A 65,757-nucleotide genomic window follows, 5' to 3' on the forward strand; every position below is an offset into this window, starting at 1 on the left:
ATGGACACGGGTACTCCATACAATCTTACCACTTCCTTCATGTATATCTGTGCCCACTTATTCACTGAAAAGGTCTACTTTCCAGGTATGAAATGTGCTAGCTTCGTAAGTCTGTCTACAACGACCCATATCACAGTGAAACCTTTAACTGTCCGAGGCAACCCACGATGAAATCCATAGACACATGCTCCCCCTTCCATTCTGGTACGTTTAATGGTTGTAACAAGCTTGCTGGCCTCTGCCTTGGGGCTTTCACCTGCTGGCACACCAAACACTTACTGACGAACTCCGCAACCTCTCTTTTCATATCATTCCACTAATAGTAGCGTTTCAGATCCTGGTACATCTTGGTGCTGCCGGGGTGGACCGAGAATAGGGAACTATGATCCTCTGACAACAGCTCATCCTTAATGTCACTAACCGCCGGCACACACAGACGCCCCTGATAAATGAGGCCGCCTTCTGCTGACATAGAGAATTCGCTATCCTGGCCTGACTTCACTCTACGAACTCTCTTCTCCAAATAAGGGTCATCTCGCTGCGCATCAATAATCTTCTGCCTTAGGCTTGGTTGCACCGACAACTGTGCTAACTGTGTTGCAACCTTACCCACGACTACTGCAATCTCTGCCCTCTCCAGTTTCCTGCATAGGGGAGTCTGTCCGGTAATAAGAGCTGCGGAATGGGCCATCTTTTTGCTTAAAGCATCTACCACTACGTTTGCTTTCCCCGGTGGTACAAAATTTCACAGTCATAATCCTTTACTAGTTTCAACCACCTTCGTTGCCTCATGTTTAGCTCCTTTTGAGTGAAAAAGTACTTCAAACTCTTGTGGTCGGTGAAAATCTGTATCTATTCTCCATACAAGTAATGTCTCCAGATCTTGAGAGCAAAAACCACTGCTACTAACTCTAAGTCATGCGTGGGATAATTCTGTTTGTGCTTCTTCAGCTAACGTGAAGCGTAAGCAACTACTCTACCATGCTGCATCAATACGCATCCCAACCCCTTCTTGGATGCATCACTGAAAATGACGAAACCACCTGATCCGTCCGATACTGTGAGAATTGGGTCTGAAACCAGCCTCTGCTTGAGGTCCTGGAAACTGCTTTCACAAGCCTCATTCCAAACAAATGTTGCCCCCTTCCGGTTCAACTGAGTTAATGAGACGGCTATGCGAGAGAAATCCTTCACAAACCGTCTGTAGTAGCCTGCTAACCCCAGGAAGCTGCGTACCTCACTGACCGTGGTTGGACGAGCCTAACCCGTAACTACCTCCACCTTTGCAGGATCCACTGAGACACCTTCCTTGGATACCTCATGCCTTAGAAAAGACACCTGCTTCAACCAAATTCACATTTAGAAAACTTAGCATATAGCTTATTGGCCCTCAATGCCTCTAAAACTCTCCACAAATGCTCCCCATGCTCGGCCTCTGTCTTAGAATAAATCAAAATATCATCAATAAAAATAATAACGAAGGTGTTGAGGAATTCCTTGAACACCTTATTCATCAGATCCAGAACACTGCTGGTACATTCGATAGGCCGAATGACATCACTATGAATTCATAATGTCCATACCTCGAACGAAAGGTTGTCTTGGGTATGTCACTGTCCTTTATCCTCAGCTAGTGGTACCCTGACCGGAGGTCAATCTTAGAGAACACCGTAGCTCCCTGTAACTGGTTAAACAAATCATCGATCCTGGGAAGGGGATATTTGTTCTTGACGGTCACCTTGTTCAACTCTCTGCAGTCAATGCATAGACGTAACGATCCATTCTTCTTTTTCACGAACAAAATGGGTGCACCCCATGGTGACACGCTAGGACGAATGAAACCCTTGTCCAACAACTCCTGCAATTGGACCTTTAATTCCTTCAACTTTGTCGGGGCCATCCTGTACAAGGCCCTCGAAATAGGGTTGTGCCTGGCTCTAATTCAATAGCAAAATCTATCTCCCGCTGCGGGGGCAATCCGGGAAGGTCTTCTGAAACATATCTGGAAAATCCTTCACTACTGGCTTTGAAGTCAAGGTAACTTCATTCTTCCTTGTTTTTACTACACTAGTCATAAAGCCTCAGACTCCTTGGTCGAATAGCCTATTGGCCTTCAATGCGGATATCACCTTGGGTAGGACTACAGTCCCAACCCTTTTAAACTTGAAACTGGCTCCTGTAGGAAGTTTAAAGATAACTTCCTTACGAGAACAATCTATGCTAGCATGGTTAGCAGCTAACCAATTCATGCCTAATATAACATCAAAATCGCGCATATCTAAAATTATCAGGGTTACATCTAATGTACGGTTGGCTACCTCTACCTAACATGCCTTTATCTTTTCTGTAGCTAACATAATCTCTCCCGATGGAGTGGAAAGAGACAATGCAAATTGCAACGATTCTGAGTCTAACATGGCGTGTCTCACAAATATAGCAGATATAAACGAGTGCAAAGAACCAAAGTAAAATAAAACAAGAGCATGGTGTCCCAAAATGGGAAGTGTACCTGTCACCACGGTGCTTGACTTCTCGGCCTCATGCCGAGTGGTAGAAAATACCTTTCCCTACTGTTGCTGGCGGTTCGGGCCTCCCTGGAATGATCCTACGGGCTAGCTTCTGTGCTCAAGCGCATTCTTCCTTGGGCATCTATCTGCCATATGTCCCTTCTGACCACATCGGAAACAATTCCCAGAGCCGGCTAAACAACGTCCCCAGTGTTGCTTACCGCAAGTGGTGCATATCGATCTATCCTCCCTGCCATTCCCAGCTTGGGTACTCTGTTGTCCCTACTGATGTGGAACATGCACAGTGTTCTGACCCCTCTGCTGATGTTCAAGAGTCCCGTGCTCAGCCTTCCTTTTCTGCCCTGCGGAGGTTCCAATCCCGAGTGACCTCCTGTATTCCTCTCCCCCCTAGGAGTCAGCATCAATCCTCACACAGCTCGCAGTGCCGCAGCATAAGTCTTGAGATCCAAGGCATGCACCATCCCTCGCAACCTGCTCCTCAGGCCCTGGATAAATCTCTCGGTCCTCGCTGCCTCGGTGGCCACTTGCTCAGGAGCAAACTGAGACAGCTTATCAAATTCTTTCTCGTACTCCTCCACTGACATAACGCCCTACTTCAGGTTCAAGAATTCTGCCTGCTTATTGTATCGGGTGTTGGCCGAAAAGTACTTCTCATAAAAACGTTCCTTGAACTGTTCCCAGGTTGCAAGGTCACCTCTGATATCGATCATCTTTTCTGTCGAACGCCACCAGATTGACGCGTTACCAGTCAGCATGAAGACTGCACATTCCAGTTTATGTTCTTCCTCGCACCTCATAAAACGAAAAATTGTCTCAATGGATGACAACCACAATTCTGCCTTGGTGGGGTCTCCTAACGATCCATCAAAGGGGCGAGGGCCATACTTCCGAAAATCCCTTAAATGTTTGGCCTCGAGAGATAAGCTCTGTGTGTCATTGTCCTGCGGGCAGGTTTGTCGTAACGGCTCGGGTGGCACCGGTTCCTCTTGAGCCTGAGTCTGGGCAGGCTGTCCTGCCATCGTGCTACGGATCAGCTCCTACAGCTTCCCCATCAGAGCAGTTGCAACAGCTTCACTAATTCGGGCTTCCATTGCCTTTTCATCCACTTGGGTCATAGGCGAAATTGGCGCCGCCGGAGCAGTTTGATTACTCCCTTCTCTCTCTGCTGGTATTTCTTCTCTAACTATTTTCCTTGTTCTACATTTAGGTGCCATGTCCTGTCATAAATTTGTACGTTAGCTAACTATTTTTGAGCCTCTCTCAGACATCATGTGTTTAAAACACTACATCACTGTCCTCATATACATATGGAAACTTTCATTAATAGAATGTACCTAGCGATGATGAGGAATTCATTACTGGTCACAGGGACTATCTAGACTTACATAGTAAGTCAGTCTACAGAACCCAAAACATGGGCTCTGATACCAACTGTAACGACCCGACCTCCTAGGACCTAGGTAAGGCCATTACTAAAATAAATGCATGTAAAGAATTTAAAATGACGCTTAGTCATTTGAAATAAATGCTAATTAAAAACAAGAGAAGTTCAAAAGACATTTATTAAATACAATTGTTAAAAACAATAATAGGGTACCCAGAAATCATAAAGGTTAATAAGTACATATGAAAAACAATTCTTAATAATAAGTTTCAAACATCAAAACTAAACATTAAGGGAAACATGAAAAGAACTCTAAATCTCATGATGCGGAAGCGTAAAAAAAAACTAGTCCCAGTGGCTCGATCATGAATTCCACTGCGCCATCGTCGGTGTATCTCTACCCTTACCTGAAACATCAACATAAGAAAGAATGAGTATAAAATACTCAGTAAGTAACCTTACCACTGGGGTCAGGCTAGCCATCTATGTCCTCTAGATACCCACATATGGCACATAAATACATGTAACATATAAGAGACTGATCCCTATCCTATATGGCACATAAATACAGTTAAGTATGCCCACAAAACTGGTGAATCCTGGAGAAAATACTAAACTGGTGAATCCCGAAGGAAACACAAACTGGTGAGCATCTAACTAATCAATGAGGATATTCACACAGTCTTAATGTGCTAAGATTCAACATTGTACGGTTCTAAAGCATACATAAAAATCCTTAATACCATGGCTGCATCACATACCCATAATTCTTAACAACATATTATACATCATCCATGTATAACTTATATCATAAATCCACAACATACAAGTATGCCTCAACACCAGCAGATCAGACATCGACATATGAAAACACATACTATCACATACTAACGATCAAACACTTAGGTGTGTATGTAAATAAATCATAATTTGTGCCAGAATATACTTTGATTCAAGTCATACTGTCAATCAACATGCTAACATTTACCATAACATACACTTATCATACTAGCATACAACTAGAGTCTGGCCCGTGGGCAGTTCCAGTGATAAGATTACTTACCTCGAGTCGATACTCCACAGATAAAAATTTTAGATCACCAAACTATGACGGCAATCCAAAGTAGCGGTCCTAACAACAAAACAACTCTCAAATTTCAGTTGAAGCCATAATTGTAAGACTTCAGGTCCAAGTCCAAACTATCAAGAACTTATTCAAAGAAAGAAAAACACTTCCATCTTCCACGACGGTGCCTCCTTTGACTTCCAAACTCCCTGGCAACTTAAACTTGAAACAAAATTCAATAAAGACGAGTCATAACACTGAAACACAATATTAATGGCCAAGAGAACGAAACAAACCGACACAACCTTACCCCAATAGATTTGACGAAGACCAAGACGAACCCGACGTGGCAGGGCGACGACAACCGGTAGAGAAGCGGCTAGGGTGGTAGACGCGGGGGAGTTGGATCTGAGACAACGATCGGAGGCGGCGTGACTTGACCGGTTGGCGAGAACCATCGTGAGCGAAGGGCCAGGGAAGCAGTGCGGTCAAATCCCTAGATCCGACACGGAAAACTTTGGGGAGACGCAGCAGTGCACGAGAACGAGCGGCACGCGCACGGCTAGGTCTGAGACGTCGATCGGAGGTGGCACGGCTTGACCGGTTGGCGAGACGGGAGCGAAGGGCGAGGGTTGCCAAGAGAGAAAAAGATGCGAGAGGGTGGGATTCGTGGCTGGCGGCGGACGTTCAGCGTCCGATCTGGGCGGCGTTCGAGCGAGGCAGCTGTAAGGGAGATGGGGGTGCCCTTTTTATTTTTAAAAAAATCTAATAATAATAATAATAATAAAGGAAAATAGTATATCTCTAATTAAATCCTTTCCTTAATCCACTTTATACTATTTAATCTCTTTCCTTTTTCCAAAAATAATTAATTCCTGCCATAACTTTTCAAATTGAATTTGAAAATTGAATAATTTTTTAATAATTTCCACTATAACACTTAAATCCTCGCATTTATACTTTAAATTCAGAATTCCAAACATGCCCTTCAACTAAGGACAATTACTGAAAAGGGAAAAGTTTTACATTATTAATAAATAAATAAAAAGGTGTGGGATGTTACACTATATCTCTATAGTGCATGGTTGCGTCGAGCATCTCTAGAAACAATACGAACCTTGCTTAGTGCATTCCATCCCTTACCTTCTTAGGCAGTTAGATGCGGCTACTTAACTTATAGACAAGCAACGCAGCATCCCATAGACAGGCGTGCCATAGCCTTTCACTAAGCAAAGAAGATTAACTCACTATACTCGTACAACGCACACCTTTTGGTGGGTTGCTACATGCGTCCTATCTCTAGGCTACACGATTAAGCATGCGATTGACTTTGATAAATAAACGCTGAAAATAAACTAAGATAGAGATGAAGACGATGAAGAAGACGATAATGAAGGAATTAAGATTTGCATTGATCACAAAATATCTTAATATCTCAAGCTAAAATGTAATACAATACAGAGATTAGAAGAGAGATGAAGGACTCTGCGTCAAGGCTGCCGGTGGTGCCATGGTTGAATGGTGGAGATGTCTCTCTCGAGCTCTATCTCCGACGAATACTCCGATTGTCACTCGGTCTGGGTTGTGGAGATGAAGAATTCTCACTGGAAATCTCTTTCAAGCTCTCATCTGTATCACAAACTTCTTCCTTGAGGCAGAAGCTCGGATGTCTTGAAATGAAGATCCAAAAGGCTATTTATAGAGTTTAAACGCCGATAGCTATAATGATTGCATTATGGCTCACTGATGCTTTTGTCGCGGTATGGGCAATGTCACATCGCCTTATCTTGTTGATACTCCCAAAGTATGAGTCCGAGCTTGATTCAGCTGAAGCATCAACGCATTCTACCCATCTTGCGATCATTCTTCTATTATGGTCGTCACTCTGTGGCCGCAATTTCCAATTGATCACCGCATTCGCTTGATCATCACAACTTCCATGCGATGGACGCATACGATTACCGCAACTTCCATGCATTGGACGCATATGATTACCACGACTTCCATGCGTTGGACGCATATGATCACCGCAACTTCCATGCGTTGGATGCATACGATCACCGCAACTTCCATGCAATGGACGCATATGATCTAACCTTCAGCGCATGCGTTTGTCTTTGTGATTGCCTAGCTTCAGCGCATGCATTTGTCTGTGATTGCTTATTTCAAACGCATGCGTTTGATTCCTGCGATAGCTACAAAAATAGACACTTCGGCATGGAGTAACGCATAGTATTGGGGTCAATGAGGATCTAGGTGCTAATTGACGCAAAACTCAATTTTTCGCAAATTTTAAGTATTATCACCGCATTTTCTACTTATTAGCCCTCACGATTCTAAATAAAAGGCTTATAATAACTGGCATTTATCATGTAGCTAAACGATCGTGTAGTACCATCGTTTAGAAAATCCAACATATTGTTTAGTTCTACATCTAAACGATCGCTCATTGCTATCGCGTAGTACTTCATCGCATTGTTTAGCGCACGTCATAGCTAAACGATCGTATAGTGCCATCGTTTAGAAAATCCAGCGTATTGTTTAGTTCCCACGCCACGATCGCTTAGCTCTGCATCTAAACGATCGCCCAGCGCTATCGCGTAGCACTTTATCGCATCGTTTAGCGCGCGTCTTAGCTAAACGATCGTATAGTGCCATCGTTTAGAAAATCCAATGTATCGTTTAGTTCCCATGCCACGATTTCTTAGCTCTACATCTAAACGATCGCTCAGCACTATCGTGTAGCACTTCATCACATCGCTTAACGCACGTTGTAGCTAAACGATCGTGTAGTACCATCGTTTAGAAAATCCAATACCATGGTCTAATACCGAACCATTTTGATTAGTTGATAATATTAGTTGAGAAAGCGATCATAGTTAAGCGATCATTTAGTCCCAATACTTCCACGCGCGCCCCCTCTCTACCCCGTGCCCGCCCCCTACACCCAGCCGAGCTGGGATCGGGCACCACCTACTCCTACCCAGTTTTGCCCCCTTCCCTCTTGTCCTTTCCTCTCTTTCCCGCCCATGCCCTGTCAAAATACACATACGGCCCGATCGGTCTACCATCGGCACAATCTTCCCCTCTTCCCCAAATCTATCCCCAAGCAACCTCAAACTTGCCCCCGCCCGGTCACATACCTGGTCACAATGGTATGAAGCCCGACCAGGTAAGACCGATTTCCAGAAATGCATTTTAGGCTCAAACTTATTCAAAAAATGTCGAACATGATGCTTTTAGAAAAAAAAAAAACATTCAACATAAATCTAACATAAATTTTAATATTCACACAAGAGCCTAACATAAACTAACACATTAACTGGAAAAAAAAAATGAAAATCCATACCTTAGTTGAAAAATTCCAAATGATCTTTAATGAAAAGGAGAATGACAAGGAAATGTAGAATGGGAAGAGTGAAATGGAGTGAGATTGATGACTTTTGAAATGGGGAAAAGTGAAAATGGAAAAGAAAAGTGAAGGTTTCGAGTGAATTTTGAAATATGAAGGGTATCAAGGTAATTTTCATTCATTTTCAAAATTGTGGGATCAGAAAACATACATTTTAAAAATGGTCCAAAAGTCAAAATCAAAATTTGAAAAATGTTATTTTTTTTTGTCAATTACCACTCAATCCGACCTAAAGAAAAAACAACCCCACCCAAAATTAAACACAACCCAACTTTGAACACCCCTCCATGGATATGAAAACCACATGTAAACAGTAGGGCTCTGTTCAGTCCAGTTTTCAAGCTTTCTCGGAAGAGTTCAGGTTTGCTATCTCTTCAGCGCCAACCGCGTTTGATAGACCTTCACAAACATGGAGGATTTGAAGAAGCGGAAGCTGGAGGAGACCATCGGCAACGGCGAATTTTCTTCCGTCGAACATTTGCGGTCTCTCCTCGAACCCCTTCCCAAGCCACAACTTGTCGATCTCCTTGCTAAACTGTACGTCTCTTCTCCCTGCTTTACTAAACTATACTTTCATTTGCACTTCGTTCTTCTTCATATTCGCTTTCGTGAATGACTCTTAGGGTTTCATTTTCTTAGTTCTTCTTCTTTTTCGTACCTGACTTTGTCCTTCTGTTTTCTGGGAAAGACGATATTGTATGAAATATGGGGTTTCAAAAAATTTGGTGATCCCACTCTTAACTCATTTATGCCAGTGTTGCGGATGACCTTTTTAGGGTTTTGGGTTCTTAGTTTCTATTGTAGCTGAATTTTGGAATCTTTTCGGTTCGTAGATGTATGAGGCATTTCCACAGTAAACCACTAGTAAACATGTAGAAGGGTCATCCTTTAAATGTTGAACTTAACTTTTTCCTAAGCTGTTCTTCATATATTTCAGAGAGTACACAGGGATTTTAAGGTATTAAGTTTTCAACTTGGAGCTTGAACCCATAACCTTGGAAGGCATCTCCAAGCATTCCAAGTCTTTACCATTAAACCTCAAATGGGTGTTTTTCCTAAGGATTTGCTTCGAAGTTGTTCCTCTAACAGTATCGTCAGTGAAGCAAGCCTTAATACTCGAAGCCTCATTTCTTAGCCTTTAAGAACTAGTTACTTTGTTCCTTATGAGCAGGCACAATTTCTATATACTACAAAGCCATCGTTCTTCGTTTTGTCATAATGTGTCCCATCCTAGATTTTTTTCATATAAATTCTATTCAAATTTAATTCAGCAGAAGCAATTTATTAAAGAACTCTCAAATAATTTATTAAAGAGTGACTGCAACTCTCAAATACTCATATCTGGTGTGAAAGTTTAATTTTTATCAGAGATTTAGAATTATTGTCTGATCCTCCACACGAGTATTTAGAAAAACATAACGAGTACAATAACAGTACGTCAGTACTTGACGAAGAATAAGCTCCTTCACCTCAACAACTTCAACCTTTTTTTCATCCCATGATAATCACATCCCCTTAGGCTAGGATTTGCCAATGCTCTTCACATGCACAACATGGCACACGACAAGGACTACACCCACTTGACTTCCTTGTGCTTTTTGATTTTCCTTTTCTCTCCATTATTTAAAATGGATGTTATTAGACTACTCCACATAATGTTTTTTTTTTATTGGTCTCAAACTCCCTGCCTTCTTCTTTTGTTGGAAATGTGACTAGAATGGGAGATGTTGCCATTGAGATGTGAGGAATTATTGCTTTGGGCTTATCAAATTGCTTAAACTTCAACTGTATAATTAATCTCTGTCGAATATTTTATGTCCTCCTTTGCATTTTCTTCAAATAAATCATGGAAAACATCTGCCAAATTATTGTCTTCTTGGCCCTTGCTTCCTTTGAATTTGTAAATATACACCTTATCTTCTCTTGGCTGTTTCGTTGAAGTCCCATTTTCTCTGTATGCTAGGCCATGAATTACCCAAGGGCATCATAGTTTTCGTTAAGTTATTTTAGCTTCCGATCGGTCTTCTTTGAGATGTCTATTATTAAAGCCCAGTAAAATTAAGGGTTTAATGTTTCCCTTCTGCCTCCCTCAAGCCCTATGCCAATCTATTTTCTATAACTGTTATCTGACCTTTTCTATTGCTTCTGCAAGATCTTCCTTTCTTTGGTTTCAACTTTCTTCTTAAAACTAGATCATCCAATGTGATCGGCATCCAATGACCTGTGTCCCTCAATATAAAGCTTCATGGTAGTTTCAAGAGAAAAACTTCCATTCTCTCTCTCTCTCTCTCTAAAAAAAAAAAAACAAGAAAGAGATCAACTTCGTGGATGCATGGAATTCTCCCGGCCAAGAATGAAGGGTGAGAGACGATCACTTACAATGAAAGAATGTCCTCTACGTTTCTACCGTGCATGCCTCTAAATTATTTGATGAACTGATTGTTTTTCTTGCATTGTGAATATTTATTTCCAATCAACTTCAAATTCTTTCATATGGGCAAAAGAAGATCCCCCAACAGAGAAATGAAACCCCACTTCTCAAATTCGAAAAAGAAAATCTCCTTCTCAAATTGACCAAAAAGGGAAAAAAAAGATCCTCGATTGACACTTTATTGACAACCTTTATACACGTGTGCAAGCACACATTTATATCTTAGAAAAGCTTTGCCCATATAATACAATAATTTTCTTACATTCTATAATATTGTGACCTAGTTATTTTCTTTGACATGTTTGTTTACCTATATCTTGAATCCTTTTATCCTTTTGTAATGCAACCTTTTATCCCTTTTGCAGAGGGTGTCCCATTCATCCTCTTCCCTGTGTTTCTACAAACTTCATGTGGATTCCCTTCTCCCATCTTTTGTTTGAATAAATTCTTTGAACCCAACAAATTCCATCATTCCCCTCACCACCTAATCTATCAAGATTTATGTTTAAGCATTGACTCTTCAATTGCTTGAACCTATCGGATTCCATCCCTAAACACTATCAAATGAGCATCTGAAGGGGGAGGGGGAGGGAGGGGGAGGGGGAGGGGGAGGGAGAGAGAATGAGTTCAAGTCATGATGACCACCGACTAGACCACCTCTTTGGAGTCTAATATCTTACGAGTTCCCTTGGGAACAAAATGTAGTAGAATCAAGCAATTGTCTCGTTTGAGTAGTTGAACTTTGTGCCAAATGAATTGGACACTCATGGATAAAGAGAAAAGAAAGAGAGTAAACCTAGTGAAAGAACAACCATGAGTAAATTTTAGCAATAATATTTGTAATTTCATAATCAACAAAAATATTTATCATAAAAAGACAAATTTAGTCAATCTTAGCATAACTCAATTGGTTAAGACATTATACTCTCAATTGGAAGATCAAAAGTTCAAATTTCCACAGGGCATCTTAAAAAAAAAAATTAATACCTGCGAATTCAACAAATAAATATTTCATCAAAATTTATTAGAATTCAAGTCTAACACCAAACGATATATTTTTTTATATAAAAAACTTATCTATGAAAAATTGCTTCTGACGAAAGAATATCAAATTGTTAAATTGACAAAAGAATGTCAAATTGTTAAATTATCCTAAATGTTCCAAACCATATTCAGATTTGTCAGAGAGTACTTATCTAATACACTATTTTAAAAAGAAGACAAACTTATAAGTTCAATAATCATCAAAAATGAATTTAAACTCTTGTTCTAAAATAAAAAAAAAATGAATTTAAACTCGAAACAATTTTTTTGGAAAAAAAAAATCTTGTCTTTATAGTTCTTAAATAAAAAATTTCCTTCGAAAGTAACCACTTCCATTACTAAAACTATGGTAAGAATGAATTTTTGTGGGTATTACACAGTGGAAATCACAAGGGTGTTGCTTCAATTGTATGCTGTGTGATTGACATGGTGAATGTGTGTTTATTTGCGTTGCATGTTGAGGCATAAAGAGGGTCCCAGTATCCTTCCATCGCAGAAGAAATAAAAAGTGTTGCCAGCGCAGATCCTGTCAATCGAAAGCTTTTTGTTCGTGGCTTGGCTTGGAATACCACTTCAGAAACATTGTGTGCTGTGAGTGCAGTTGGTTGTTGCTTGTGTTTTGCCTGTCTGTTTGTGTTTGTTCTTTAGACTCTGTGTTTCTAGTCCTGGAACATTAAATCTTGGAATCAACACCTTTTTTAATAATATTTTTTCTCCTGGGCTTCTATCTCCTTCAAAGAACAGTGCTCAGTTGGTTTTTTCCTAATAAAGTTGTTATAATTATATCACGTTCAGGCATTTAGCGTGCATGGGGAAATTGAAGAAGGAGCTGTTATCTATGACAAAGCAACAGGAAAGTCCCGTGGATATGGTTTCATTACTTACAAGCACATGGACTCAACTAAAGCTGCTTTAAAAGCACCTAGCAAAATTATTGAGGTAAGCACTAAACTCCTTCCAAATGTTGTGGAAACATTTTCTAATTTTTGGAGTTAAATGTGTGAGAATAGTTGTGATGGAATGAATCATATCTTATTTGGGTTGGGGAAATTATAAATCCTTTTCTTTTTAGAGTTTGGATCCCCCCCCCCCCCCCAAAAAAAAAAAAATAAAATAAAATTCTGTATCCTCTTGAGCGAGTTTCATTTTGATGGTTGCAGTTCTTCCTTATCACATTTCAGTGGGTTCATCATTTCCAATAATTTTTTTTGTAAGGTTTGGTTATTGTGGATGAAAGTGTTTTTTTTTTTTATAATATGAAACGCACATATGTAATGGATCTAATTTTATAAACAAATAGTTGGTCTCATTGCCACCAAGGGGCAGTCCCTTTGGTTAAGGCCCAATCTCTCTCTCTTTTCATTAAGTTCAACAAATGGGGGATAAGAATTTGACCATCGACCTTTAGGAGGTATGGTAATTGGTGCCTTATCCATTGAGCTATGCTCGGATTGGCAAGGTTTGCAATCTCTCAATAACACCTACCTAGAGGTTTAGTATGGGTGAGTATAATAAGGGAAAAGCCTTGATGTCTCGAAAGTCTAAGCCTTGGGGCAGAAGCAGCTATTAGCAAAAAATGATATTTGGTTTTATTGAAATAGAAGAGAAAGAAGACGACACAAGGAGTACGTGGAAAACCCTAATTCAGGGAAGAAAAACCACGATAGAAAAGGACTTATTATTTTAATGTCATACGTACAATAGACCCAACCTCAGATAAATAGAATGAGTTGAAACCCTGATTTAGCAAATATAGTATAAATTACAAAAATGCCCTTAGGGCTAATTCAACGTATTTTAACACTCCCCCTCAAGTTGGGGCGTAGATATCGGCAAGACCCAACTTGCTAATACAAGCTTCAAATGTCTGTCTCGATAACCCTTTCGTAAAAACATCTGCAATATGTTGGACTGAAGGTACATAGGGAATACAGATAGCTCTGCGGTCTAACTTTTCTTTAATAAAGTGCCTGTCAATTTCCACATGTTTGGTTCTATCATGTTGCACGAGATTATTCGCAATACTGATGGCAGCCTTATTATCACAATACAGCTTCATGGGCCCCAGACTACTCTCGTGAAGATCAGATAAAACTTTCTGCAACCAAATTTCTTCACACTCCCAGATTCATAGCTTTATATTCTGCCTCAGCACTCTTCTTGGCCACCACACCCTGTTTTTTACTCCGCCAAGTTACCAAATTTCCCCATACAAAGGTACAGTACCCTGAGGTTAACCTTCTATCAGTCACAGATCCGGCCCAATCTAAGTCAGTATATGCCTCAATGCTTCGTGTGTCATGTTTTCTGAACACTAAGCCCTTCCCAGGGGTGGACTTCAGGTATCTCAAAATTCGAGTCACAGCTTCCATGTGCTCCTCATATGGACTCTGCATGAATTGACTTACCGCACTCACAGCATAGGAGATGTCGGGCCTAGTATGAGATAAGTAAATCAGTTTTCCTACCAAGTATTGATATCTCTCCTTATTCACAGGAACTCCTTCCGAAATGCTTTTTAGTTTGCTATTGACCTCAATAGGAGTGTTAATAGGTTTGCATCCAGTCATTCCTGTTTCCTTCAACAAGTCCAGAGTGTACTTCCGCTGAGATGCAGATATTCCTGCTTTTGATCTTGCCACTTCCATCCCAAGAAAATACCTCAAACTACCAAGATCCTTGATTTCAAATTCACCTGCCATCCTTTGTTTTAGCTTAGCAATTTCTGCTGTGTCATCTCCTGATAGGATGATGTCATCAACATACACTACCAACACAGCAATCTTTCCTAAGGGTGATTTTTTGGTAAACAAGGTATGATTAGAATGCCCCTGAACAAACCCTTGGGACTTAACAAACATGGTGAACCTGTCAAACCATGCCCTAGGGGACTGCTTCAACCCATATAAAGACTTCCTGAGTTTGCAGACATGATTCCCAAACTTAGCTTCGAAACCTGGAGGTGGACTCATGTACTTCCTCTTCTAACTCACCATTTAGGAAGGCATTCTTTACATCTAGTTGATGTAGGGGCCAATCTTTATTTACAGCGACAGACAGAAGAACACGAATCGTGTTTAACTTAGTCACTGGGGAAAAAGTTTCTGAATAATCAATCCCATACGTCTGAGTGAACTCTTTAGTAACTAACCTGGCCTTATATCTCTCGAGTGTTACGTCAGACTTATACTTCACTGTGAACACCTATTTACAACCAACTATTTTGTGACCTCTAGGGACAGCTACTAACTCCCGAGTCTTATTTGCCTCGAGAGCTCTCATTTCCTCCATTACTGCTGCTTTCCACTCGGGAACTTCCATGCGTACATTGGTAGGTATTGCTAGAGCATCCAGTTGAGTAATGAAAGCCTTAAAACCAAGAGATAAGTTACTATAGGTTAGAAAACTATGCAAAGGGTACTTTGTACATGACCTAGTTCCCTTTCTCAGGGCAATTGGCATATCCAAAGTGGTATCATAGTTGTCAGTTTTCGTCTGTCCCTCTTCAGTATCAGACTTTTGAGACAATTCTGCATCTTCTTGAGGATCTTTCAGCACCTTATTACCTCCTGAAGTTTCAACCTTCTCTGAGCTCGTCTCATCATTTTCTATGTTCCCAGGCTTTTCTTCAAGACTCTCCTTTGAAACAACGAGATCTTGAACCTGAGCTGGTTCCAACGCTTGGACACTTTCCGATGGAACACCAGGGGTTTCCTGAATTTCCTTTATGAGATTCTTACTATAGTATGTTATCCAGGGCACTTGTCTAGTAGGAAGAACCGACACGGGAACAGCAGGAGCGGAGTTAGGTTCAAGACTAGGTAGACTAGGTCCAGGAATATTAGGGCTAGGCTCAAGTTCAGGAATATTAGGACTAGGCTCAAGATTGAAGCTAATAGGTACGGAGTACGGGGAACTGTTAGTTTCTTCATTCGTGGTCTCCCCCTGAAGATGACTAACGGGAAAGAACGGTTTATCTTCAAGGAACGTGACATCCATAGTGACAAAATATTTTCTGGAAGATGGGTGAAAGCATTTATAGCCTCGCTGGTGAAGGAGATACCCGACAAACACACATTTTTGAGCTTGTGGAGCAAACTTAGTCCGGTGTGGACCATGAGTATGAACAAAGGTTGTACACACAAACACACGAATAGGAACCTCAGGAATAAGACAGGTAGATTGATAGGACTCTTTGAAGCACTCAAGAGGAGTTTGAAACTTTAGAACTTGTGAAGGCATTCTATTAATTAGATGAGTTGCGGTAAGAACTGCATCTCCCCACAGGTACAAAGGGAGAGACGCTGGAATCATCAAGGAACGAGCAACTTCAATGAGATGGCGATTTTTCCGTTCAGCCACCCCATTTTGTTGTGGAGTATATGCACACGAGTTTTGATGGATGATCCCCTTTGACACTAGGAATTCCTGGAAGGTGTGATTGACAAACTCACGACCATTGTCATTCCGAAGAATGACAATCTTTGTGTTGAACTGTGTTAATATAGTGGTATAGAACTGTTTGAAGGTAGATAAAACCTCGGACTTATCAGCAAGGAGATATACCCATGTAAGTCGGGTATGGTCATCGATGAAAGTTACAAACCACCGTTTACCAGACAGGGTAGAGATACTTGAGGGATCCCAAACATCATTGTGGACCAGGTGAAAAGGCTGGGTAGGTTTATAGAGCTGAGAAACAAACGACACGCGAGGTTGTTTAGCACGTATACAGACATCACAAGATAATGAAGAAACATTCACATTATGGAATAAATGAGGAAATAAATATCGCATATATTGACAACTAGGATGTCCAAGACGAAAATGCCACAATAAATAATTTGTTTCAGACATAGTAAACGAAGATAAAAGACTAGTCCCAAACAAGCTTCTGGAGAAAGTATCTTCAAAAAGGAAATATAGGCCTCTATCATATCGGGCAGTACCAATCGTCTTCCTCGAGCTCAAGTCCTGAAACAAAGTAGTATCTGGTGAGAAGACAACTCTACAGTTCAAATCTTTTGTTGCTTTGCTTATTGATAATAAGTTGTAAGAAATTTTGGCACATGTAAGACATTTTGCAGAGTTAATCCTTGAAATGGTGACAGTCTGCCTTTTCCAGCAATAGGAGCGAAGGATCCATCTACAATTCGAATCCTCTCATTTCCAGGGCTTGGATAGTATGAGAGAAACCGGTCGGATGAGCCAGTCAAGTGATCGGTCGCTCCTGAATCTAGAATTCATAACTCATTCCCTTCAACAAGGAAACTAAAAGATTGAGGGTTACCTGATTGAGCAACTGTTCCGATCCCTATGGTACCTGAATCACTAGGGTTGGTCACTGGAGGCTGTGTCTGAGGTTGTGTGGCCCCCTCAACTGATTCACCCACTAGAGCACGCCCAGATTTCGACTTGTCATTCAGAGGGCGACGTTTACCATTCTGAGGGCGACCATGCAATTTCCAGCACTGATCCTTCGTGTGCCACTGTTTTTTGCAATGCTCACATACTGGGGGTGTTTTACTATTCTGCTTGTCACCATCAGCTCCAACGGACTTCACCTCGAAGGCAGCTGACTCTATAGTGGTAACACCCAGCACATTCATTGCACTCGATCTATCTTCTTCCAATCTAACCTTTGAACAAACCTCCATGAGAGACGGTATTGGCTTCTGCCCTAGTATTCGACTCTGAACTGTATCAAATTTGGGGTGCAACCCTACGAGAAAATCATACACATGCTTAACCTCTTCTATCTTGGAGTATTGAATTCCATCTTGCGGGCAGTTCCAAATGATCTCCCGACATAGATCCATTTCTTTCCATAACAACGACATCTTGCTGAATTATGACGTTACGTCCATGCTCCCTTGTTTGCATTCGTGAACTTGTTTACGTAGAGTATACAGGCGGGATGCGTTCTGACGCCTCGAATATAACCGTCGGACTGCATCCCAAATATCTTGGGCAGTGGCTGAATAGAGTAAAGGTTTCCCGATTTGTGGTTCCATGCTACTGATTAACATTGAGCGGAGCAAAGAATCCTCTACCTTTCAGACACGCTCTTGAGGATCCCCAGGATTCAGTCGTGGTATCTCTCCAATCAAATATCCAAACTTATGGCGTCCCTCAAGAACCATTTTAATTGTTTGGGACCAAGAGAAGTAATTTTGCCCATTCAACTTCTCTCCCATGATCATTCCTGCAAAATTTCCTATAGTTCCAGATAAAAAATTAGTAGTAGGAAGAGTAGGAAACATTGATACCGGATTTTCTGAATACATCGGGGAAGAATCACGGCCATTCAATCTAGCTCCAAGGGCGGCCATCTGTTGCTGGAGACTAACCAATTGTTGGAGTTCCCCATCAGATTCGGATCTGGAATTTTTCTGTCCAAAAATCATGGGATTTTCTTCAACGGAATCACCCATTCGAAACTGAGGTTGAACTGGATACACATGAGGAAGAAGCTGTCCACCCTGGTACTGTGAAGAAGCTACTGCCAGAAGTCTACCGGCGGCAAAGTGCGGCAACCCGTGATCGACGCTGCTCCCAGACGGCTGCGATGGTGGGTAACGGACAGAAGACTCGACGATCGGCTGCGGGGTTGAAGAAATCGCGCCGATCTGACCCGACCCGACAGCTGGAGCAAACCCACGACCATCTGGAGCAGATCCGGTCCTGTGCGAAGTCGAGGGACTGATCGGCTGCAAATCGCTCGCGTGCGTCAGCTGGAGAACGTGCGAAGCTGAGGGATCTTCATCGATGGTGTTCGGCTAGAACAGTCGAGTCTGGAAGCTAATCGACACGCCAACTGGAGCAAGCCCACCACTTGCTATTCGGCTCGCCGGCTGGATCTGTTCGACTGCGCCACCTAGGATGATGGTTCGGAGATAGCGGTCAATTGCTGCTTGAATCACAGCCTCATTAGTCAGTGTATCTTTACCTATCAAGTTTGATGACTGAGTTTCTTCTATTGGGGCTAGGGTTTCATCACCTGGCTCTGATACCATATTGAAATAGAAGAGAAAGAAGACGACACAAGGAGTTTACGTGGAAAACCCTAATTCAGGGAAGAAAAACCACGATAGAAAAGGACTTATTATTTTAATGTCATACGTACAATAGACCCAACCTCAGATATAAATAGAACGAGGTGAAACCCTAATTTAGCAAATATAGTATAAATTACAAAAATGCCCTTGGGGGCTAATTCAACGTATTTCAACAGGTTTCATCATTTCTTTGTTCATAGCATAATAGCTGTTAGCTTATGGGGAAGTATTCTTTTTGGTTTTTGATCTGATATGTAATGAATCTAATTTTATAAAGATTGAAACTTAATAAACACTCCTATATATGAGTTGTATATCTTTTCTTGACAAATAATTCAGAACTTGAACAAAAATTATGCCTGTGAAAGCTGATGTTAAGGGTAGTTGATTGATAGGCTATCCATCTGCAAGCTAAGGATAGATAACATGAACTTTTAATGAACACAACCATTTTTTCGTTCCACCATATTATAGCTGGTGGCTTTCTGAGATATTTCCAAGAGTCTTATAAAAAAAAAGAAGATATTTCCCAGAGAATTCAAATATATGTGTCGACCAATGCTTCTTAATTTTAGGGTCGCATGGCTATCTGCAATCTGGCTTGTGAGGGTCTAAGTGGATCAAGTACAACGCCAGATTTGGCACAGAGAAAGCTATATATTGGCGGTTTATCACCAGATATTACAAGTGAAATATTGCTGAATTTCTTCGGAAGGTATGGTGATATAGAAGAAGGTTCGGTCGCCTATGATAAGGACACGAATGAATCACGGTTAGTAACATTTTCACATTTCATGCGATAATACTTTCTCCATTGATTTCAATAATCTTTTACCTTATTGAACCTACATATTGGTGCACACTTGAATCTCCAAAAATGCCTCAATGTATTATTGATTCAATAGTTCAATGGCAGCCTTATTTATAGGCTTTTACAGAAGAGTTAATGAGGGGTTAGACTAACTTAATTAAGGTTACAAGAGAGAGTAAGGGGCTGAAGATTAATAAAGAAAGACCTAAACTTAAAGAACCGGACAAAAACTAAACAAAAGCATTTTAACTAAAATAAGATTGTTCAAGAAATGGCCAAGATCCTCGTAAGATATTACATCACATATGCCGCACCTATAAAACAATTTCCATTTCTTTGTGTGCAGAGGGTTTGGATTTGTTACGTATACCACTGTAGAGGCTGCAAAGAAGGCAATAGATGATCCAGACAAGACCTTTGGGGTGAGTGAGTTGTGATACTTGCTAATAATAGCCTTTTGAAATATACTTAATTTCAGTACAGAAGATTCCAATATTTTAATGTTTAGATATGTGGTAATTTATTTTCCAAGTGAAAAGAAGAGAAGGGAAAAGTCCAGAATTGATATAGAACTTTTTCATTTTGAACGGGTAGAAAAATATTTGGTTTAATTTAACTTATCTGCCGAGTATCATTAAGCACAAGCAATCTTTTAGATTAAGTGTAGAATTATGGAAGCAGTTATCTTTATTTTTGGAAGGGGTAAGGGGGTAAGAAACCAAAAACAATATAATAGAGGGATAACGGAAGCTTTTTGTAAATTTGTAAAAATGAAGAATCTTCTCCCAAACAAGAGCCAAACGAGTACCGGTTTAGTGCAACGTAAGAAAATATTGCAAATGATTTTTAACCTTTGATGAAAATGATAATATATTAATCTGGTGAGTGGTTGCAGGGAAGGAACATCATTGTGAAGCTTGCAGATTCACACAGGAACAAGATGATGCAGGCACAAGTCTCCTCAGCTATTCCTTCTATGCCATACCCAGTAGCTGCTGGATATCATCCTCAACCTGGTAAACCTCATGGTGGTGTTGGCCCCCTTGGCTATGCTTATCCCCAAGCTCTTGCATCATATCCTGCTTCGTATCCTAGTCCTACGGCAGCGCATACTTCATATGGGAGCCAACTCCAACTGCCATATCCCCATCAAGTGATTGGAAAGAAAGATGCTGCCGGACTTCACCCAATCACACCTGCTGGAATGGGAGGCTATCCATATTGTATGGCGAAACAATAGCTACAGATATGATTTGTGGGAGGTGAATTTCAAAACGTGATATTTACTTCCTTTACAATTCAGATTTAGCCTACATGCAAATAAAATATGTGATGAAAATAATAACAGAGGAAAAACACAATATTTACGTGGAAACCCTAAACCAGGGAGAAAAACCACGGTACAGATCTTTTTTATTATTATTATAAAACTAATACACTGAATACATGAGAATAGGGTGAATAAATAGACTTGTAGAGAACCCTAGGGTTAGATGCAATTACAAAAATACCCCTAGAATAAAAACCCTATTTTCAACAATATGCAAATATGCTTACAGCGTTTTTCTTATTGGAATTATACAGCACTATAAATTTGTAGGTTTTAGTTTGGACTCAACTTTTACATTAGTGTCAATGGAAGATCTGATGATCTAATTCAAGAAATATTTGCACTGGGTTAAAATGTAGGGGCAAATTTTGTTACTTATTTTAATGTCACAAGTCTGTTTTTTTATGGAGTTAGCAGGAAAGATTAGTTTAGAATATAGAGAAACTTTTGCAATTTACATTTTATTTTATAACTTTCTTTTGGAAAAAAATTCTTTGCCTTTGTGTAACATGAGATGCTCCTTATATTAGTTTTCCTCCTCATTCCATTGCTCATGGTTTGCTGGTTTTTGCAGGAACCTCCACATGGGTAATGCGCCTCTAGAAATTGGTCGCTGAGATTTGATTGAAGTGTGAACATTAAAGGCGACCTAGTGAAATGTTTCTGAGTAAACTCTTCATCTTTTTGTACCTTGTCTGTGTAATAATATTACCACCTAGAAATTATGCATACTTAATAGTCAGTCATAGTTATTAGTGGTAGTTGATTTTGAGCATATGGAAAATATTGGTTTTAGCTATTTGAATATTCAACATGTGACAATATTCTTGACATTTATCTTGTATCAATCATAATATCTGAATTGCGTTTTACTCTTCTATCCTATTTCGAGTAGAACTTTGAAGTTGGAATTTAAAAATGGGTCTCATAGTTTTACTGTCTAATGAAGTACATAATATTTGTTGTGCCATTAATAATATAAAGACAGTTCATATTTACTCGTAAGCTTGTTTCCTTAGGTTAAAATGGTCGCTATACTTTGTTTATTTTAGTTGTATTTTCAAATCTTCAAATTTAATTTGTAATTTCAATAAATCTTAAAATTAATGTTTATGGCTAGTGTAATGGATTAATTTTAGATATTCCAAGTGTAGCGTAGGCCTGAAGCTTCACGTTAGAAGTTCTAGTAACAATCACTAATCTCGTAGAAACAGATTTTTAAACATAACTTTTGGTTATTGGGCTTTCTTTTTCCCCTTTTCTTCTTCCATCCAGCATTTTAGTTGGTTTCCTTTATAATTTATGAACTGAATATGTATGTCCAAACTATCAATAATAGCTTTAAATTTCAATAAATTTCATACCGGTTGAAAATATATAGTTTTTTTTCCCTCTTCTTTCAAGAATTGAACCTTTGACTTTTAAGATTGATAGTATATATTTTATGCTGGTTGAATTATGTTTATTTTGATGGTAATATTGTAGTCTATGAATCAAACCTTTGATTAACTTTAAGAAAGATAAGTTTCGATTATATTTTCCTTTCCTTTGTGTCATGTTTAATTGCTCAAGATTTTGAGCATTAATTAGTTAAGAAATACGTGCAGTGCATGAAAAAACTTAAAAAATTTATTTGTTTTAATAGTGTTTTTAGCATGTAATAAAAAAAATATTATACAATTTTGTTTTAGGTATTCTAAACTTTTAAAAGTTAGATGATGTAATAATTTTATTTTAATGTTTTCATATTATCGTATTTTCAAATCAATTTTTTTGGCTAGTAATTAAATTTATAATTTAGTGTTGTAAGATGGATAATGAAAGTCACTCTCATATATAAATCAGCATTGTTTCACCACTTCTATTGGATTGAATTCTCTATTTTTTTTTTAAAAAAAATTAAACTTAGATCACATGGAGTTATTTTTCTAAGAATAATATTATTTTGTTTCTCTTTTATACATGCATCTCACATGTACAATGGAAAAGTGGATGCACCGATTCAATATATAACCACCTCCATCCGAACAAGTGTCTTCATCAATTGCATCATTAGGGTCAAGGAAAAGGTACTATAGAAGAGTCTCATCCCATCTTGAAGAGTCACGTCCATCAAAAAATTTATTCTGTAAATTAAAAATTGGAATCGTTTCTTTTATCATCTTTCAAACAGACATATATACTCAAAAAGTTACATCTATTTAACAAAAGGCAATGTTGGAATTTATTAAAAATATTAAGGTTAAAAGAGTTGGTAAAGATTCTCCACTTCATAGCCATTTTGTACATAGTTTAGATGCCCTTTGTTATCACATAGAAGAGAATGTGGATTTTTCTTTTTAATGTAAAAAAAAATGTCTTGATCTAAGCAATTAAATTTGATAGGATTTCATACGATTGGGAGGTATATGTCATATTTAAATTTGTTAAGGATTGCCCACAGGCGGACCCTAACCCATAGGATATCAGGATGAGGCATAAGGAAACATGTGTCTCAAAAGGGAAATGTCAAGGCCTCAAGTTCCAAGCTGACTAGAGAAGCTCAAGTTGAGTTGACCAGACGAGCTCATCTGACACTCTGTGACCTTAGGATCTATAATCTTCTTGACATCACGACATTACAAATAGCCACGAGCGAGTACCAGAGGAAGGACAACCGTGAATCCTGCAACATCTCTGACATCGGTGGTGCTACACGTAACCAAAGGCAAGTGTCAGAGGAAGGGCCTACAAATAGCTTCATTCAACTGTCCCAAAGGGGGTAAATAATCTCCTAAGAAGAGACTCGCCCTTACTTCCTTTATCATAAGTCCGATGCGAGGATCTCTTACTAATGTCAACTTGGAGAACATTAAGACCAACCAAGGAGAAGCAGACTGAAGGCTAAGCCCATCGAGCATCCGCAACAAAGCCCAACACAGATGAAATTCGAGCGTCAACAAATATGTTATTAATAAATCAAATTTATACCAAATTGAGTATAGCTTAACTAACTTAGTGTATGTACTATCAATCTTGAGGTTAAAAGTTCAATTCTCCTACATCATGTTTTAATCTAATACTTTTGAAAAAAAAATCAGAATTATGAGTTTATATTAATATTTTTTATGTATACAAAAAAGAAACTTTTCACTTCCAACTAGCATTCATATGCAAATTTTTTAACCACTCGTTTCAATTTCTTTTCTTTTCAAACAAAATCATTTATTATTTAAAATTATAGAATTTTAAATCATTTCTTAAACTTTTTTTATTTAAAAAAATTGTTTAATTTTTTTTTTAAAAAAAAAATTGTGACATTAGATATTGGAATATCTAGGATTTTGGTTACTTGTTTGTTACTATATTTGATTAGTTGAGTTATGCTTAAGCAAACAATGCTTTCATTAGTTAAATTACACATCAATAATATTGTACGTATGCATGATTGATTTTACTTAGTATATGAAATAGTAAAGTACCAAATAAATTATAGAAATGAAGCATGGGTTCAAGTAATTGGCTATATGTTGTATAAATATGTTTAGAGATTATTTTTATGATACATTATCTCAATAATGTTGCATATATAACTCTTTTTTTTTAATAAAAATTGGGATATGAAAATTTGAACCTCAAATTTCAAGAGACTGAGTACATGTCAATTACTACTTAGTTATTACGACTACTTTTATGATTCATTAGTTACTTAAAAGCATTAAATAGTATAGGTTGGTGGGAACATCTCTTTGTTCCTTTTCCATATTTGAATAATTTTTTTTAATATTTAATCATATATGTTTTTTAACTAAAGGAATAATGTTTTTTTTTTAGTAATAATGGAATAATGCTTTTAAACCATCAAATATTTCTCAAGTATTAGCCTTGAAGTTTAATTTTCTTTATGAAGTTAAGTTTATGCATGAAGTAATAAAATTAAGAAATGTATAATATTTAACTTCAAAAGAATATAATGTAAAATATACATATAAATACCAATTTTTAGATATCCATTGTAAATATAAGGGTTAGTTTGGGTGCTTTCTAGTTTAAGCATCTTTTTAGTTAAATTATAAGTTTAGTTTCCTTAATTTTTAATATTTTTTCAAATAGGCCCCAATCTTTTAAAAAAAATATATCATATATGGTCTTAGATTTTAATTTTGTCTTTAGAATTTTTTTTTTTTTAAAAAAAAAAAACCTTAAAATTTCAATTTTTTTAAACACTAAAGAGAGTGTTTGGAGCATGGACTCTGATGTTATTTAATTTAGAGTTCTTTAGTTTAATATGTATCTAACATACTCAAATTTTTTTAAGTCAACAAATCTATTATTATAAAAGAATTGAAGTATCATTACACCTTTAATTTTATGCTCACGAAAACAAAATTTTATGTCCTATTAACTTAGCTATCTAAAATCACTCATAAAGTCATGCCAAAAATACAACTCAACTATTTATTAAGAAGTTAAGAGTTTGTTTTGATTGACTAGAGAAAGAAATGCTTTCCAAAAAAGTCATTTTTATTTAAACTGATCTTTTGGTTTAAAAAAAATGGAGAAAGATACTTTTTTTATCCTTAATTTTGAGTTTAGTTTCTATTTGATTCTTATATATCAAAATCTAACACTTTTATCCTTAAGATTTTGATAATACTCAATTTTAGCCTTTGAGATAACAAAATCGTTAATGACCTAACGGAAAATGGGGAGATCCTTTATATTCATCCAAATAACAACCTCAAAAAGCACAATAAATTAGATCAGATCCTCAACAAGTCTCTGGCTTGTGGTTTGGTTAATTCTCACAAAAGAATCTTTCTTCTCTCTCTTATAAATCGAAAAATAAAACTTCAAATGAAGTTTCTTCCTCTTCCTTTCTTTATGAAAATGATTTTTTCCCAAAATAGTATGAAAATGAAACATTAGATTCCAAGAACTTCACCTCTGCCATTAAAATAGCTACATCATTAATCTATTTTAGTTTAAAATTAGTCTAGTCATCATCCTACTCATCCTTCTGTTACGTCACTAATGATTCTGTTATCTCAATGACTAAAATTGAGCATTATTGAAATCTCGAGAATAAAAATGTGAGATTTTGAAGCATATAGACCATATAAACACTAAACTCGAAACCTATAGACCAAAATGATATTTTCTTTTTCCTATAAAGCGTTTCGAAAGTTATTTGTAGTTGTCAAACACTTCAATTTTTTTTAAAAAAATTAAACATTGAAAAGTTAAACTAAAAGTTCAAAAAACACGTATATTTCTTCTTTGTTCTTTTTGTTTCATTTAAATTTGTTTATTTAGTTAAAACGGTTAAGGCTTCATAAAATGAAGGGTCATAGAAATATAATAGATTTTGAAAATTAATTTGGTAGGTAAAGTGGTAGAAAAGCAATTAATTTAATGAATGTTCCAAATTTATGTACCTAACTAACATTTACTAACCCTAAGCATAGTGACATCGTTTATCTCCTTAAATGGTTGGAGATTCATATCAGCTAGCATCTCATGAATTATGAAAAAGAATAATCAAGGCAAATATAAGTACACATATAATTCAAGAGTTGAATACGAACTTTTCCAAATTAAATTGAAACTAAGTCTAAATCAATTTCTATCCCTAAATTTTGGTAGTTATATCAATTAAAGTTCTAAACTAATAATTGTATCAAATTAAATCATAAACTTTAGTAAGTATATCAATTTATACCATCCTCCTTCGTTCAACCAATATTGTGTGAAATTTATGATTTTTGAGTTAATTAAACTTCTAAATTTTCATAAACAAATCAATCTAGACCTTTCATTACAACTATCTTTGAAAATCATCCATGCATTGAATCTTTAAGGTGTGTAGACTTCTTCAAATGTTGGTTTTATAGAATGGATGATTATAGTAAATGCATGGACAATTCTCAAAAGAAATTTTAACTAAGAATCTAAATTGATTCATTTATGAAAGTTTTAAAATTTGATTGATATAATTATAAGTTTCATACAAGATTTTCCTAAAAAGAACGTAATGGAGTGTAGATTGATACACTTGCAAAAATTTATAGTTTAAATTGATACAAATCCTAAAATTTAGAGATATAACATGATATTTTTACTATTATGTTACAACGTTAAAAGATATTTGATAAATAGTTGGATTTACTATTGAAGATTCTGAAATCTTATGAGACAAGACTATTGCTTTTTTTGTCAGTGGAAGATATCCAATCCAAGTTCAGGTCTTTGTTTTGATGATGGCATGTGGAAATAGTAATAAAAGGCCCCATTATCTTTCCTCTTGCCCCCAATAATTGCCACATTCAATTTCAATTTTTTTTTAAATATTTTATTTTTCTATTAATCATTTAAAATTGATGCTAGTGATACCTAGGAGAGATAGGACGTATTTAAATTGACTTCTTGAGTTTTTTTTTTAATTAAAAAGACATTTTTATATTTAAAAGAAGCCTTTAATTGATCGAGAAAAAAAAATCTTGTACCAAAATCACTAAAAAAATATATAACTCAAACGGCAAAATATAATGAGTTTTAACTAAAATCATATTTATAAACATATTAAGTAAATATCATCTTTGAAGAAACGCTTTGAGGAAAAAAATGTGTTTTTAAAATTGTTTGATAATTAAAATGTATGAAAATTCACCATAAGATTTGGACCTAAGATCTTTGGATAGATAATCATAGATGTTTAATCCCTTGTGTTGTTATTATTTTTTATTTTGATAATTATCAAGCACTAGAGTTTATAAATTTTTGCATATTTATTGAATATACCATACGTGGAAAAAAAAAAGGAAAAATAGTTGGCAAAAAGTTAAATCAGTTTAGGAGTTTGCCTTCATGATTAATTTTCTTACAATAATGTGTGAAAATATGTTTGTTTCAAAAAGTTTTTGGGAAGTTTTCTCATTTTTTTATAAGATAATTCTAAGCCAGAATTTAAAAACTGTCATATTTTTTAAAAAAATTTGACTTATTTTCTAAAAATATCTTAAAAATTAGGTAACAGAACCAAGAATCTATAAGTAAAAATAATGTTTCTCAACCTCATTTTAAAAAATGGAAACCAAACATAACTTGTTTATCAAATTCAACTTTATTTTATTTATTTATTTAAATTTTATAAACAGGCCTCTTAAAATGAAAAATACTTTTTGGTCTAGTGGCTACTTCGATTATCTTTTGTTTCTTATTATTACTTTTTTTTTTTTATTGTCCAAACTTGGATAATCTCTTTGTGATCATTATTTATTTTAAAAAATAAAAATAAATAAATTGTGTTGGGTTTTTTACAATTTTTTTTGTACGTTTAATATTTTTTAAGTTAATATTTGAATTTTTAGCTAAATTTTATCTTCCAAAAATATTTTTTTAGAAAAAAAGAATTACTTTATTTTTAGTTTTTAAAACATACTTTGGATCTTGAAAACTATTAAAAAGTGATAATAAAACAAAGAAATTTATAGATGAGATTAATATTTATAAGTTTAATTTTAAAAAATAAATAGTCATCAAATTAGACTTAACTTAGTTGGTGTCATTTTAAGTAATTATCCATAAAGATATATCTACTATTGATAAAATATGCCAATCAAAATTTGGGAAATTTTGGAATTAAAATAGAATTACATACAAGTGTGTTCAAATGAAAATTAATCTTCTTTGCATTGTAATAATAATTTGTAGTCAAGCCATTTAAATTTGATTATAATTTAATATTTTATAATTAGGTCAAAAAATTAGATATAGAAAAATCTCTCACTTGTAGGTGTATGTGTTACCTAGTTGAGTTGTTAATGATTTTTTTAAAATTGTTATCAAATAACTAAAGAGATAGGTTGTTAGGGCTTCTACATGTGTATATATAATTCAAATATAGCAAATAGTGACATATAATCTTGCATCTTTCGAGGATTTTTAATTTTACTAAGAATTTCTGTTGTTGGATCTGATTATAACTAACTTTTATATGAAAATCTTTATAGGTCAATAGGGCTTCTCAACAACCATAAAAGGCGGCTAAAAAACCAATTTAGTTCACCATTTTTTTGAAATAGAACTTCATCAATAATTAAATGCAAGTATAAACCGATAACAATAAGTCATGTTTTACAGCATTTAGTAGCCAACTGGAAAAATCAAAATCCCAAAAAACTCAATCATCTTCATAAATGGAAGAAATACTCTCTTAAAAAAAAGTTCTCAAAATTAGCTGCAACACAAACAATACAGTGAGCTCTGCAATTTTCATTCCTATGGTAAAACGAAAAAGACAACGAGGAGGAACCCAAAGAGAGCTCTAGCTCTTCGATTTCATTGATGGAGTTCTCACTTCAATTTAGTCTTTCTACTTTGAATTGTCAACATTTAGTTTTTAGTACTTTCCATCAATTTGAAATTTAATCTATATACTTTTAATAAATCTTAAATTTAAGCATTGAAGTTAATTTTATCAAAATATGTTAAACAATAATAATGATTTTCACGCAATAAAAAAAAACACTGCACAAATATATTTTCAAAATTTATAAAAAATGTGGCGGCCTCTGACCGTCCGTCCCGTCTCATCTTTCTTTGGCTATACTTGTATGTAGCCAGCCATGTTAGCTTCATATGAGAGTTTAGCGCTAACACGCATATATACATACATATATATATATATATATATATATTTAACAAAAGTAACAATAAATTAACAACATAAATTAAGCTTAGACATTTAAGAGTATATGAAGAAAAATGGACTGAAATCCAAGTACAACGACGAAAATAATATTCAGCCTAAAAAGAATAAGAGAGTTAATATTTAATTTAATGATCAATATTATATAATCTCTATTAAAATATAAAACAATATATTTAGTTAGATATCCTTATCCTCTCTTGTCTCTTACATTAACTTTACTAAAATTCTCAAACCCTCCAATTATATATAAATAAATCAAACCAATATCTATGGATTCAACATTTACTTGCAACTAGTACAATCTAAGTTTGTTTTCAAGTAGGAAACTTTTTTTTTGGGATTCAAGACCCATCAAAGTTCAATTATAAGGTCTATTGTTCTAAAAAAGTAATTTCCATTGTGGGTATTTCCATCTCAAGCAATTACAAAAGTTGTGCGAAGTTGAAGGTAGAGTTTGAAAGAAGATAGAAATCATGGAAAGCATAAAGAAGGATAAGAAAAGATGCAAGTACCCCATGGCCTTTAAATGTGTACTATAGTTCATCTATTATTGGCCAATAATATTTCAACTTTTTAAGATTTTTTTTTAAAAAAAAAGTGGAAAATAATTGACAAAGATTTAAGCTTATTTTTTCTCTACATTATTAATTCTCTTCCATTAGTGTATGAAAAAGAGTAATAAAAATAAGGAAAAAAGCTGTTCAATATAGAAAGTATAGTACCCTTCAGAACATGCTTGTTGGTGTTGAGAATTAGACATTGAATTAAAATAAAATTAAAAATAAACAGTCAAGAGTCAACCAAGTGTGACCAAAATATCATATTTGGACTTCAGCTATATGTTCATCAAATAATATATAAAAGTGCTTGGAAGTACTAAATTTGTTTTCATGATAAAAATCCTAACATATTCATATTTATGTCTAGCTTAAATTATGAATGTAGTCCATAAACTTTTAGTTATCATGGCCTTATAGTCTTTCTAAATTTTGATGAAATTTAGGTATATATACTACTTTGATCTCTATATTTTTTGATTTGATTCATTTTGGTCCCCGTATTTTTAAAACGTTTATTTTTGTCCCTATTCTTTAAGTTCTAGTTCATTTTAATCCATATATTTTCAAAATATTCATTTTGATTCATTTTGGTATTTATACTTTTAAAAAGTGATCATTTTGATTCTTTCATTTTCATGGAATCAAAATGACCACTTTTTGAAAATTCAAAGACTAAAATGAAGCAAAGTTGAGAGTACAAGAATCAAAATGAACATTTGAAAAAAAGTTGAGGAACCAAAATATATATTTTGAAAGTATATAGACCAAAATAAATCAAAACCAAAAGTATAGAGACCAAAATAGTATTTAAATTTAGGATTACATCAATATTTAAATCCATTGTTAACACCACAATAAAATGTTAATAGAAAATCTTACTAAGAATATGTATGATAACTAAAAAGTATAGCCCAAAATTTGGAGTGCCCCCAAATTTGTTATTAAAATTTCACCTCTTTGACGTATCTAGCTAGTTCATTGGGTCTATTAACAAAATTTTGTTTTTCATAAGGGTTTTGTTTGTGTGTGTGTACGGACAACCTCTTTTTGAGGTCAAATGAAAAATGGTTACATTTTGAAATTGAATGAAAGACGATTTTCTACTTACATCAGTATTATGTGAATTGACCCATTTGTCTCTGAAAACCATTCGTGCGTTGTAATTCATAAGTTTCCTTATACTTGATACTTGATCCTCGATATTTGATGTTTGATACTTGATTGTCTACGTTCTATGCTTATATGCTCTATGCTATATACTCGCTACTCGATCCTCGATATTCGATACTCAATGCTCGATGCTCGATGCTCTATGCTCTACATTCTGTGCTTCATTCAGAAGTTCATTTGATGTTCGATGCTCTAATATTCTATACTCTATTTTTTATGCTCCATGCTCGATGCAAAGAAGTGCAGAAAAAGAAAAGAAAAAAAAGGAAGAACAAATGTAGAAGAAAAGAAGAATAAGAAATGCAAAAAAAAAAAAAAAAATGCATAAAAAAGAGTCGCATAAAAAGAAGAAGAATGAAGAAGAAGAAATTTAGAAAAAATGAAAAAGAAAAAAAAAATACTACAAAACTAAGAAAACAGTAGAAGAATACATTTAGCATTAAAGTGGTAATTTCATACGGTGATGACATAAATAGAAGGCCAAAATTCATTGGTTTTTATAAAAGTACTCCTTTTCATTTGGACCCCTTATTTTAGGCCATCTATGTCATTTTTCTTTTTTTAAATTGAACCCTAAAAACTTGAATAAGTAGTGAAATTAGTACATTCAATTATTAATCAAGTTTCCTTATATGTTATAAAATTTTGTGGATAATTTTATCGTTGAATGAAATTATTTTTTAAGTTTATTTTTTTGACTTGTTAAATCGATGCATGTATATTTTAACTAATTTTGGCGAAATTTAAGTTTCTAAAGATTACTTCAAACAAGAATTTGATTAAGCTACTTGGCTACTATATTGTAAAAAGGAAATATGTAATAAGGGTCATTTTAGTAATTTTAATTACAAAAAAATTCATCATCTAAGCAGACATAAAAGAAGAAAAGTATTCCATTTTGTAGGTACATAGACTAATGTGAATGTGACCACATATTTAACATATTACTATTTAATAGCCTCTCAACTTCTAAAAAAAATATGGAAAATATGGGAAAATAATTGACAGCTTGGCAATTTATATGATTATTTCTCTAGCTAAACCAATAATGTGGTAAAAAAAAGCAACAAAAATTATATAAAAAGTATTCAATTTAGGGAAAAATGACAAAATATCTTATATAAAAAAGTTATGATTTATGACAAAACATTGCATTGGCCCTTCCTCAAGTTTTGGGGGTCAAAAAAGTTGGTGGAAGTTTGTAATTTATGAAAAACTTATAAATATATTGGAAATGCTGAATCTTTTCCCCCTAAAAGCAAACCCATGGTGAAAAACAAGAAATTACTTTATTAAAGAAATAATTATTCAAACATGCATGTCTATTTTCTAAATTCACTACCAAATATGGGTAATGTTAGTTTGCCAATTTAAAAAATTAATTACTTGTGAGAATGGTACCCATTAGTTAGAAGGAAAGTGGTGATTATTCCTACATTGACATTTTTATTTTTCCCATGGTTTATGGATGATTAAATTAAGTGCATTTAATAGAATTTTGAAAATTACAGGAAGAAAATTATGAAAATGTGAATTTTATATTTGTTTTGATCATATGTTAAATGCGTCATTGACATTTGTGACATTAGTTACAATTAATGTTAACATTCAAACAAAAAAAAGTACAAAGTAATTTTATTTATGTTCTATATTATTAATAATAGTATGCATGTATTTAGTATTTTTTTTTAAAAAAAAAAAAGTACCACACTAGCAGGTTGATGGATCATTACCCTGATGATTTCATAAATGGTTTTCTCTATCTCACATCATGATTATGAGGAAGATGCGAATAGAGATGCGGAAGTTCCTGTTGAAGTTAGAGGTGCAGGAGCAGTGAACATGACTCTTGCAGAAGAGGAAGAAATGCGTGGTAAAGAGGAGTTCCAGGCGTAGGAGTTCATTCCACTATAATAGGAGAAGCAGGTGCAAAAGTAGTAGCAGTAGCACGTGCTTCCCTAGTAGCAGGAAAGGAGAATCGAATTAGTGCGCTACCTTCCCCCAAGGCCTCCTCGGTCTTCTTGGACTTGGTTTATGTCTGATTCCACCCGAACAGCTAATGTAGGGTTTTTTGGGGTAATGGCACCGACACACTTTTCGTCTAAATAAGTTCTCTTTCAGATTATCCAACAAAAAATGTCAATAACTTTATATGTTAACGATCGTAGTAAACGCATAGAATTATGATATAGTATCAATTATAGTTGCTAACATCAAACAAATTGAATTATGTACCTATAAAAATGTATGGAACTCACTTTTAACTTCCATGACTAATTGTTGGTCATATCATTTATGCATGAATAAAATAGAAAGGTATAGATTTGCTTTCGATTGCACTTAGTCTAATGTTATATTTGCTATCAAAATTGGAGAGTTATGGATAAAAATAATACACATATCAATAAAGTCAAATTCTCGAATTAAACTATAAATAGGAGGCATATGTGATGCTAATTGATTTAAGGGGGAAAATACTTTTTTGATCCATAGATTTTGAGTTTAGTTTCCATTTCGACCCTAAGTTTCAAAATGTTGCCGTTTTAATCCTTAAGTAAGTTTTGATTTCAACTTAGTCCTTAAATTCTAAAAACGTTCCAATTTAATATTTGAGATTTGAATTTTGTTTCAATTTGATATCTAGGTTTCAAAATTAACACTAATTTTAAACTTGGGTTTCTTCACTAAATACTTACTTTAATTTTTGGCATTAATGTGGAGTAATTAATCTCTAAATACTTATGAAAATGCCTAAGAACTTTAAAATATATGAAAGACTTTCTACGTTATTGGACTTCAAAAAACTAAAGAACCTTGATAGAGTTAAATGAACAAAATTTTAGGATGAACGTGATGAAAAGGAAGTAAAATGTAAAATGTAATCTTTAATAAAGAGGTGAAAAAGATAAAAATCTTCAATGAAGACTTTCTATTACAAGGATAAGAATAATATTTACTTAAGGGGATGAGAATAAAATACTTCTAATTTTCAGCAAAATCTTTTAGATAAGTATTTAACATGTTAATAGTTTCATCTTTCTTTCTAATTGTTATCAAATCATAAAAGAGAAAAATTAGATAGTCATATTAGATATTTCAATTAAAGAATCTTTTTTAAATCGAAGAAAAGACAAAAGAAATGGAAAATCAAAATACAGCTCCTAAAGAAAAAAAATGAGGATATAGGAAAAAGGAGGAAATATAGAAAATTTGAGAACTCATAGGTATTTTTTTCAATTTAAATTTTATATAATTAACTAATCAAGTCAAATAAATATAAATAAAAATGTCGATGTTTCAATTTTATGGAAATGTAAATAAAAAATCAACGATTTAAATGATGAAGATGACTATAAAATGATGGACAAAAGATACAACCATTTATATTATGTAATTTTTTTTTTCCTTTTAACAATGATCTATTTAAAAAGTAATATATGCAATAGATATAGATATAAAAAATAAAAGTTGAAGTGTGCCTACTTCTTATCATTGAAAAAATAAAACATCATTAAACATCAAATTTATATTTGATGATTTTATTAGAAATGTGTTGAAAAATAAGGAAGTTTGATAAAATAGAGGCTATTTTTTAGAGAAAAATTAAATATGATTGGGTACCCATTTCATAATTTGAATGGTTCTGGGCATACATGTCTTCTATGGGATGAACAATAATTGAAGTGATTCAAGAAATTGATTATGAAATTTGTGACTTTCAAAAACTAAGAATTTTGAATTATGAAATTTAATTATTATCTAAAAATTTGTAATCGTCTTATTTTTTTATTTCTTTCATACTTTCAAGGCACATCTCTTATTTTTAATGACTATATGTTGTCATGTGACGTCTTGGGTATGTAAAAAAAAGTTAAAAGAAATTTTGAGAGTATAAATTTTAAATCTGGACTGTAGTAACCACTAACCATCTACTAGCACAAGATTCTATAAATTTTTAAACAGCTAAATGTCACAAAATTTAATGGTTATCTTATGAAATTAGTCAATATACGTATAAGTGACCCGAATATTTATATACATATATATTAGAACTCTTTTATCAAAGTAGTAACATATCATTACAATCTTGCTATTAATTAATTTAGGCTTTTGTACCTAAGTGGAATCTCAAACATAGGTGTGATAGAAGAATTTGTTTCAAGGACTATGTCGCACATCAGCTTTAGTTACTCAAATTTCTAGCCGTTATTTATTTATTATACTTTTCAGGTGGTTTACTTTTTATATTTTATTTTGTAATTTTGTACTTTGTTGTTATTATAATGTTAATATTATTTTCAATTATAAATATTATAAAAAAGAGATGTTTATTTGATGCTCATACTTAATGTCTATTGACCATATGTCGTGTCCTCATTTTTCCAAAGTGTTGTCCATGTGTTTTATTAATTCTCATTATTAGTGTTCGTATAATCCACCTTATACTTGCCAAATTGACTATAAATAATGACATTTTGTGGATTTTGAATGACACATACATTGAACAAATTCTAAAAAGTTTGGAGAAAGTCGAGAAATCCATAATTTATTATTTTATTTACTTTTGTTATTTAATTTGTTTTATAATTATGTTTAATTTATTTTAATATTTATCTATTTTAATATTTATTTATTCCATATATTTATATTATATTTATTTATTTATATTTTATTGGCATCCACGTTCCCGTTGTACTCCTCAAATTCACAACACGTTATCAGCATGAGCTCTTGTCATTTTTCCTGCTAAAGGTAGATCCTAAAGGTATGTCGGTTTTTTCCTCTTCATTATAATTAATAAATTTAATGTTATTTTGCATATTTAATATATATTAAATTTCAACAATAAATACAATATTTTATGATAGTATGATAAATCTCACAAAAATAGATTTTGTCGTCTTTGATGTTAACAACAATAATTATTTATCATGGGTGTTTGATGTCAAAATCCACTTGGATGTTATGAATCTTAAAGACTATTAAAAAAAATACAACATTCAGCCAGGACAAAGCAAAAGCTATGATTTTCTTTAATCATCAACTTCACGGGATTAAAAATGAAGTATCTTACAATAAAAGATTCTCGTACCTTGTGGAAAATTTTGAAAGAGATGTATGATCACTAAAAACAGTTATTCTTCTTAAAGCTCCTTATGAGTGGATGCACTTGAGGTTACAGAATTTCAAATCAGTAAGTGATTACAACTTCGCATGATTTAAATTCAATTCGAAATTGTTACTATGTGGAGAGAAAATTATTGATATTGATATGTTAGAGAAGACATTCTCTACATTTCATGTCTCGAATATGCTCCTGTAGTAGCAAAATCAAGAGAAAGATTTTAAACAATATTCTAAATTAATTTCATGTCTTCTCGTAGGCGAACAAAATAATGAGTTATTGATGAAAAATCATGGATCTAGACCAACCGGAACGACATCATTTCCTAAAGTAAATGTTGTGAATTTTAATAATAATTGTGGTCGAGGTTGTGGTCGTGGTCATGGTCGACGTCGTGACCGTGGCAGAGGAAGAAATAATTATTATTTTTGTGGTGGTCATTCTAATCATTCAAATTTCAAAAGAACCACACAAAATGAAGATCACAAAAGAAAAGTCCCACATGATAAAAGTACAAAAAAGTGTTGAAAATAAATACTTCTGATGCGAAATGACTAGGCATTGGTCACGTACCTGTTGTACGTCAAAACACTTAATTGATCTCTATCAAGCCTCCCTGAAGGAAAAAGAGAAAAATGTGGAAGTAAATTTTGTATACCAAGATAGTGACATATTTGACTCATCCCATATGACAAATTTGGATGTGGCAGACTTCTTTGATCTCCTGAAGAGAAAATCGGCAGAATTGATGAAACATGTTTCATTTTACATTGAAAATATCTAGATTTAATGTTTTTTTTCTTTTCTTAGTAGATGTTAACCTTTGTACATTCCAAATATTGTTTTTCTTATTATAATTATTTTCTTTTAATGAAGAAACCTGGATCATTTTCATATGTTGGGTGACTAAAAAATGAGTAAAGAACATCTATATCTGGCAGACAGTGCAACTACACATACAATACTTACAAGTAGAAAATATTTTTCCAAACTGACAACGTTGGAAGCAAAAGTAAATACAATATAAGGTTCTGCAAACCTAATTGAAGGGTTTGGAGAAGCAAATATTGTTTTGCCTAGAGAAACAAAATTTATAATTAACAATGTCTTGTTATCTAGTCAATCAAAGAGAAATCTACTTAGTTTTAAAGATATACATTGTAATGGTTATCATTGAGACTGATAGTATGAATAATGTGAAATATCTATATATAATATCTACTGTCTCAAATGAAAAACTGTTGGGGTTGATACCCTAAATCTTGTGGGTCCCGTAGTTTGTAATTGTAATATATAAATGATTTATTTATTTAATAAAATATGAGATATTTTATTCAACATTTAGTAGCATTAACTCACAAAACCAATAAACTAACATCTAAGATTATCTTATGTAGCTTAAACATGTATGTAGAGACATACAGGTGGAACGTGTTTAGGTGATAACCTAAATGATCTGTAGTAGATGGATAAGGTTGGATATCTTATCCTTGTGACACTACGAATACGACCTGCTTTATAGATGTTACAATTGTTATAAAGTGCTACAAATGATCTGATCCTGATTATTCATATGGAGACATGTGAGCAGGGATGTTCTATACAAAAGGATTTGTATAAGACCAAACCAAAAAAATGAATAGTCTGTTTATATAACATCGTTAATAGTAGAGACTTACATTTTACTATGATGACCATAGGTGACATGACCTGAATCTTGAGTGAATTATGAACTTCTGCCTATGAAGTTGAGGTTCTTTGATTTGTATGGGTGAAAGTGGTTAGATCGCCGATTGAATAAGCCTACCATTTTGGGAATTCGTCTGATTGGGGAGTTGGGAACACAACTACACAAGAAGGAATTCACTTTTTCCCTATTGTCAGGGTAAGTAGATAAATTGCTCCGTTAAGAGCTGGTTCTGGAGCTTGAACAATGTGACATCACACCCTTTTTTGGCCTGAGAGGAGTTTAGTCATAGTTGGACTATGACTTATTGTTTATTAGAGGGATCAGTGGTACTTAAGAAGTTAGATGTAACTATAGGAGTAAAACGGTAATTTTGGCCCAACTATACTTATGAGCAATTTATGAAGGGTCATCACACTGTTGATTGGTTATATCTAATGGACACAGAAATATATCTGTAGTGCAAAGAATGCAGCTGTCAATATTTAGTGAAGTGACCGACAATTAATGGATGTTGAATAATTTAATTAAAATAGTGTAATTAATTTTCCGAGTACCATCGAAGCTTCAATCTACAAGTCCATAAGGTCCCCTCTGTAGCTCAACAAGTATTATTGAGAATTAATTTTGGATTAATTTGATTGTTCAAATTAATTGAGAGAATTAATTATATGTGATATAATTAATTTAACTTAATTATAAATGATATAATTAATATAATATATTTGATATATTATAATATAAAGTTTTTTTTAAGAGAAATTAAATTTTTGAATGTGATTCAAATGGATGAGATTCATAAAATTAAATTTAGTATAAATGTGATTTATATTAAATATCATGCATTGAGAGAAATGAAATTGTAGGTTATATTTTATTTGATAGAATATAAAAACTATAGATTATGTGTTATATTTGATATAACATATATATATATATATATATTAATTTAAATTATTTTAATTTCAAAATTAAAGGGAAAGAGTTACAACTTCTCTCCCCTTAATTTTCTCTCGGTTAGATGATCGTGGTAAAAGGGTTATTCAGTTTTTACATTCTTCATCTTCTTCACATAAGAATACAGTAGAGAGCTCTCTGGAAAAAAAAAAATATCTTCAACAAAACGTAATTCTCCCAGGAAAATTTCCTTCCTCTCAAATTATCTCCCACTTCCTAAAAGAACATCGAGCCCACACTTCCTGTGGTTCTCATCTCCTACAAAGAATATAGAGGTTTACCTCTTGGTGGTGTCCCTTTAGTTTGCTGTGATTTTTGGAAGATCGATAGTTTGAAGTGATCGTGACCTTTTGGGAGGATTTTTGTGAAGATAGATTGTTTCTTCAAGGGTAAGTCGAATTCTAACCCTTCTTCCTTTCCTCTTATTCTAAAGCATGTTGTAAATTATTATGTATATATGCATAATTTGTTTGTAATGTAATTTTAATTATCGTGAAAAACGAAATTGGGAACGATCCGCACTTCCTCATCGGACCTCACAGATCCTTCAATTGGTATTAGAGCCATGTTTTTTTTCCCAATTTTAATTTTTCAGAATTATAATTTCAGCTTATTGTGGGTTGCATTCTGAATTCTGTTCATGTTGATGAATGTTGAATGGTTTGCAATTTGTGGATGTTTTCGGGATTGGTCTGTATTTGTTAGTACTTTTTCTTTACAATTTGGTTTGTAAGGAGTCGGTGTTTTGGACATTATTTGTTGCAATTGAGTCTGTAATTCTTAGTTTGTGTCGTTCGTGAGTTTTCTGGCGACATTATAATGGATTGAAGCCCAAATTGAAGCAAAATCAATGGATTTCGCAACTGTATAGTGGGTGACTATATAATAGCATTGCAATGCTGCGATGAGGGAGACGAATCATCTTTTCCATAACATTGCAATGCTAGGTCACAATGTTGCAACCCTTCGAGACGAAAAAATGAACCGGTTCGCGCGCGGTTCAGGGCTCAATTGGTTCATTTCCAATTTGCTCGGTTCGAGCGGTTTGCAGGCGGTTCGGGTTTTGGGTGGTCTAGTTCGTGTGGTTCAAGGTCCGCTTTACTTGTTTTGAACCAGTTTCATTATTATTTTTGTAATTGTTAGTTTTTTATTAATTAAATCAATATAAATATTTTATTAATTTAATTAATTTCTTAGGAAGTCCAATCCCAATCCATAAGTTATTGTTTAAATTATGTATTTGATGTATAGTTTATTTTTTAATTATATATGTCATAATGTATGCCATATAGTAAAATCCCACCATATGTTCTGCATTATTCATGCATCATTTATATTATAAATGTTATAATATATAGTTGCATGATTTAATTTTATAGCATGTTCATGCATCATATAGTATAAATATTATAATACATGCTTGCATGCATTAATAACATAGTAGTGCATCATTTATATTATAAGGGTTATAATATATAGTTTGGATGTATGGATGTATATATATTATTAATTGTTTCATTACTTTAGTATGTATAAATGTTATGTATGTTAAGTAATGAATGGGAATTGCATGAAGTATGACACTACTTTACATAATTTTATAACTGTTATGACTTTCTTAAATACGTCATTAAATGCAACATATGATTTTAATTTATTTCATTTATTTTATAATCATTATAATTAAATGAAATTAGAAATTAAAATCAATAATTCAGAATGCATGCGAACTTAGGTTTAAATCATTTTTTAAAATAGTTTTAAAATATGATTCACATAGACCTAAGATCACAATATTTCTAAAGAGATTATAAATTAGTTTAATCTTTTAATCAGTTTAATGAGATTAAATTGGTTTTAATTAAAAGATTAAATTTATAGCAAACGTATCTATAAGGGACCTTTTGTTTAAGGCTAGTTCTGTTTAGGCTGGGTATTTAAGTTGATGGAAACAAAACACCCCTACCTGGAAACTGACCTAGAAAAGTGAATTAAATAGATTTGACACGAGCATGCAATTGTCAATTAAAGTTTATTAAAATGTTTAATAAACATTAATCAAAATTGTTTAACTATCCAAAATAAGTGTTACTTTTGGACAAATTTAAACAATCACTTAGTAAAAACAAGTACTCGTATTTTTTTTAAAGTTAAATTAACCCTAGGTAAAATACTCTAGGAGGAAAATGGGGTATGTGATACTTCATTTTCCTTTTCACGTTTCTCCCTCAAAGTTCACACCGTAAGTTCTATATTCGACCTCGAAACACCTTTGTTTGTGTCCCTCATACGAGTGGTGTTTGTATAGGTCAATACCAAGGTGAATGGAGATAGTGTTTATAGTAAGTGGGAGCGGGATGTGTGTCAGCACATCCCACGGTTTCTCTCATTAGTTTGCAGTAAATTTTCATGCTTGGCCTCGAGGCATCTTTGCTTGTGTCCCCCAACGGATTACATTTCCATGACTCTTTACTCAAACTCGATAAATGGATAAGATTGCTTTAGTTTTTATCCCAATCAGTTTTTCCCTACAGTTGGCTCATTGGGGGGAACTCTAGAATTTAAAATGAGGGGTTACACTTACAAGAAAATGTGAAGTTAGTTAACAATTTCTGGACCGAACAATGATGACCGATATTTACAAGAAAAAGGCATTGTTTTGTATATTGGTTGAGATGGTCTGATTTCAGTGAAGGGATACCTGATCACCCTAAGGTAGCTTTTACTCTGCCTCACTGAAACATTATTGCAAAATAGATGTCACATAGGGTGTACTAAAATATTTTGCTAAATTTGATTGATTTTTCCAAATGGGTAATACTTGAATACTAATATAAATAAATTGTATGTTTCAACAAATTACAAAATGACTTCCGCAACTATAAATTTACTTATCACCAACAAACTTATTGGCAAAAACTACATTGTATGGAAAAGGCTATCAACACGATATTAATCATCGATGACCTAAGATTTTGTCCTTATGGAGGATTATCCTCTTATTCCAGCTCAAAACGCCACTTGAAACGTTTGGAAGGCATATAAGCGTTGGATACAGGCAAATGAAAAGGCCTGAGCGTACATCTTTGCAAGCCTTTCTAAAGTCTTGGCCAAGAAGCATGAGCCTATGCTCACTGCTCGTGAGATCATGGAGTCTCTGTGGGGAATGTTTGGACAACCGTCCTCTCAACTTGGGCACGATGTACAAAAATTCATCTTCAATGTCCGCATGCCAGAAGGGACATATGTTCGAGAACACGTTCTCAATAGATGGTCCATGTTAATGTGGTTGAGGTGAACAGGTCTGTCATTGATGAGGTCAGTCAGGTTAGCTTCATCCTGGAAACTTTACCTGAAAGTTTCCTGCAGTCCCATAGTCAGAGCAATGTTATTATGAACATGATTGACTATAACCTGACTACCTTGTTCAACGAGCTATATATTTTTCAATACTTGATGAAATCCAAGGAACGGAAGAGTGAGGCAAATGTTGCCTCGTCCTCTAAGAAGTTCTACAGAGGTTTGACCTTTGGAAATTAGTCTGTGTCTTCTTTTTTTGACACCAAAAAATGGAAGAAGAAAAAATGTGGAAAGCGGAAAGCGTATCCACCAGTTGCTGCCCAGAAGGGTAAGAAGGCCAAGGCTACAAAGGGAATCTGTTTCCATTGTAATTAAGAGGGATACTGGAAGAGGAATTATCTCAAATACTTGGCAGAAATGAAGAAGGCCAAGCAAGGTAAATGTGATTTACTTGTTTTGGAGACTTGTTTAGTGGAAAATGGTGATTCACTTGGATAATAGATTCAGGCGCCACTAACCATGTTTGTTCTTCATTTCAGAGAAATAATTCTTGGTGGAAACAAGAGACTGGGGACATGACGATGCATGTTGGAACTAGGCACGTCATCTTAACCACGACAGTGGAAGAGCTTCAACTCTGCTTACACAAATCTTATACATTATTAAATAATGTATATGTGGTTCCAAAATTGAAAATAAACCCGATTTCTGTAAAATGTCTTTTATAACAACAATACTCTTTAAATTTTCATGTAAATAAAGTATTTATTTACAATAATGGAGTACATATGCCCTAGTTTAAATTTTCATCTAGTATGGGGCAAGTAAGAGATTTTGTATTGGGCGCGTATTATGCCCTAGTTTATTGTTTTGTGTACTTTTATATTAGTATGACTTTTATGATGTCCCTAATGTTGGGATTGGTATCCTAATTCTCTTGAAGTCTCATAGTTTGTAATCTATACACATTGCTATGAATAAAATAAGAGTTATTTTATTTGGCATTTACTCATATCCAATAAACAAAGCTCCATGGTTATTGTATATAAACTTAAGCATGTACATGAGATATACAAGTGGATCATGTCTTGTGATAACCTAAATAGGTCTGTAGTATAAGGATTAAGGAGGGATTTCTGATTCTGGTGACACGACGGATACAGCTCGCTTTGTAGAGGTTTGCAAATATTGTGAACTACTACAGATGGTAGATCCTGACCATTCATGTGGACACATATGAGCAGGGGTGTCTTATACAAAGAGTTTGTATAAGTTCGGACCTCAAGATGACTAGTTTCTGTATATAACATCGTTGATACTGGAGATTTACATCTCACCTAAACGATTATAAGTGACATGACCTCAATCTTGAGTGTTTTAGGAACTCCTGCCTTTAATGCCGGTCCTTTGATTAGTATGGGTGAGAGTGGTCAGATTACCAACTCAACATGCCTACCTTTTTGGGGACTTGTCTGATTTGAGAGCTGGGAACTCAGTTACACAAGATAGAATTCACTCATTCCCCGAAGCAGGGGTAAGTAGATAGATTGCTTTCTTAAGGGCTAATTTCGAGGCTTGAACATAGTGGTCACAACTTCTCTTTGGAAGAGAGGACTCAGTCATAGTAGAACTATGATTTATGTTCATTAAAGGGATCAGTGGTACTTAAGGAGTTAGATGTAACTACAGGGGCATAATGGTTATTGGCCCAACTATACTTATGAGCGATCTGTGAAAGGTTATCACACTATTGATTGGTTGATATAGACATATAATGTATATGTAGTAAGGAGAGTTTAGCTGTCGGTCTTTAGTGGAGTGTCTGGCAGTTAATGAATGGTGGATCTCGTGACTAAAGAGTTTATTCAGTCATTTACATACCATTGAAGCTTCGAGCTACAGGTCCATAAAATCTCCTTGGTAGCTCAATAGATTCATGTTGAGGATCAGTTCTTGATGTTGATTTGAAATGTTCAAATTGACAAAAGGTAATTCGATTATATATGATATGATCAGTATGATGTATGAGATATATCAAGTGAAGGATTAATGTAAATGAGATTTATATTAAATATCATGGAATAGAAAAACAACTATGGTTTATATGTTTCATGAGATGAAATATTAAAACTATAGGTTAAAAATATAATATGGTAAGTTTGTTATCATATATATTTATAATTATATTAATTATTGGATAATTATCTCTTTTTCTCTAATAACCAATTGAGTAGGAGGTTATTGGTGGTTTCATGGTAACCATGAGATAAAAGGAAAAATGTTTTCCAAAATTTAGTAAGATTTGTAAAAGTTGATTTTGAGAGTTTTTATTCTCGGAAATTACTAATGGTGGCTGTCAAGTGAATGAGATTTACTAAATGACAGCTGAAGAGATATTAGACGATCGTTGAGTGAATCTACACGATAGATCATTCAACTGGCCGATTAGCTAAACGATTGTGGAGCTTTTGCTAAACGATCACATAACGTATGTTAAACGATTGGACATCATCTATACAATAGACTTGTGATCTCCCACTTGCTCAATCGTTTACACGATTGTTCTTCATTCAGTCTCGTCCTCTAACCAATTCCACACAGAGCTCACACTTCTGGATTCTCACACTGAGAATACCAAGGTAGCCATTATGGTGGTGTCGTACTCAACTCGACATAGTTGAGGTTTGTTAGAGGGCATTCGCTGTGTTCGTGGACTTGGAGTTTGTTGTGTTTGTGATCTTGGAGATCGCTGTATTTGTGGTTGTTGTGATCGTACAATGTAGTGGTCGTAGTGTTCAAGCATTCGGGTTTTCCATTTTGCTGTGAACGAGCATTCGTGATCAAAGGTGTTAAAGATGAGTCTTCAAAGGTATGTATATTTCTTCCCTTGATCTTATGTAAAGCATACTGTAATTTCGTTTTGTGCATAACCTGTATGTTTCCGTTTATTGATTGTAATTGTTAATGTTCAAATACGAATGGAATATGGAACGATCATTCCACTACTCATGGAAATCCTCATGTCCGATTTCCTTTAATTAGTATCAGAGCTAGGTTGTTCTGATATTCCAAATTTCACTTCTGTTTTGAACTTCTTTTACAGTCGTGGTGGATTTTCTGCATTTGCGTTTAAGTGTTAAATGCATTTGTGGATGGCGTTGATGAATGTTTTCGGGTTTAATTGCCTCTATTTAAAGCTTTCTTTAAATTAGAAAATGTTAATTTGTAAGGGCCCTTGTGTTTTTTAGGCATAATTAACATGCAATTGAGTTTGTAATTCAAAGTGTTTGAGTTAGTCGAGTCGTTCATGATGAAGTTTCGAAGCATGGAGATGTGGTTCTCAAAGAAGAAGAAGACCCAGAGTTGGTCGTGTCGTGTAGCCTCAGGTAAACGATCGTTGGGATTTGGCTAAATAATCGTGTAGATTTTTCTATACGACCGTTTAGCATTAGTAAATCATTTACTCTATCGAGTAGCGTTGATTGCCCGATCGCATAGACACTGAAGATAGACGATCGAGTGGGAGCATTTGATGCTCATTGTTTAGATAAAGGCGCACGCTAAACAATCGTGTAGTTAGCATGCTCATCGCATAGTTACTGACTACACGATCACGCGGTATACGATACGAAGGCACTCGCTCCATGATTATTTAGATGATCTTGCTTCATCGCATCGTAGTCATTTAAACGATCGTATAAGGCTTGCATTGCGAAGCGTACTGCATGATCGTGTACCTCATGCTTCATCACATAGTAAAAGGTACACGATCGTTGCTAAAAGATCGTTTAGTTCTGGAAGCGTAGGTAAACGATTGAGCAAAGCGTTTACTCTTTCATGTTGACGATCGTGAGGAAGTTTGGTACACGATCAACAAAGATACACGGACTTCGATCAGACAGTTCAAGACCCGGTTCACATATTTGAATCGGAGACTCATTCATGTTGTAATAAGTTAGCTTTAGTTTTTTTAGGATCTAAGGCAATTTTCCCGGTTCATCGACTTTTGTTTATTATACATGAGATGTATGTGGTTTATATGGCAAAGTGTTTGACATATAGATTTGAAACCCACCTTAGGTTGCGCAATTATTCATGCATCTTGTATTATAAGTGTTATAATATGGCATGAAGAAATTACATGAAAGTATGTGCATGCATCATTAAATATAAGAGTTATATTTTTGCATGTAGTGAGCATATTCATGCATCATTTTTATATTATAAACGTTATAGTATAAGGGTATATGGAAGCATGTTTTTCTTGGGTCATTGCTTATTTGTATAAGTGTTATAAAAAAGTAGAAATGAATGAACAATGCATGGAGCATGACACTTAGGCTATTTATAAGCATTATGAATGCCTTGTATGCGTTTGCTTTCCATTGTGAATGGTTTTGATTGTTTATGTTATAAGAGTTATAATAGAAATTAGAACTAAAATTTAAAAAAAAAAAGTTGCATGCGGACTTAGGATGAACTCATGTTTTAAAAGGGTTTTAAAATTGAATTGAGATAGACCTAAGTTCAAGGTTCTAATGGGACTAGTAATTTAGTTTAATATTTTTAAATCGGTTTAATAGGATTAAATTGATTGGCATAAAACATTAAAATTGTATTAAATCTATATATGAGGGACCTTTTGTCTAAGGCGGGTTCTGTCTAGGTTGGGGAACTTAAGCGGACGGAAACAGAACAATTGGTGAATTAGATAGATTTTCTACAAGCATGCAAAAATTGGTCAAAGATTTCGTTAAAGATTTAATGGATGATGATCAAAAGTTGTTTCAACTATCCAAGGCAAAAGTTACGGGCAAACCTAAAAAGTGACTTAGTTAAAATCCTTAGCCGTGTTTGTTCTAAGTAAACTAAACTCTAGGTTATAAAATACTCACTAGGAGGAAGAGATGTATATGTTATGTCAATGATTCCACTCACGTTTCTCCCTGAATGTTCATATCGTGAGATTCATGCTTGGCCTCGTGGTGCCCTGGGAGCATCCACCTTCGGATGGTGTTTGCATGAGTCAATATCAATGTGGACGGAGAGAGTGTTTATAGTAAGTGGGTGAAGGGTGTGTTTCAACACGTCCTACGGTCTCTGTCATTGGTTCGCATCGTGAGATCATTCTGTAATCCCTCGTGGCGCCCTAGAAGCATCCTCCTTCGGATGAGTTTTGTGTAGTTGGTCAAGATCAAAGTGAACTCCAGTAATGGATAGGATCGCTTTAGGTTTTGCCTCAATCGGATTTCTTTCCCTTCGGATTGGCTGCTTAGGGCGGATCTTTAAGCCTAAAATGGCGGGTCACACTTACGAGAAATTGTTAAGTAAGTTAATGATTTCTTGACCAAATCAATAACGACTAGTCATTATAGGAGCAAGAGTTGTTCTGGTATTAGTGACCGGTTGAGAATTTCTCAATTCAGATGAGGAATAATTACCCTCCCTTCAGTGGCTTTTGTCCTAAACCTTTGAAGTGTTATTGCGAAACTAGATGTCACACGGGGTTCATGTTAGTTTTGCTAAACCATATTGGATGTTGTATGTTTTTCAACGGGTATGTACTTAACACCTAACGTAGGTCAATGTGTTTTGTTTTCAGCAACTTGTTTGCATGAAATGCCTCTATTTTGACTGGGTACATGCAGTGGAAAGAGTCTTGTAAAACGTATTTCATGGCAAACGACCTCGAATTTGTCATGGTTGAGGAGTGTCCTCAAGTCCCAACCCTTAATGCACCACGAAGTGTTTGTAATGCATATTAAGTGTGGATGAAGGCTAATTCATTAGCCAGACTTCACATTTTGGCTAACATACTTGATGTTTTGCCAAAAGGGTTGAGAACATGGTCATTGCACACGAGATCATGGACTCGTTGCAAGATTTGTTTAAACATTAGTTCTTACTTTTCAAGCACGGATGGATGGCTGACAAAACCAGTAGTGTTAATTCCCAAGTTAAACTCCAGGAAGAGGAAGCAAGTGTTGCTGACTCTGTTGAACTTCATGGAAGAGAAATGTTCTCTGAAATGGAACTTGGAGCTTATTTAGGTTCTGATATTGATCCCACTACTTTTCAAAAGAGAAGGATGTCTAAAGACAGTAAATATGATTTATTGGTCTTGGAGACGTGTTTGGTAGAGAATGATGATTCTGCCTGGATCCTTGATTCAGGTGCTACCAACCATGTCAGTTTCTTTTACCAAGGATTCAGTTCCTAGCAAACATTGCCAGGGGGAGAGATGACTCTTTGAATCGGTACTAGTGAGGTTGTTTCAGTTGTTGCTGTAGGTAGGCTGAAGTTATTTTTGGACAAGAAACGTTATCTGTTATTGGATAATGTTTTCATAGTTCTTCATATCAAGAGGAACTTAATCTCGGCTTCTTGTCTCATTGAACAAGGGTATATTGTCTCCTTTTCTGAGAATAAAGTGTTTATTTTCAAGAATGGAATGGAGATTGGTTTTGATTCAATGGAAAGTAACTTATATGTACTACGGTCGTTAGTCATAAAAGCCTTGTTTAACATTGAAATGTTCAATACGACAACAACAGCTAAAAGACCAAAGGTTTCTCCCAAGGAAAATGCCCATCTTTGGCATCTAAGGTTAGGTCACATCAAACTTAATAGGATTGAGCAGTTGGTGAAAAGTGGACTTCTAAAGAGTTTAGAAGAAAACTCATTGTCGGTGTATGAATCATGGTTTGAAGGCAAGATGACCAAACAACCTTTTACTGGAAAAGGTTACAGAGCCAAAGAAGCCTTAGAGCTTGTACATACTGACCTATGTGGTCCAATGAGTGTTAGGGCTAGAGGTGGGCATAAATATTTCATCTCTTTCATAGATGATTATACAAGATACGGGTATCTCTACCTAATACAACGTAAGTCTGAAGGCTTTGACAAGTTCAAGAAGTATAAGGCTGAAGTTGAAAACTTGTTAGATAAGAAGATAAAAACACTACGATCTAATCGTGGTGGAGAGTATATAGACCTCCAATTCCATAACAATATTATAGAACATGGGATTGCGTCCCAACTCTCGGCCCCAGGTACACCTCAGCAGAATGGTGTATCAGAAAGGAGAAACAAAACTTTGTTGAACTTGGTTCGATCTATGATGAGTTATGCTCATCTTTCAAACTCATTTTGGGGTTTTACAGTGGAGACTGCTTGCTACATTCTAACAACGTTCCCTCGAAAAATGTTTCTGAAATACCTTTTGAGCTGTGGAGAGACTGTAAAGGTAGTTTACGCCACTTCAGGATTTGGGAGTGTCCGACACATGTGCTTGTGACTAACCCGAAGAAGTTAGAATTGCGTTCGAAAGTTTTCCTTTTTGTAGGCTTCCCTAGAGAAACGAGGGGTTGATACTTCTATGATCCGAGTGAGAACAAAGTGTTTGTTTCTACAAATGCTATCTTCTTGGAAGAAGACCACATAAGGGATCGTAAGCCACAAAGTAGGCTTGTTTTACATGAGATTTCTATTGAGATTGAGACTACTGAGAGCTCAACAAGAGTAGTTGAACAGACTGACAGAACAACAAGAGTTGTTAAGGTCGGTATATCTAGTCAACCAGTTCAAAAGTTGAGACTGCCTCAACGTAGTGGGAGGGTTATAAACCCACCAGATCGTTACATGGGTTTGACTGAAGTTCAGAACGTCATTTCTAATGATGGGGTAAAGGATCCATTATCTTTTAAGAAAGCAATGGAGGATGTTGACAAAGATGAATGGATTAAGGTCATGAACTAGGAAATGGAGTCTATGTACTTCAATAACGTCTGGGAGCTTGTGGATCCACCTAATGGGGTGAGACCTATAGGTTTTCAGTGGATTTATAAACGAAAGCGAGGTGTAGATAGAAAGGTGCAAACCTTTAAGGCTAGACTCGTGGCAAAGGGTTATATTCAGGTCGAGGGAGTGGACTTTGAGGAAACTTTCTCACCTGTTGTCATGCTCAAGTCTATCAGGATACTTCTGTCCATAGCCACATTTTATGATTATGAGAGGGGTTCGTAGTTCCAGATCAAGAGCAAATGTTTAGATCATGGAACATTAGATTTGACAGTACGGTCAAGTCATTTGGCTTTGATCAGAACGTTGATGAGCTTTGTGTTTACAAAAAGATCATCAACAGCTCAATAGCTTTCCTGGTACTGTATGTGGATGATATTCTACTCATTGGGAATGATGTAGAGCATCTGACTGACATTAAGAAATGGCTAGCTGCCCAGTTTTAAATGAAATATTTGGGTAATGCATAGTATGTTATAAGGATCTAGATCATTCGGAATCATAAGAACAAGAGATTAGCCCTGTCTTAGGCATCGTACATCGATCAAATGTTGATTAGGTACAAGATGCGGGATTCTAAGAGGGGTTTGTTACCCTTCAGGCATGGAATCATTTTGTTTATGGATCAATGTCCTAAGACACCTCAACAAGTTGAGAATATGAGATGAATTCCCTGTGCTTCAGTTGTTGGAAGCATAATGTATGCGATGTTGTGTACCAAACCCTACATTTTCTATGCAGTAGGGATTTTCAGTCGGTATCAATCCAATCCAGTATTTAATCATTGGACAATGGTCAAGACGATCCTCAAGTATCTTCGGAGAATGAGGAACTACATGCTCATGTATGGAGACAAGGATCTGATCCTTATAGGATACACAGACTCTGACTTTCAGACCGATAGAGATTCTCGCAAATCGGCATCAAAGTTAGTGTTCACTCTGAATGGAGAAGCTGTAGTGTGGAAAAGCGTCAAGCAAGGATGCATCACGGACTCCACTATGGAAGCCAAATACGTAGCCACTTCTGAAGCAGCTAAAAAGGTTGTTTGGCTGAGGAAATTCCTTACATATTTGGAAGATGTTCCAAATATGGATTTTTCAGTCACTCTTTATTGTGATAATAGCGGGGCTGTGGAAAATTCGAAGGAACCTCGGAGTCTTCGTTGAGGCAAGCATATAGAGCGAAAATACCACTTGATTAGAGAGATTATGCATCGCGGTGATGTGATAGTCACGAAGATCGTGACGGAGCATAACATTGTTGATCTATTTACAAAGGCTCTCATGGCTAAAGTGTTTGAGGGTCACCTGGAGAGTCTAGGTCTGCGGGACATGTGGCATCTTGTCTAGGACAAGTGGGAGATGATACTGAGGTATGCCCTAGTTTATTGTATATTGTACATGTATTTATCTTGTATTATACATTAGTCTCTCGAGGAGTTAGGACAAGTGGGAGATTGTTGGGATTGGTGTCCTAATTCTCTCGGAGTCTCGTAGTTTGTAATCTATACACATTGTTATGAATAAAATAAGAGTTATTTTATTTGACATTTACTCATATCCAATAAAAAAAAAGCTCCATGGTTATTGTATGTAAACTTAAGGATGTATATGAGATATACAAGTGGATTATGCCTTAAGTGATAACTTAAATAGGTCTGTAGTATAAGAATTAAGGAGGGATTCCCGATCCTAGTGACACTACGGATATGGCCCGTTTTGTAGATGTTTGCAAGTGTTGTAAACTACTACAGATGGTAGATCCTAACAATTCATGTGGACACATGCGAGCGGGGGTGTCCTATACAAAGAGTTTGTATAAGACTGGACCTCGAGTTGACTAGTTTCTGTATATAACGCCGTTGATACTGGAGATTTACATCTCACCTAAACGATCAAAGGTGACATGACCTCAATCCTGAGTGTTTTGGAAACTCCTGCCTTTGAGGGTGGTCCTTTGATTAGTATGGGTGAAAGTAGCCAGATTGCCAACTCAACATGCCTACCTTTTTGGGGACTTGTCTGATTTGGGAGCTGGGAACTTAGTTACACAAGATGGAATTCACTCCTTCTCCGAAGCAGGGGTAAGTACATAGATTGCTCCCTTAAGGGCTGATTCCGGGGCTTGAACATAGTGGCCACAACTTCTCTTTGGAAAAGAGGACTCAGTCATAGTAGGACTATGATTTATATTCATTAGAGGGATTAGTGGTACTTAAGAAGTTAAATGTAACTACAGGGGCATAATGGTTATTGGCCTAGCTGTACTTACGAGCGATCTATGAAGGGTTATCGCACTGTAGATTGGTTGATATAGACACATAATATATCTGTAGTAAGGAGAGTTCAGTTGTTAGTCTTTAGTAGAGTGCCTGGTAATTAACAAATGGTGGATCCCGTGACTAAATAATTTAGTTAGTTATTCACGTACCGTTGGAGCTTCGAGCTATAGGTCCATAAGGTCTCATTGGTAGCTCAATGGATTCAAGTTGAGGATCAGTTCTTGGGGTTGATTTGAAATGTTCAAATTGACAAGAAGTAATTCGATTATATATGATATAATCGGTACGATGTATGAGATACATCAAGTGGAAGATTAATATAAATGAGATTTACATTAGGTACCATGGAATAGAAAAATAGTTATGGTTTATATGTTTCATGAGATGAAATATTAAAACTATAGGTTATGAATATATTATGATAAGTTGGTTATCATATATATTTATAATTATATTAATTATTGGATAATTATCTTTTTTTCTCTAATAACCAATTGAGTGTGAGGTTATTAGTGGTTTCATGGTAATCGTGAGATAAAATGAAAAATGTTTTCCTAAATTTAGTAAGATTTGCAAAAATTGATTTTGAGAGTTTCTATTCTCGAAAATTACTCACGATGGCTATCAAGTGAATGAGTTTTACTAAATGATAGCTAAAAAGAGACTAGAGATCGTGGAGTGACTCTACACGATAGATCACTCGGCTGACCGATTAGCTAAACGATCACGGAGCTTTTGCTAAACGATCGCATAGCGTATGTTAAACGATTGGGCATCGTCTATACGATAGACTCGTGATCTCCCACTTGCTCAATCGTTTACACAATTGTTCTTCCTCCAGTCTCGTCTTCTAACCAAATCCACACAGAGTCCACACTTATGGATTCTCGCACTGAGAATACCAAGGTAGCCATTGTGGTGGTGTCGTACTCAACTCGACATAGTCGAGGTTTGTTAGAGGGTGTTTGTTGTGTTCGTGGTCTTGAGTTTGCTGTGTTCATGATCTTAGAGATCGTTGTGTTCGTGGTTGTTGTGATCGTGCAGTATAGTGGTCGTAATGTTCGAGCGTTCGAGTTTGCCGTCTTGCTGTGAACGAGCATTCGTGATCAAAGGTGTTGAAGATTAGTCTTTAAAGGTATGTATAATTCTTCCCTTGATCTTATGTAAAGCATGCTGTAATTTCGTTTTGTGCATAGCCTGTATGTTTCTGTTTCTTGATTGTAATTGTTAATTTTCAAATACGAATGGAATATGGAACGATCATTCTGCTACTCATGAAAATCCTCATGTCCGATTTCCTTCACCCACTAGCTTTATGACAAGTAGAAGATTTTCGGGGTTAATGCCCTAAATCTCGTGAGTTCTGTAGTTTATAATTAGAATATACAAACAATTTTTCTATTTAATAAAATATGAGATATTTTATTCGACATTTAGTAACATTAATCCACAAAACCAGTAAACTAACATTCAAGATTATCTTCTGTAGCTTAAACATGTATGTAGAGACATACAGGTGGATCATGTTTAAGTGATAATCTAAATGGTCTGTAGTAGATAGATAAAGTTGGATACCTTATCCGTGTGACACTACAAATACGACCCGTTTTATAGATGTTACAATTGTTGTAAAGTGCTATATATGATCTGATCCTGATCATTCATGTGGAGACATATGAGCGGAGATGTTCTATACAAAAGAGCTTGTATAAGACCGAACCATGAAATGAATAGTCTCTTTATATAACACCATTAATAGTAGATATTTACATTTCACCAGAATGACCATAGTGACATGACCTGAATCCTGAGTGAGTTGTGAACTCCTATCTATGAAGACAATCCTTTGATTTGTATGGGTGAGAGTGGTCAAATCGTCGACTCAATAAGCCTACCATTTTGGGATTTATCTGATTGGGGAGCTGAGAACATAGCTAAATGAGAAGGAATTCGCTCATTCCCTAATGTCAGGGTAAGTAGATAAATTGATCCCTTAAGAGTTGATTCCGAAACTTGAACAATGTAGTGCGACACCCCCTCTCAACCAGAAAGGGGTTTAGTCATAGTTGGACTATGACTTATTGTTCATTAGAGAGATCAGTGGTACTTAAGGAGTTAGATGTAACTACATGGGCAAAATGATAATTTTGGCCCAATTGTACTTATGAGCAATTTGTGAAGGGTCATCGCTCTATTGACTGGTTATATCCAATGGATACAAAAATATATCTGTAGTACGAATAGTGCAGCTATCGATCTTTAGTGGAGTGACCGACAGTTAATAGATGTTGGATAATTTAATTAACGGAGTTTAATTAATTATCCGAGTACCATTGGAGCTTTAATCTACATATCCATAAGGTCCCCCCTGTAGCTCAACAGGGATTATTGAGAATTAATTTCGAATTGTTTTGAATTGTTCAGATTAATTAAGGGAATTAATTATATGTGATGTAATTAATTTACCTTAATTATATATGATGTAATTAATATAATGTATTTGATACATTAAAATATAAAGTTTATTTAAGAGGAATAATTTTTTTTAATGTGATTCAAATACTAATTATATGGATGATATTTATATAATTAAATTTAGTATAAATGTGATTTATATTAAATACCATGCATTATTGAGAGAAATAAAACTATGGGTTATATTGTATTTGATAAAATATAAAAACTATAGGTTACGTGTTATATTTGATATATCATATAGTTATATATACATATAATTAAGTTAGTTATTATATATATATAATTATTATTTAGATTAAATTTATTTTAATTTTAATTTAGTTTTAAAATATAAGTGGGGGAGTTACAACTTCCCTTCCTGTAATTTTCTCTCAGTTAGATGATCGTGGTAGAAGGATTGTTCAGTTTTTACGTTAGTTAGTTATTATATATATATAATTATTATTTAGATTAAATTTATTTTAATTTTAATTTAGTTTTAAAATATAAGGGAGGGAGTTACAACTTCCCTTCCTATAATTTTCTCTCAGTTAGATGATCGTGGTAGAAAGATTGTTTAGTTTTTACGTTCTTCATCTTCTTCACAGAAGAATACAATAGAGTGCTCTCTGGAAAAAAAAAAAATCTCTCTTCAACAAAACGTAATTCTCCCAAGAAAATTTCTTTCCTCTCAAATTATCTCCCCCTTCCCAAAAGAATACAGAGCCCATATTTCCTGTAATTCTCATCCCCTACAGAGAATACAGAGGTTTACCTCTTGGTGGTGTCCCTTGGTTTGCTATGATTTTTGGAAAATCGGTGGTTCGAAGTGATCGTGACCTTTTGGGAGGATTTCCATGAAGACAATTTGTTTCTTTAAGGGTAAGTCGAATTCTAACCCTTCTTCATTTCCTCTTATTCTAAAGCATGTTGTAAATTCTTCTGTGTATATGCATAGTTTGTTTGTACTTTAATTTTAATTACTGTGAAAAACGAAATTGGGAATGATCCGTGCTTCCCACATCGAATCTCACAGTTCTTTCAATTGGTAAACATATACTGGAAGAGTTGCTTGCTTTATCGTCTGGATTATATTATACTCATATACGAGTAATTGAAACATATATAACAATGAACTTGAAGTTCATGAATCTAGACGTTGGCATAACCGATTGGGTCATCTAGGATCTATAGTGATGAGGAGAATTATTGAGAATTCAAATGGACATCAATTGAAGAGCCAAAAGATTATTTAATCTAATGAATTATCACCTGATGCTTGCCCTCAAGGAAAATTGATAATTAGACCATCACCAGCTAAAGTGAGGATTGAATTACTTGCATTTTTAAAACAAATTCATGAAGATATATGTGGACCTATTGACCCACCAAATGAACCATTTAGATATTTTATGGTATTAATAGAAGCATCCAATAGATGGTCATATGTGTGCTTATTATCAAGTCAAATCTTGCATTTGCAATATTACTTGCTCAAATAATTAAATTAATAGCATAATTTCCTATACAATCAAGATCATTCGTCTTGATAATGCTGGTGAATTTATATCCCAAGCTTTTGATAATTATTGTATGTCAATTGGGATAAGTGTTGAACATCCTGTAGCTCATGTTCATACACAAAATGGTTTAGCAGAATCATTCATAAAGTGTTTGTAGTTATTTGCTAGACCATTGATTATGAGAGCTGAGCTTCCTACATCTGTATGGGGACATGTTATTTTACATGCAATGCCACTTATATGCATTAGGCCAGTAGCTTATCATAAGTACTCGCCATTATAATTAACATATGGCCATGAGTCAAATATTTCCCATATGAGAACTTTTGGATATGCAGTATATGTTTCAATTGCTCCACCATAACGTACTAAGATAAATCCTCAAATGAGGTTAGGAATATATATAGGATATGATTCCCCATCGATTATCAAATCTTGAAACCCTGACGAGTGATGTATTTACTGCACGATTTTCTGATTTTACTTTAATGAGACAAATTTTCCAACATTAGGTGGAGGAATTAAGAAGTTGGAAAAAGAAATTACATGGAATGTATCGTTATTGTCTCATTTAGATCCCTGTACAAATGAATGTGAACTTAAAGTTAAGAATATGATTCATTTGCAAAATATAGCAAACTAGTTACCAGATGCATTTATAAATGCAAAAAAAGTGACTAAATCACATATACCAGCTACAAATGTTCCATCGAAAAGTGATATCCCAACATAGCAAGTTGTCACTAATGAGTCTGGAATACGCCAGAAGCGTGGTAGACCAATGGGTTTTAAAGATAAAAATCATCGGAAAAGGAAAATAATTAATAGTCAAGAATACTTGATTAAGGATGTAAATACCCATAAAAAATCATTGACATGACTAGTGAGGAAGGTGAAATACCTAAAGATAATAATGAGATTTCATAAACTATGTCATGACAGAAAAAATGAAACCAAACTCATGTAGTTATTGACAACATTTTTGCGTATAATGTTGCTCTTGATATTATATCTGAAAATGAGGATTCTGAACCAAAGTTTGTTGAAAATGGCTTCGGTGGAATGAAGCAATCAAGGTATAATTAAACTCATTTTCAAAACGTCAGGTTTTTGGACCAGTAGTCCGAACACCAAAAGGTGTCAAACTTGGAGGACACAAATGGGTATTTGTGAAAAAAAAATGAAAATAATATGGTCACTGTTAGGATTGATTCCCTAAATCTCGCGGGTCATGTAGTTTGTAATTGTAATATATAAACATTTTATTTATTAATAAAATATGAGATATTTTATTCAATATTTAGTTGCATTAACCCACAAACCAATAAACTAACATCCAAGGTTATCATCTTTAGCTTAAACATGTATGTAGAGACATACAGGTGGATCGTGTTTAAATAATAACCCAAATTGACTATAGTAAATTGATAAGACTAAGTACCTTATCCTTGTGACACTATAAATATGGCCCACTTTGTGGATGTTACAATTGTTGTAAAGTGTTACAAATGATCCAATCCTGATCATTCATGTAGAGACATGTGAGCAGGAGTATTCTATACAAAAGAATTCGTATAAGACCGGACCACGAAATGACTAGTCTCATTATATAACATCGTTCCTAATTGAGACTTACATTTCACCAGAATGACTATAGGTGATATGACCTGAATCCTGAGTGAGTTGTGAACTTCTGCCTATGAAGGTGGTCTTTTGATTTGTATGGGCGAGAGTAGCCAGATTGTCAACTTAATAAGCTTACCATTTTGGGGATTCGTCTAAGTAGGGAGTTGGGAACACAACTACACAAGACGGAATTCACTTATTTCATAACGTCTATGTAAGTAGACAAATTGCTCCCTTAAGGGCTGATTCTGGGGCTTGAACAATGTGGCACCACACCCTCTCTTGGCTTGAAAGTGATTTGGTCATAGTTGGACTATGACTTATTGTTCATTAGAGGGATTAGTGGTACTTAAGGAGTTAGATGTAACTACAGGGGCAAAACAGTAATTTTGGTCTAGCTGTACTTACGAGCAATTTGTGAAGGGTTATCACGTCATTGATTGGTTATATCTAATGGGCACAAAAATATATCCGTAGTATAAAGAGTGCAACTGGTCTTTAGTGGAGTGACTGGCAGTTAATGAATGTTGGGTAATTTAATTAAAGAATTTAATTAATTATCTAAGTACCATTGTAGCTTCAGTCTACAGATCCATAAGGTCACCTCTATAGTTCAACATGGATGATTGAGAATTAATTTTGGATTGATTTGAATTGTTCAAATTAATTGAGAAAATTAATTATATGTGATATAATTAAATTAATTAATTATATGTGATATAATTAATATGATGTATTTGATAAATTATAATACAAAGTTTATTTGAGAGGAAATAAATATTTGAATATGATTCAAATATTAATTATATGGATTGGATTCATATAATTAAATTTAGTATAAATGTGATTTATATTAAATACCACAAATGATTGAGAGAATTAAAAACTATAGATTATATTGTATTTGATATAATATAAAACTATAGGTTATGTGTTATATTTGATATAACATATAATTATATATACATATAATAAGTTAGTTATTATTTATATATAATAATTATTTATTTTTTTAAAATTCAAATTTCAAATTAAAGAGATGGTGTTACAACTCCCTCCCCTTAGTTCTCTCAATCAACAAAGTGGGAGGAGGTTTTTTGTTTTTTCACGCATAAGTTTTTCCTTTTCAGTTGTGTCATCTTTTTCTTCACATAGAAGAAAAACTAGTGAAAAATTAAGGCTTATCTAACTTTTTCTCCCATAAAATATTCCACTCTTTCGCAAACTCTCTCCCTCTTCCAAAATTTTACAAAAGCCACATCTCTTGCTATTCTCACCCTATCCTAAAAAAGATTACAGAGGATTACTCTTGGTGGTGGTCATTCTATTTTTCTTAATCGTGATCAATTTGGAGAAGGGGATTTTGTGAAGTTTTTGGTTCATTAAAGGTATGATTTTTTCTCCATTTTCCTCTTTAAATGCATGCTGTAAATTTTAGAATTAATGCATAATTTTTTGTTTGATTTCTGTAAATTCGTTGTTCTGTGAAAAATTGAGAATTGGCTGATCTCCGTTTCCGCTATGAAACTTCACAGTTCTTTCAATGGGTCGTAGCACTGACCTCTTTTTTTATTGATTTACCGTGCTTATCCTTAAAAGAAAGAGACTCAACCTTACCGCTCCGTGGGCTTCAAGCGATCGGAAGACTTTATGTGATAAAGAGAATATATCCTTACATATGCATGATAGGACTTAGTGGTCCCGAACCCCGACTTTCTCACTAGGATTTAGACCTTCCTCTGTGGTTTGAACTTGTGGAATTCAATTCTTAGAACCACCTTTTCGAAGTTGGTTTTCCCTCACCAGATTCAACTAATGAGCGATGCCCGCAGTTTGATAATCATTCTTGGGGTTCAGCTTAGTGACCAATAGAAAGCATGGGAGTTGAACAGGAAAGATTAGTTACACAAGGTTTTTCACGAATACTAGTATTGATTATGATGAGATGTATTCTCCGTTGGTGGATGAAATTATATTAAGATATTTAATTGGCCTAACTGTGTATGAAAGTCTGAACATGCATCTTATGGATGTATCACGACATATTTATATAGGTTTCTTGATAATGATATTTATATGAGAATCCCAAAATGATTTAAGGTACCTAAAACATATAAATCAAATTCCCGGGAATTGTATTCAATAAAGTTACAATTCAAATTGGATTTAGGGTACCTAAAACATATAAATCAAATTTTCGAGTGGATATTTATTGAAAGAAGGATATCAAAACAATCCAATATGTCAATGTGTTTTTATAAAGAAATCATAGTCAAGATTTGCTATTATAACTGTATATGTTGACAACTTAAATATAATTGGAACTCTTGAAGAACTTTCAAATGTAATAGAATATCTTAAGAAATAATATGAGATGAAAGATCTCGAAAAAACAAAATTTTGCCTTCGCTTGCAAATTAAACATTTAATAGATGAGATATTTGTTCATCAGTTAACTTATATAGGAAAAGTTTTGAAAATATTTATATGGACAAAGCACGTTCATTGAACATTCCAATGGAAGTTCGTTCATTAGATATGAGGAAAGATATATTTCGACCTCGATATGATAATGAAGTACTTGTTGGTCCTAAAGTACAATATCTTAGTGCAATTGGTGCACTTATGTATCTTGCTAATAATACAAGACTAGATATTACATTTTCAATAAATTTATTAGCAATATATAGTTCTTCGCCAACTAAGTGACATTTGAACGAAATTAAGCATATATTCCATTATCTCCGAGGAATGATTGATATGAGTTTTTTTTTATTCAAATAAATGAAATTTTGATCTGGTTGGTTATGCAGATTATGGATATTTATCTAATCTACACAAAATTAGATCTCAAACAAGTTATCTATTCACATGTGGATGAACTACTGTATCATGGCAATTGGTGAAACAGACCATGATAGTCACTTCCTCAAATCATGCGAAAATTCTTGCAATTCACAAGGTTAGTCAAGAATGCGTATGGCTAAGATCAGTGACTCAACACATTCGTGGAACATGTGGTCTGTCTTCTGGTAAAAATTTTCCAACAATATTACAAAAAAAAAAAAAAAAAACACAACATGCATATCTCAAATCAAAAGAGAATCTATTAAAAGAGATAGAACAAAACATATTTCACCCAAACTTTTCTATACTCGTGATTTTGAAGAAAATGGTGATATCACTATACAATAAATTTGTTCAAAGGATAATCTGACGAACTTATTTACAAAGTCATTACCTACAACAACCTTTCAAAAATTGGTGCACAACATTGGAATGCGGCGACTCAGAGATCTCAAGTGATGTTTTCATAGGGGGAGTAAATATACTGTATTCTTTTTAAGAGTATATGAAATATATACTATTTTTCCTTCACTAGGATTTTTTCCTATGGATTTTTTTCTAGTAATATTTTAACGAGACATATTTCATATATATATATATATATATAATGGGCATCTAAGGGAGAGTATTATACATATATAGAAAATAGATGCCCATTAAATGCTCATACTTAGTGTCAATTGATCATGTGTCATGTCTCCATTTTTCCAAAGTATTGTCCATGTGTCTTGTAAATACTCATTATTATTGTTTATGTAATCTACCTCCTACTTGCCAAATTGCTTGTAAATAGTGACATTTGGTGGGTTTTGAATAACACACATTAGGCAAATCCTAAAAAGTTTGGAGAAAGTGGAGAAATCCATAATTTGTTATTTTTATTTACTTTTGTTATTTATTTTATTTTATATATTTATGTAATTATGTTTAATTTATTTTAATATTTATTTATTTCATATATTTATATTATATTTTATTGGCATTCGTATTTCCATTGCGCTTCTCAAATTTACAACATTTTCAACTTAATTCTCTCGTTATGTACTTTTCTTTAATATATTTAAATTATTGGTTTAAACCTTATCTTGATTGTTTTAAAATGTCTAGTATAGATTTTCAAATATTATACAAATTAATTATTTTGATATCCTAAAAAATTCACTTCATAATATATTTTTAACTTTTTAAACGATTTGTGGGTAAGGGATCGAATTTTTGACCTCGAACTTGATAGTATAAATTTATGTCAGTTGAATTATATTCATGTTGACTATTTTTTTTAAAAAAAAAAAATGTATGTACATCTAATCTTTAGACTTTATAAGAAAATCAGTTTAGTCATTCCTAACTTATATGATTCCAGTATATATGTAAGTACACTAATATTTTTATATATTTTTAAGAAACAATAACACTTAGGTTTAAAACCATATTATCAACTTATTTGAATAATTGATGTAAAATTGAAGACAATGATCAAAACTGTTATTCTTTTTCTTTCCAAGTTTTAAAAGCAAAAATAGTACTTTTCTGTGTGTTAAGATACCATTTTGGGACTTCTTATTTTAGACCACGTTTACTAATCTGTAATAAAAAGTAGTATAATTAGAATGAGATTTCATTGATAGATGAATGATAATTGACATGAAGTTCAAACATAATTGGATTATTTTTTATCGCATTTACATAGAATTATGAATTTGTCACATTTTACTGTTATTGTTATCGTCACCATTACTACTTGACCATAACGGTAACAATAAGATAACAGTAACAACAACGGTAATAGTAACAGTGACAATAAATGTGACAAATTCATAATTTTCATACTGGTACAGTAATAACATGTGTACCGATAACGATAACAGTAATGGTAAAAGTAGTGGGTCCCATGTAACTTGCAACTATAATCAGATTGAACATTTTTCATTTTTCAATTAGACTACACGATTTGATTACAAATTTCAAAGTGAACCTCATACCTTATTACGATTACGAAAAGCACGGAAACAATAATAAAAATAATTAACTAAGATCCACTTTTTACATTACCTTTGATGAATTATCTTTCAACTAATGTAAATGTGACTTTAGTGTAATATGTATTGCTTTTTAATCATTTTAAAATTTGTATTGATTGTTAGCTTACAATTTGACTTCCCATAAAAAAAATGTCCCTATTGAACTTGCTTCTAAAAATGTAGGAAACATATTTATATTGTAGTTTTTTATATATTGAATAGAATTTGTTGTTATTATCTTGTTTATTTTTTTAAAGTTAAAAAATTTAAATAGAAAAATTAGAAAACATAGAAACTAAAATAAAACAAACTTTTTTCAGAAGAAAAATAAAATAAACTTCAAAGTCTAGTAAGTAAATGGAATTAAAATTAATTATTATTGAAAATGTGTAGGTAAAGGTAACTAAAAAATATTTTAGTAACATTGTGGAGTACGGAGTCGGCGTGACTTCAACATATTGATGAGATAATATGATAAATTGTTTATTTTAAAATATGCTTCATACATTTTTCTTTGAGAAAAATATCCTTCAAACATTTTATATTATACTTTTGAATTGAAAAGGCATATAATATATATATATTGTATAATCTATGATTTCCATTTGTGATCATATGTTGTTCCTAAAATATAATTTAAAATTAAAACATAAAACCAACTTTCTCAATTATTTTTGAGCTAAATTTCAAGTATAGTCTTCCAACTTTAAATTTTATTTCTATTCAATCTCGATTTTTTAAAAATATTAAATAGATGCTATTGTTTAAAAAAAATCTTGATAAATTTGATTTTTTTAAATTAAGATTATTTCCAAAATGTTTATAAATATAACAAAATATCACTAAAATAGACACTAATATATACTGATAAACGTGTATTAGTAGTGTCATTAATAGACTGTGACATTTTTATATATTTGAAGATATTTTGAGCGGTTTCACATTTAAAACAATTTTATAAATAATTAATTGTTTTGTTACATATAATTTAAATTTCATGTATAATTGTAAAAGATTAAAGATTAAGTTATTAATTTAACCATATATTTGACAACAGTGTTATTCTATTAGGTCAAAAAATAGGAAAAAATATCTCTGAACGTTGTTTTAATTTCAAAATATAAAACAAAAAGTTTGCTCAGTATTAATTGAAACCAGTTCATAATTCAAGATAAGTAAATTGAAAAATAAAAATAAATTATAATTTTTTCTAGATCGAAGTGCATATTACTACCACTAAACTAAACTTACTTTGACAATTATCATTTAATACTAATTTTGTATGATACAAAATAATTGTCATAGGAATGAAAGTAGAGTTTAACTTTTAAAAAAATTAGAAGAACATTTTTTAAAAATCTTCAAATAATTATTTATTAGAAACTATTTTATCTAAAATTTTCTCCAACTTGTTAAAGAAGCAAAATCCTCATCCAATCCCACATTTAAAATGTTAATATTTTAAAAAGTTGTCTTCTCCCTAATAAAACAATGAGTGTATATCACCCATATGAACATATTCAACTACCAAAACGTGTATAACCAACTTCTTAAGTTCGGCTCAAATTAACCGTCTTTGTGTTTGGAACGAATTCAATAATTCTTTCTAAAGTTATAAACCTTTGAAGAGTGATTTTGTATAAATTAAGTTGCATATATATATATAACTAAACCTTCAAAATAGTTTCTATAAAAGTTGTGCGTTCAATCGAAATTTTAGTAGGCTTTAAACTTTCAAAATAGTTGCTATTTAGTCCATTTATTTTAAATAATTTAATAAATCACTAAATTTAGGACAATTTAATTATTACCATTTAAAAATTTTAAATAAAGTTATTAGGTTCAAAGTTGAGTTTCTTTTCTAACCATTTCTGTTCCAATGATGTTCAAATTCCATAAGAAAAAATATATTTTTTTTAACCAAATTCTAAAAAAAAAAAAAAATCTTGAAAACTATTGTTGATTGTTATAAGATTTGTTAGTAAGTATAATTTCAAAATAATAATAATAATAATAAAAAATAGTTATCAAACTAAAATTCAATTTCAACTTTTTTTTTCCAGCTTCCTTAACTTTCAAAACAACTCCCATCATGCATCTTTTAAATAATGCAATTAGCATGTCATTTTTAGTTTGGTTCAACGATATATATAGGTATGAAAGTTTGAACATCTAACATACTAATATAAGATATAATTAGTGTGTTTGGGACAAAAACTATTCTAAGATGATAAGAACCATCTCTTGCTACAGTAAATATTATTTTGTATTTTTCAATTAGCTACAGTCAATACTATCTCAAAATTTCTATTTGCTATAGCATTTATTATTCGTTACAGTTTTTACTATTTTACATTTATATATATTTTTTATTATTTACTATTGTGTTTACTATTTACTTCTCAAACTAAAATAACTTACACCTTAAACATATATTATTATAATTAAAACTATTATAATCTACACTCCAAACACAAACTATTATAATCAAAACTAAAACAATCTATACTCCAAACACAAACTATTATAATCCAACTACAATAACCTAAAACTATAATAACTAACTCCTTGTTTCAAACGGTCTCAATGTCTTTATCAGTTACGTTTTCAATCAAGTTAACTAATTGAATTTTGACTTCAAACG

The 65,757-nt window shown here is 33.9% G+C and overlaps 2 protein-coding genes and 1 pseudogene across 2 annotated transcripts in view; 1 reads left to right on the top strand and 2 right to left on the bottom strand.

Annotated features, from left to right (window-relative positions):
• The window catches only part of LOC150032912 (uncharacterized), a 1,550-nt gene extending 859 nt beyond the window's left edge, over positions 1-691 (bottom strand). The window contains exon 1 of the mRNA XM_090307077.1: positions 368-691. Coding sequence (XP_090163203.1) covers positions 368-691 — 324 coding nt within the window. The remainder of the gene's footprint in view (positions 1-367) is intronic.
• A 2,244-nt stretch (positions 692-2,935) lies between these two features.
• LOC150032913 (uncharacterized) lies at positions 2,936-3,547 on the bottom strand (annotated as a pseudogene).
• Positions 3,548-8,577: 5,030 nt separating this feature from the next.
• Positions 8,578-21,936, top strand: LOC120091122 (UBP1-associated protein 2C-like). The gene is made up of 7 exons (XM_039048976.2): positions 8,578-8,927; positions 12,336-12,456; positions 12,661-12,804; positions 19,499-19,695; positions 20,081-20,156; positions 20,630-20,996; positions 21,639-21,936. The coding sequence occupies exons 1-6, from the start codon at positions 8,800-8,802 to the stop codon at positions 20,972-20,974; spliced, it is 1,011 nt and encodes a 336-aa protein (XP_038904904.1). The 5' UTR covers positions 8,578-8,799; the 3' UTR covers positions 20,975-20,996; positions 21,639-21,936.
• Positions 21,937-65,757: the final 43,821 nt, after the last annotated feature.

Source organism: Benincasa hispida, chromosome 11, assembly GCF_027475165.1.
Source record: "Benincasa hispida cultivar pf3 chromosome 11, pf3_genome.v1.1, whole genome shotgun sequence".
Classification (NCBI taxonomy): Eukaryota; Viridiplantae; Streptophyta; class Magnoliopsida; order Cucurbitales; family Cucurbitaceae; genus Benincasa; species Benincasa hispida.

Excerpts from the sequence above, each read along its gene's own strand:
- LOC120091122 (XM_039048976.2), top strand. The coding sequence starts at position 8,800 with ATGGAGGATTTGAAGAAGCGGAAGCTGGAGGAGACCATCGGCAACGGC. Across the intron at positions 8,928-12,335 it reads GTCGATCTCCTTGCTAAACT|AGGGTCCCAGTATCCTTCCA; the intron begins GTACGTCTCTTC and ends TGAGGCATAAAG. Across the intron at positions 12,457-12,660 it reads CTTCAGAAACATTGTGTGCT|GCATTTAGCGTGCATGGGGA; the intron begins GTGAGTGCAGTT and ends TATCACGTTCAG.